Here is a 61034-nt window from a genome sequence, read left to right as displayed (position 1 = left end):
ACCAGTCAACAACGCCTCCAATTGAGGTCAGCAGTGCTCCGCTCCAACTGTACACATTGTTGACGGAGCAATGCTTTCCCCTCCTGAGCCGCCGGATGGTGGACCAGAATCTCCTCGATGCCCACCGGAAGTCGTTCTCCATGGTCTCCCCAAACTCTTCCCATGCCCAAGTTTTTTTGCGACCACTAAAGCCGCATTCCGCCTGGCCTGTCGTTAGCTGTCAGCGACCTCCGGAACACCACAGGGAAGACACGCCTGATAGGACTCCTTCTTCAGCTTGAGGGCATCCCTCACCGCTGGGGTCCACCAGTGGGTTCGAGGGTTTCCTCTCTTTTTTATTATTATTATTGTTATTAGTAGTAGTAGTAGTAGTAGAAGTAGTAGTAGTAGTAGTAGTAGTAGTAGTAGTAGTATGAATTATTCTTGATTTAAGACCACTTAAACGTGGCAGCTTTTCTTCATGATAAGGTAAAACTGTGTGTTGCTCACATGTAATGCTTTTGTTGACAATGACAATGATTTGATTGATGCCTGCTGATGCTTGCTGAAGTAGAGTAAATCAGCTGGTGGCAGAATAATGCTGCATAAATAAACTTGACATCGCTGACAGGGCCTGATCCCTATTGAGCCTCGGCTTCACCCATAACTTAACCGATCAAATGAATCATTTCCAGCCTAAAGTGATGAAAAATGGTGAAAAAAATCACATTACTCCTGCACTGCTTGTATGTGTTTGTAGGTTTTACATTCCTGGAGTCCCTCTTCGCATGCTTGTGCACACACATATGCGCATAGAGCAGGAGTACATACATAAGATTAAACTGTCAGCTGATTATTAAAATTTCTTGTATCCCTGCCTCCTCACCATGCCGACTGTCAACAGAAAATGAAAATCTGCTAAATCCGCTAATATCTGTAACCCATCACAACCACTACTGGCCTGTGGCAGAGAGACAGAAATCCAGGAGAGGGGAGGGATGAGAGAGATTGCGCCCGCTGGGCTCTGCAGGAGGCAAGTCCTGTCAATTATAGCATGAGTGCTGGCTTTATATCATCATTTGGATCAACACAACCAAATCACTGTCGGCGTATTTGTTTATTTCTCCGGTTCCTCCCACAAGGCAGTGGCTGCAAGTGAGCACTTCGGAGCACACCCCCTCCCACCGCTCCAATCTTGAGTCCCAGAGGAGCGGCCTGAGTAGGGGCAGTACCCAGCTGGTGTCTGGACGTCACTGGGTCTTTGGAGATACATTCTTTAACTTGGTGTCTGTCAGTGCTGACAAGTCATGAGCCAAATAGAGCCCTTCGGTGCGACAGCCATCGGATCTCCCATCAAGCAGCCAGTCATTGCTTATGGGTTTTCTGATTTTCTGAGAACTGTCAACATGAAATGTTTTTGAACATTACAATTGATAAATATGGCCATCACGTTATAAGGAAGCCAAACCAATAAATAGTTTGATTATGCTTTATTGACTTATGTTGTGGAACTGTTATCAAAACTTGTCGTTTTTTCCTGAAGTTGTGTTTCTCTTAAGCGGAGATACGACAACCGAACGAGAATGGTTATCGTGGGCCTGGCAATACTCAGTGGGTCATTTACAGCATATATATATATATATATATATGCAGTATATTTCAACTCTCAAAACAACATCATTTTCAATTTGTTGTGTCAATATTTTTTTTTCTGTCAGCAGTGATTTGAGAAGGAACAGTAAAACCATTCACCCCAGGGTTGAACTCAAATATAAATTGAAGATGGATTGCCATTACAACACTAAACTTTATTGAAACAAATGCAAAAAAAAAGGGAAGGGAGACAAGTATTACGAGGACATCCAGCATCCTAAAGCACTTCAGGGTTTTCGTTATGAAGGGGAAGTTGCATGTGGAGGATGGATGGATTAGCCCTGCAGAATGAAAGACCTCCAGCTTCTGCTGACGAAATGGCTGCAGCCAGATGCTGATGCTGGAATAGTTGTTTTATTTGTTTTTAACGACTTTTGACAATGAATCTTAATGTAGTTAGAATAGAAACCTCATTTCTGGTGGGATTCTTCTTCTTCTCCTTTAAGGTTTTCCCTTCAGGGGTTATCACAGTGAATCAACCTTCTCCATCTAACCCTATTCTCTGTATCCTCCTCTCTCACACCAACTACCATCATATGCTCTCTCACTACGTTCATAAATACTCTCTTTGGTCTTCCTCCAGATCGCCAATTCCAGCCTCTGTCTATCAATATACTGTATTCACTATCCCTCCTCTGTACATGACCTAACCATCTCAGTCTGGCTTCTCTGACCTTCTCTCCATAACATTCATGTGCTGTTCCTCTGATAGGCTCACCCCAAATCCTATTCATCCTCGTCAGTCCCAAAGAGAACCTCAGCATCTTCATCTCTGCAATCTCTAGCTGTGCCTCTTGCCTTTTTGTCATTGTAACTGTTTCTAGACTACACAGCATCGCTGGTCTCACCACTGTCTTGTACACTTTTCCCTTCATTCTGGCTGATAGTCTTCTATCACATAGTACCCCCGACACTTTTATCCACCCCTTTTAACCTGCTTGAACATGTCTCTTCACCATCTCTCCACTGCTCTGGACTGTTGATCCCAAGTGCCAGAAGTCCTCTAACTTCCTGATCTCCATTCCCTATAGCCTCACCATTACATCCGGGTTCCTCTCATTCACACACATATACTCTGTCTTGCTGCGACTGACCTTCATTCCTCTCCTTTCCAGAGGATGCCTCCATCTCTCTAGACTACCCTCAACCTGTTCCCTGCTTTCACTACAGAACACATTGTCATCTTCAAACATCATGGTCCATGGAGATTCCTGTCTAACCTCAGCCTGTCCATCACCACTGCAAACAAGAAGGGGCTCAGAGCTGATCCCTGATGATATCCTATCTCCACCATGAACTTCTCAGCACACCTTTCACTTACGAACATTTACAGCACAACTCACCACTGTCTCACCGCTAGCATACCTGTCCTGCTCCAGTCTAACATACTTGTCTGCTACTCAATTCTTCCTCATACAATATCAGAGTTCCTCTGGGCATGCTGTCGTTTGCTTTTTCTCAGTCTACAAAAATGCACTGCAACACCTTCTGGCCTCCTCTGTAATTCTCAATTAGCATTGTCAAAGCAAATACTGAAGCTGTAGTACTCTTTCTAGCCATGAAGCCATACTGCTGCTCACAAATGGAGACTTCTGCTTCCAGTCTAGGTTCCACTACTCTTTCATAACTTAATTGTATGGCTCATCATACAGGCATTTCCATCTTTTTTGCAAAGTCTACCATCATCTGTCCCTCTGCCTTCCTATCCTATATACCAAATCTGCCCATCAGTTCTTCATCCCCTCTATTTTCTCCACTATCGTGCCCATTGCAGTCTGCACCAATTACCACTCTCTCATCGCTGTCCTTTTGGCACCTTCACAGTGAAATTAGTGTTGTTTTGATGGCTTTCTTGTTGTGCAGTCCCCTTATTCCTGACACCTTGAGAGTCCAGAAGAGAGACTTGCCTGCAAAACCCTCGGCATTCAACTTTGATGGGGTTGCATCGAGTCTTCCACTGTGCCTATTTGCCTGCCAGTTTCTCTTGGCTCTCTTCCTCTAAAATGCCATTCGGTCTTCCCAGGGCACAGTCAACTCCTGCAGCACCACCTGGCTTGTTGATTCTGACTCGAGAATCAAATCAGGCCTGAGTGTGGTCACTGCCATTGTATCTGGGAATTTAAGCTGGCTGCCCAGATCCACCTTCAGCTGCCAGTCCCCAGCTGTGGTCAGGAGCCCCCCTGTTTGGCTTGGGCAATATTGTGGCTTCCCTCCAGCTTTAACAAAGGCAATGGAAGGCCAGATCCCAACAGAAGGTTGGATGGGCTCGAAAGGACTTTGTAGGCTGAATGGATTAAACAGAACTTTATCCAGAGTGGCTCTGCCTTCCCAAGCTTGGGCCAAGAGTTCTTCCAGTCCAGTGCCTGCTCCTATCTAGTCCATGTCTCTGTTGTCGCATCCCGACCATCCTGCCTCCTCTACTTTTGCTCAAAATCTCTTCCTGGATAGGCTGACGCTTCGCCTGAGTCTTGATGAACTGAATTCCAAAAGGTTTGCACTTCAATCCTGGCTTAGCAGAGTTTGGTGTCACTGGAGTTTCTATACAATAGCACTTGTAATACACGGGTAACCATGAGCTCCAGAAAGCATAGCTTGGTCTTTTTCCTGAGAGACTTCTCCCTTCGAGAACCCCCCCTCTCCATCTGACCGAGGTCTCAATGTATGCACTCTTCAGGGGGTACTCCCTCATACATCAGGCAACACCGCTGAAGAACACCATGTTCTCCTCACTCAGGGATGAGATGTTTCTAAACTGCTCGATGGTGCATGGGTTCTCCCCCTTTGGAATTCATACCCCCACTGCATTGCTGGGCAACCTTCACCCCCCTCCAGCTGATCTTGAGGCTCCTTCATGGTTGCTGCAAAAACCTGGGGTATCTAGTAGGTTAGGGGTAATGTGCGTTGCACCACTTGCCACCCAATTAAGAATCTACTCTAGGTTTGGTGGATCTTGAAACCTCACTGGTTCTTGCAGATCTTGCCAAATACGCAAACAGTAGTCATCAAGAGACATATAGTCTTTGAAATAACAGAAATTGTCAGAGAAAAAAGAGCATGTCAAAGACGTAGTTTAAAAAATGTCAGTAAAAACACATTTATTTACTATCTATTTTATCTATTTTTTGATTTTTATTTATTTTATTTATTCATTCATTAATATATATGTATATACATATGTGTGTGTGTGTGTGTGTGTGTGTGTGTGTGTGTGTGTGTGTGTGTATATATATATATATGGCCTTGATTATATATATATATATATATATATATCGCCTCGATTAATTTTAACTTGAGATTTTGCTGTTTCCCACCATTCTGCATTTTCGATTTTGTCAGTCATTCAATATGTTTAGGAAAAGTTTAAAGCGTCGAATACAAAGTGACGGGAGCAGACGGACAAATAGCGGAGTGTCAGGCGGGAGGAGGACTGCGTTGACTGATTATGTGCCTCCTTTTAAAGAAATTCATGATTATTCATTTAGTCAATAAGTGGCTGGTGCAGTAACACGACTGTCATAACAAGCTGGTGTTAGCATAATTTGGAGTTCCCAACAGTGATGGATGAGTCAGGGAAAGATGGAGCAAAGCAGAGGACAGGAACGATCAGTCAGGGTGTCATGACGGAAAATATTAATCAATGTGCAGAGGGAGAATCACAGGGCCCAATTAATGATGTAAAGGCAAACATTTTGGAAGAAACCCAAGATAGAAAAAAAAATTAAAAAAATATATATTTATACTGTAAAGAGGTAGCTCGCCAAGCTGTGGAATTTATATTGACATTGGGTGCATATTCACACACATTGTGATTTGAGCACTAAAGTATGGCTCCAGGCAGGAGCAAACCCCTTAAAAAAGCAGAGCCTTAGTTTTGTTTTTTTAAACAACTCCCAAATCTGTCCAGATTTTAATCTTGACATGTCCCAACATGGATGGTCATAGCTTTACTTTCTGTAAATGCCATGAAATGCCAACAGTAAGCTGATAAAGTTTGTTTTGCAGGAAATTAAAAGACAAATGCCCTGGAAAAAAAGGCAAATTCTTAGCTGTCATCACAGCCAGAGATCCTGGAACCACTGGAGATCATTTCCCCCTTTAGCTTTAGGTCCTCTTAATTACTTCACTTTATTTCGCAAGTGAGACAGCCTGCTAAGTGCAAGTCGACTGTGCTATTAACTACCCCTTTGTTATCAACTTAAAAACACAAAGTTTAAAATTTAGGATCTGGTTAAATTCAAAATAGCACTGGTAATATATAATGAAAGAAATCACTCGCCAAATAAAATAAATCAATTGTTTCCAGACGGAGGAGGAACATGCAATTTAAGAGGGGAACTACATTTCAAAATGTCATGTGTAAGTATGTGTTTCAGTTTCAGGTTCAAAAGAACATATTTTAAATATATCCAACGACGAGGAGTGGCTCTTCAACCCAGAACTATCATGAAAATGTCAATAGTTTGCCTCTCTAGTGTACAATATAATAACTGTTGTTATAAATGTTGTTTTGACACTGTACAAAGTACAAGTAAATAGTAAATTTGTGTCATTGAGTCATGTATTGGGGTAGGCACCTATAAGCCTATACTTCTACCTACTCCATTTTGAGCAACTTAAGAGAAAGAAGCATACTGTTACATAATGTGAATGTTGTAAATGATTGAAATAAAAATCGTGACAACTCACAAACAGACCACATTACAGTTTCTTTTATTCTGACAAAATGATATATTTTTTAAAGCTTTGATATGAAATTTATTTGTGTTTTCCTGTGTTGCAACAAGGTGTTTTTTTTTTTTTTTCTGGGTCCACTGGAACCCCCCCACCCATTATTCTAATTGTGTGCACATTCTTGACAACTGGCGGAGGCAATGGCTTGTTTCCATCTACAGAAAATCCATGTTATGCGACTTTCAGTCCCACTGGTCACCAATTCTCCTTCTCCTCTATTGTGGAGCATCCAGCACTGATGAGAGTATGTCACACACACTCACACAAACCCCAAAATACTATACATGTAGGAAACAATATGGGAGGTGTCTTAATTAAACTTTTTCATTTGAGTAACACAGAACGGTAGCCGTTTTAACATAAAGATTTTCCAATCCTTAACACTATGTAAGTTTATGTGTGAATGTGCACGCATCCACAGCTCCAGCATTGTTAGGTCCAATTAAAACCAGTGGATGAAAAGCGAATGGATTCAGATTCCTGATTATGTCTTTATGGATCTCTGCTATTCCACACGGCTTAATTAATCATGGCAAAGAGTGTGTGTGCGTGTGTGTGTGTGTGCGTGCTAGTGTGTGTGTGGGGGGGGGTGCGTGTGCGTGTGCTAGTGTGTGTATGTGTTTGCATGCATGTAAAAATTATTTTTGAAAATTGGTAATTGCTCTCATTTTAACCCTATGTGTGTGTTACAAAGTCAAATATGTATGTGTGAGTGTGATAAATGCTCAGGGAGGCCAAAGGCCATTGATCTAATGGGGGCCCTCCTCTGGTAGCCACCTCCTCTTCACCAGAGCTGCCAAGCAATTTAGTACTTTCCTTTACAGGCGGAGAAACATTATTTGAAAGGAGGAACAAAGGCGATAAGGACAGGAGATGTGTGTCTTCGGGTGGAGGGGGATTGCAAACACAGGGGAGGAGAGAGAGGAAAGTATTAGAAAAGATCCTAATTAAGATTCATGACAAATAGCTGTGGCTTTTAGCCGATGGTGGCAAATCTGTCTGCACTTATCATTAGTTAAATATACTTACTGTTTACCCACCAGTAGTTATTGTGTGTGTGTGTGTGTGTGTGTGTGTGTGTGTGTGTGTGTGTGTGTGTGTGTGTGTGTTTGTGGGAGAGACAGAGAGAGAGACAGACTATGTGGACTAATACTTTTGTATACAAAAGTATTTACATTTACATGCATTACTTTAATTTTCTCATGACAGTTTCTCATGATAGTTTTGTTCTGATGAGTTACCTTATTACTAAATGTAATCCTGTTGTTACTATTATTGTATATAACAATAGGATTATGAGAGTGCTGTGACTTCGATTCAGACGAGCTGTTTTCTTTTGGTCAGTTGTCTGATGTGCGGCGGCACATCAGTCAGCGCTTCTGCTTCATAGCAGGTCCCTAGTTGCATTCTGACAAGGGAACCTCTCTGTGTGACGTTTATATGTTCTCCCTGTGTCTGCTTGGGTTTGCACCAGGTTCTGCAGTTCCTTCCCACAGTCTAAAAGCATGCAGAGGGTCAATTGGAAAAAAAATGGAAAAATTGCTCAGGTGTATGAATGAGAGAAAGGATCATTGTTTGTCTCCATATGTGGCCCTGTGATCATCCGGTGATTCATCTACGGTGAACCCCTCCTCTTGCCCAATGACAGCTGGGATAGGCTTCAGGAATCCCTATGACCCTAAGTGTGGGATAAGCGGTAGATAATGGATGGATGGATGGATGGATGGATGGATGGATGGATGGATGGATGGATGGATGGATGGATGGATGGACGGATGGATGGATGGATGTCTCTATATGTGGCCATGTGATTGGAGGGCAACAGATGCAGGCAAACCCTGCCTCTCACCCAATGACAGCTACTGTATGATCATTTCCAGCAACCCCCATAATCCTGACTGGAGGATAAGCGCAATTGATAATGAATGAATGCTGATGTGTTTCCATGGCATCGTCAGTATTTTTATATTTTAAGCTGCATGACAGCACAGTGGTTAGTGCTTCCACCTTGTAGGAAGCAGGTCTCCAATTCTCCGATTTCCTCCTACAATCCAAAAACATGCAGGAGGTGAATGAATGAATGAATGAATGAATGAATGAATGAATGAATGAATGAATGAATGAATGAATGAATGAATGAATTAACTATTCTATTCCAGCTTTTCAGTCACTCATGTAGACCCGAATGGCAAAAACAATTTTTTTTCATAACGATCGAATGGGTTCCCAATCTTTTTTTTAATAACATGTAGATAAATATGCAATAAAGTCTCACGGTCAGCTGAGACCTTTACATGGTTGAAACTCCTAGGCTTTAGGTCTGACTGAGGATTGTAAGCAAATGGCGCAAACATATAGGAGAAAATTATCGATAAAATGGTATGTTTTACTGGACGGTGGGGATTTGAAACGAAAATAACAAAGCCTTCAAATTACTGAGTAAAGATTAAAGTTGAAGATTCATTTATATTCTATTAAGTTTTTTGCTTCAAGCTATTCTGGACAATCCTTCCCAACCCCCCGCACAACGGGTTTTGGCTGATGGCCGGCTCACTCAGCCAGAGGATCATCCCACCCAGTATAGAACCGAATACTTAAGAAACTCCTTTGTGCCCACGGCTATCAGACTGTACATAAGCAGTTCGGACAGCATACAACTCTGACCGCCCCGGAGTTGCATACTGGCCACCACCTGCAACTTTCACTCACTCACATCAATTTATTCCTGTCCCAGCATAGCAATTTGTTATCTATTTTTATCCTTCCGTTGTTGTTGCTTCTGTCCATTTAGATTTCTCTGTTTATCTTTTTCTCCTATCAGATTTTCCCTTCAGGGTTCACCACAGTGATTCAACCTTCTCCATCTAACCTTATTCTCTGTATCCTCCTCTCACACGCCAACAACCTTCATATAGCCTCTCACTACATCCATAAATCTTCTCTTCAGTTTTCCTCGAGACCTCCTGCCTGGCAGCTCCAATTCCAGCATCCTTCTACCATTATATTCGCTATCCCACCTCTGTACATGACCAAACCATCTCAGTCTGGCTTCTCTAACCTTCTCTGCAAAGCATCGAACATGTGCTGTCCCCCTGATAAACTCAATCCTTATCCTATCCATCCTGGTCACACCCAAAGAGAACCTCAGCATCTTCGTTTCTGCAACCTCTAGCTCTGCCTCCTGTCATTTGGTCATTGCAACTGTTTCTAGCCCATACAGCATTGCTGGTCTCACCACTGTCTCGTACACCTTTCCTTTCATTCTGGCTGATAGTCTTCTATTGTAGAGTATCCCTGACACTGTTCTCCACCCTTTCAAACCTGCTTGAACCCTTGCGGCGATAGTCTTGCTGCGATTGACCTTCAATCCTCTCCTCTTAAGCGCATACCTCCATCTCTCTAGATCAGTGGTTCTTAACCTGGGTTCGATCGAACCCCAGGGGTTCGGTGGGTCAGTCTCAGGGGTTCGGCGGAGGTCAAGACACACATTGGTGATGACATCACTGGCAGCAGGTGATCGCGCTACATAGCTTGGCCTATCCGTGCTGCAGGGATTTTGGCGCGCTCAGTTGTAGTAACTTGTGACTGTCGTGATGGTACGTCATGTGATTTCTTTCTTAATATTTTAATCCCTTCATACTAATTATGTCGGGCAAAAAAAGAAAGCGGTCGGAAGAATACGTATAATACGGATTCACATGTATGACGGAACGTGATTGGAATCGATGTCCTAACTGCATGATTTGGAATGACAAGATGAGCAATTCTTGTCCAGCACCGGCAAAACTAAGGGAAGGCTTCCTTCAGCTGTATGGAGATGGGAACTACAACAACATAGCGCTTGCTGAATTCAAGGTGAAGGGAGCCAGATTCGATGAAAAGGCTACTCTGCCTGTTCTTTGTACCCATCAACGAACCGATCCTCGATCCAATAAAGAAGGGTTCGGTGAATGCGCATGTAAAACAGGTGGGGTTCAGTACCTCCAACAAGGTTAAGAACCACTGCTCTAGATTTTCCTCAACCTGTTCTCTGCACGCATTATGTATCACAATGTCATCTGCAAACATTATCCAAGGAGATTCCTGTCAAACCTCATCTGTCAGCCTGTTCATCACCACTGCACACAAGAAGGGGCTCAGAGCTGATCCCTAACGGAGTCCCACCTCCACCTCGAACTTCTCTGTTACCCCTACAGCACACCACCCCACTGTCTCACAGCGAGCATACATGTCCGGCACCAGTCTAACTCATTTGCACATACAAGTATTTTAGTCTTATGTTAAAAAGCCATGTATCTGGACAGTGGGGGAAGCTCAAATAACCCAGGGAGAACCCACACAGGATAAAGAAGAATATAGAATTCATTCAAGGATAGTTAATTGGGTCATTCCAATCGCTGGGATCTTCAAGATCACAGCAGGTTTACAATACAAAATTTTCTCTTCTTGTTTGAGCTGTCTTACATCCGTGATGTAAACAAACAAGAAGGGGCTCAGAGCTGATCCCTGATGAAATCCCACCTCCACCTTGAACTTCTCTGTTACACTTACAGTACACCTCACCACAGTCTCACAGCTAGCATACATGTCCTGCACCAGTCTAACATACTTCTCTGCCACTCCAGATATCCACATACAATACCAGTGTTCCACTCTTGTCACCCAGTCGCATGCTTTTTCTAGGTCTAGAAAAACACAATGCAGCTCCCTCTGGCCTTCTCTGTACTTCTCTATTAGCATTCTCAAAACTAATACTGCATCTGTGGTACTCTCTCTAGGCATGAAGCCAAACTGATGTTCACAAATACTGAGTTCTGCGCTAAGTCTAGTTTCTACTACTCTGTCCCACAACTTCATTGTATGGCTCATCAACTTTATACGTTTGTAGTTGCTGCAATTCTGCACATCCTTAAAAATGGGCACCATTACACTTTGTCTCTATTTCTTTAGACATCTTCCACTGCCTCACCTAGACACATCTCCACAGGTATATCATCAGGACCAAATGCCTTTACGCTCTTTATCCTCTTCAGAGCCTTCCTTATTTCACTTATACTCATCTCTGCTACTTTGCGGTCTACAATAGTCACCTCCTCTACCCTTGCCTCTCTCATTTTCCACATTCATCAGCTCTTCAAAGTACTTTCCATCACTCTTCCAACATCTGTCAATACATTTCCGTCTCTTTCCTTAATTATCCAGACTTGTTGCGCATCCTTTCCATCCTTATATCTCTGTTTCACCTACCTGTATAGATCATCCTCTAACTCACTTCCTACCTGTGGAGCATAGCCACTAAAACATTGAGCATCACATCTTCAATTTCCACTTTCAGACCCATAAGTCTGACATTCTTTTCAACGCAAGAATAATTCTTAGCAAACTCCCCCTTTAAGATAACACCTACTCCATTTTATTTCCTGTCAGTACCATGATAGTACAACTTAAAGCATGCTCCTAAGCTTCTAGCCTTATTAACTTTCCACCTGGTCTCCTGGACACACAGTGTATCCTCATAACTTTTCTGCATCATGTCAACCAACTCTCCAACTTTTCCTGTCATAGTTCCAATATTCAAAGTCCCTACTCTAAGTCCCAGACTCTTGCCTTTCCTCTTCTCCTTCTGCTTCTGGACACGCTCCCCCCCCTTTACCTTCTTTGACCCAATGTAGCCCAGATTCCATTGGTACTCTATAGGTCATCCTACCAATGGCGGTCGTTGTTAACCTGTGCCTCAACCAATCCGGTATGAACTGGTTATTAGGTTTGATTCTCATGTTTGGTTTTGGCAAAAGTTTTACACTGGGTGCCCTTCCTGACGCAGTCCTCTGCATTTATCCAGGCCTGGAACCAGCTCAGGGAGACACCGGCCCGTGTCCCCCTGAGGCAGCATTTTTAATGTCTCTGTTTTTATGTGTTGTTATTGCTATTGTTATTGTTCAATGTCTTGCGTTACCTATTCATTCCCTTGTGCTGCTGCGACACCCAAATTTAGTCTATGGGGATTAATAAAGTGTTAAAATGTTATCTTATCCTATCTTATCTTGAAATATTTGTATTAACGTATTTATTATTTTATATCCTTGCTACATTATTGCATTATCAATATTATGTCATTATTCTGTCACCACATTGGCATAAGTGTGTGTTTATTTTTAACTTTTTTCTGATTAGCATGTACTTGATTGTATTTCTTTATATTTAAGTTTTTAAGTTGTATGTCTAACTGTTTGAGGGTCAAATTTTTGACAATATTTGATGGATTTTATTGGCTCCTCCAGCACCATTTCTTCAATGTTTTGTTCGATGTGTTTTTTTTATATTACGATTATTTTTTTCACTCGTTTATGTGCAAATAAACAAAACTAAACAACTAAAAACTTGGTACCAATACAGCGGGATTTATCTGTGGATATGAATATGAAAGACGTGACTCTTGCAATTATGGACTTGTAAAAGACAGAATTCAAATAGCAGTTTTGTAAATATTAGTGACCTCACACACAAACACTCACTGTAACCGGCCGTGTTTATGGAAAGAATAACACTGAAGAGAATAAAATTGAGGAGCCATTTTACCACACAAAACACAGATACCACCAACACCACGCCAACTGCTAAATTCCCAACACTACGGCCTCATCCAGCCTGACAGCGATACCAGAGAGGCAGGGTCAGAGGGGACGACTGCTACCAGGAGATGGTAAGGGAAATAAACGTGTCAAACAAAAGCAGAGTGTATTAGAGGGCAGAAAATCAAAGTGGGATGGGTATAATTACTGGAATCACGCCTTAACTGACAGTTTGAGTGTGAAACCTCCATGGCTCCTACATGGCTGGAGTTGGTACTGACATCATGCAAGATGTTGAGACAACAGTGTCAAAAACCTGCCCAGTTTACACACTTGACTGAATATGCTATTAAAGTTATCACTTCAAGGCTTTGAAGGGTCTTGTTTCTGAATGCTGGTGATAAAAAAATACATATTTGATACATTTATGATGTTGTGTGTGTGTGTGTGTGTATACACATACATATATATACATACACCCCCCGGGGTGAATGAATGAGTAAAGTCATATGTTTAATGAATTAATGAATATATTGATACGTGTGTGTTTACATGTGGCAAGTATGGGAGAGGAAAAGAGATTCAGATGACCTGGGCGTGAATTTCAGCAGACCGTTTATCAGGTAATTACCATAATAACATCTGTTCCTGAAACCTTGAACTAAATATCGAGACGCGGTGACAGTGATTTCTTAAGGTGCGTGCTCAACGACAAAAAACAGTGCCCTCTCTCCCCTTGGACTTGCGTACGAGAATCGTCAGCCTCTGCAGCTTCCTAATAATAATAATAAAAATAATAATGATAATAATAATAATAATAATAATAATAATACGGCCAACACTGCTATTGCTATTGCAATTTATACTACTACCACTACTAATAACAATAATGATAATCATCAATAATTTCTAATAATAATAGAAAAAACAATCTAGCAGGCACAAAGATGAATGTTTAATCAATATGTCAGTTCAAAAGGTGTATTGTCTTTCATGAAAAATGACAAAAAAATAATTTCTTAATTGAAGTAAAAATGTGTGACAAAAGAGATAACCCCTCGTAAATACAGTAGGAGGTACAAGGATTGGATGATTTTTTATGAGCTTTGATTCACAATACAAGACAGGATGATTACCTTTTTCAGTAAATGGCACAAATTTTACAACGCTCTTCATTCCTTCCCCAGGTGGTTTCATGGCCGTGGATTATCACTCACTGATCCAACACATTACCCATTAGATAACTGGAAAATGTCTGGATGCAGTGTTCAAGCAGTTCAAAAAAAGGTGCATGTGTGTGGTCAGGCATTGGATCTAACATTTTGAACCAGTTGTTGAGAGAAATTATACCTTGCCATGCAGTTGGAGCACTAACTGAATGGAACAGTAAGGGCTATCACACACCCCACTAATACTACATATACCGAAAGGTTATTACACAATTTGATTTTTCTTAATAAGGGGAAAAAACTCTCTCTGTCAAGAAAAAGCACAGAAATGTCTGTATTTTCGCAGTCCATATGCGGCCTGCGAAATTAGATGGGGGACTGTGGACAGATGTTTACAGCATTGACACAGTTCTGGGGTGAAGGACATTTAGTCAGGTGTGAATGAAGCTGTGAAGATGCAGAATGAAATTGCAACACCTGTCTATATGCTAAAACCATCCCATATTGCTAATTTGGTGTGTGTGTGTGTGTGTGTGTGTGTGTGTGTGTGTGTGTGTGTGTGTGTGTGTGTGTGTGTGCATGTAAGTAAGCTAATCTTTCTTTCTTTCTCACTCAGCCAGTCTGTTCTAGGGGTCAGGTCTTGGGTGTGAAGGCCTCAGAGAGAACAAACTTAAAATAGCCTAATAATTATAATACATGCTGCTTTGGCTCTCTAGTAAATCCAAGTTAACAAATCTGTTGAAAACGACACTGTGAAAAATGAAACATTTTTATATATATCCTTTATGGTTACAAAGAACATAACACGTTCATGTTATATGGCGCAACGTCAAATATCCAGTCATAAAAATTGTAGTCAAAAGTGAATTTCTTTTAACAGTTATATACCAATTATTGCCAGAAATAAAATCAGATTCAGGCTCAGAGCATGGAAATCCTTTGAATCCATTGAAAAGGCCAACCCTACACCAGATTGAGAGGTTTATGGAGGTTTTTGGTCATCTGCGTCATGGTTAATCCTGGTCAAATATCACCTTGGCAACTGGTCTTGATTTCTTGTCATGAATGGGACTGTTGCATTTACACCGGCGTCGTTACCGGGGTGACAAAGGTAGGGATTCCGGATACTCTCCTGAGTTCCAATGTGAATCTGCGATTGCAGCGTTAACGCAAAAACTTACCATTCTACAAAACACCACACCTGTGATCTCAACTTAAACTGGAAGTCCAATCCTGGCAGTTAAAAACCCAAAACTCCCTATGGTACGGTAGAGCTGAAGAAGGCACTCAAAGGAGTTGAGAAACGTAAAGAAATCAGGATCCGGTTTCCAAAACAAAATTTGACGAGGATCAACATGCTCGGACACTTCGAGGAATTGATCAGGCCACTGTCCGGTCCTCATATCAAGCCTGCCTCTTCCAGGATAACTGATAGTGATTGGCAGGGGTGAGGCTGTTGGAAATCAGACTGGATGGAAGGACGGGGCAAATAAAATTGAAACCGTCAGATCTTTCTGGTTGCCGGCCAGAATGCTGATTGGCAATAAGTTATGACATGACATTGCGCAAGATTAAAACACTACAGCATTTACAGATGATGCGCACGCAGAAGTGAAGGCAAGTAGAAATATGCAGGGTTGATATGGACCGGAATCTGGTGCGGCGTCTTTGTCTCAATTACGCACACTTGCACAGCGGAGGGATCAGTTCCAGAGCGAGCCTTGAAGTAGCAATTGGTAGCATTCACATCAAGGATTTACAGCCCTTACTTTTGGGCTGGAACATGGATTTTTTTCAGCAGTCTACTGCTTTGAGGAAAACATAGAATTTAGTACAGTATCACTATCTGTACAGAGTACGGTATCAAGTAAAATGTGGATGTATAGTATTTTTAAAATCATTTCATCTAGTGGATACATAATGGTTATGGCTACTATGGAAGCTTTAACAACGTCTCCACCAAACTTAGGCTTGACAGGTTATTATATTCTGAAGCGTCTTTGTAGAAAAAAAATGGATAAATACCATACAAAGCTGAAAAAATTAGGATTTATTTTTGTGCTGAGGGCGAAGGCTTCTTTCCTGAATTAAAGTAAAACTCTTTGACCCTGTCTTCCAACCAGTTCACATTTCTTTTAATGTTTCATTATTTTTTTATTTGAAAAATTATAGCTGGTCTTGGTCACCCGGCACTAGAGTAGTCCAATTTCATTCAAGGTTAACCCTGATTTGATCTTCATTTGAAATCCCAACCGATGTTTATTGTGCATGGTCAAATCCTAATGATTTACAACACAATGGCTATTCTTTTGCATGGCATACCTGTTGGAATAATCCTCCTTTCATAACACGATTTTACTGGAGTTTGTCACATTGTCAGCATTAATCCAGGTAAAGTAATTAGCATTATCAATTTGACGCAATGACTCAAAGTCCCACCATTACACATGTTGAATGGCAGAACCAAACTCAGCCAAGATGGAAGGCCCTCTCAATGGAAAGTTTGAGTACATAAGGTTATTATGGTTTGGCTGTGTTTTTTTTTCTTAGTTGTTGTTTCCAGTTTGTTGATTTCAAATTTGAATTCCATATCTGTTGCATCAAAATAAAACCTTGAATGGTAAATGTCTATACATATTTACATATATAAATATACATATGTGAGCAAGGTGATTGTTCTAAATCAAGCCAAAGTGGCTATTGGATGGATCTAATTAAAAATTGTATTTGTCCGACATCCCTTATTTTTTACATATTCCATATAGGTCTAGTTTGTAAGCTCATTGAGCTGGAGGGACAAAAAAAAGTTACGCTGCGGCTTGATGCGGCTTCAAGAAATATCTATCAATGCCGGTTTCCATGATGTAATCTATTTACAGAAAATCACATATCATTATATTTTTACATATGCTGTTGGTGCATCTGAATGAACTGATAATTTGGAGTAAGCGGTCACTTCATAAAGTCTAATATATCCCTCCACTGGACTGCGGAGCGAGTATCTCTGCTAGTCTGACCGTGTCTGACGGGCCCGATCAGATCAATAACACCAGTCAAACCTGATTAATCGTACTGCCTCAGAGTGGACAGAATCAATCAACACAGAGTTGTCTAACAAGGGCTTACTTCTGCTTGTCCGGAGAGTCACGAGACACAGCGAGACAGCTTTGTTAACACAAAGTGTTAATAAAAAACGTCAGTCCACATAACATGGAGAGAAAGCGCCAAGTAAAACAGTCTGTGCATGAGAAAGCGGCTTCTTCTACAATTAGGAGGGCAGCGTAACGGTTAAAAAAGTAAGATTGAAAAATTGTCCATTCAAGGATAGCGGTTCTGCTGTATACAGTATAATCAGAATGTATTTATACAGTATATAGACAGGTGTGTGCCTCAATAACTGCGACCATCTGCCTCAGGCAAGCTGGGTCAGGTCGGGAGGGATGGGTGCAAGTGATCTCATACTAATAAAAATAGTACTGCTAACAGTTACAAGACTCCTGGACATGGCACAATAGAGTCAAATAGGAATAAACATTATAAGTAATATGCATATGTATGTTTGTATATAAAATACAGTGGGGCAAAAAAGTATATAGTCAGCCACCAATTGTGTTCTCCCACTTAAAAACATGATAGAGGCCTGTGATTTTCATCATAGGTACACTTCAACTATGAGACAGAGTGTGAAAAAAAATCCAGAAAATCACATTATCTTATTTTTAAAGAATTTATTTGCAAATTATGGTGGAAATAAGTATTTGGTCACCTACAAACAAGCAAGATTTCTGGCTCTCACAGACCTGTAACTTCTTTTGTAAGAGGTGCCTCAGTCCTCCATATGTTACCTGTATTAATGGCAACTGTTTGAACTGGTTATCAGTATAAAAGACACCTGTCCACAACCTCAAACAGTCACACTCCAAACTCCACTATGGCCAAGACCAAGGACCTGTAAAAGGACACCGGAAACAAAGTTGTAGACCTGCACTAGGCTGGGAAGACTGAATCTGCAATGGGTAAGCAAAGTGGTGTGAGGAAATCAACTGTGGGAGCAATTGTTAGAAAATGGAAGACATATAAGGCCAATGATAATCTCCCTCAATCTGGGGTTCCACGTGAGATCTCACTCCGTGGGGGCAAAATGATCACAAGAACGGTGAGCAAAAATCCCAGAACCACACGGGGGGACCTAGTGAATGACCTGCAGAGAGCTGGGACCAAAGTAACAAAGGCTACCATCAGTAACACATTAGGAAGCCAGAAACTCAAAGCCTGCAGTGCCAGACGTGTCCCCCTGCTTAAGCCAGCACATGTCCAGGACTGTCTGAAGTTTGCAAGAGAGCATTTGAATAATCCAGAAGAGGACTGGAAGACTGTCCTAAGGTCAGATGAAACCAAAATAGAACTTTTTGGTAAAAACTCAACTTGTCGCATTTGAAGGGGAAAGAATGCTGAGTTGTTTCCGAACAATACCATACCTACTGTGAAGCATGGCAGTGGAAACATCATGCTTTGGGGCTGTTTTTCTACAAAGGGACCAGGACAAATGGTCCGCGTAAAGGAGAGATTGAACAGGGGCCATCTATTGTGAGATTTTGAGTGAAACATCCTTCCATCAGCAAGGGCATCTTCAATGCCCTTGCTGATGTGGCTGGGTCTTCAGCATGATAATGATCCTAAACACACCACCTGGGCAACGAAGTAGTGACTTGCGTAAGATGCGTAAGAAGCATTTCAAGGTGTCAGAGTGGCCTAGCCAGTCTCCAGACGTCAAACCCTTTGAAAATCTTTGGAGGGAATTGAAAATTCCTGTTGCCCAGCAACAGCCCCAAAACATCACTGCTCTAGAGGAGATCTGCATGGAGGAATGGGCCAAAGTACCAGCAACAGTCTGTGACATCCTTGTGAAGGCTTACAGAATATGTTTGACCTCTGTCATTGCCATCAAAATGGTATATAAGAAGGTATTGAGATGAACTTTTGTTCTTGACCAAATACTTATTTTCGAACATCATTTGCAAATAAATTCTCTAAAAATCAGACAAAAGATTTTCTGGATTTTGCTTTTGCATTCTGTCTCATAGTTGAAGTGTACCTATGATGAAAATTACAAGCCTCTTTCATCTTTTTAAATGGGAGAACTTGCACAATTGGTGGCTGACTAAATACATTTTCCACTGTATATGTATATGTATATGTATATGTATATGTATATGTATATGTATATGTATATGTATATGTATATGTATATGTATGTGTATGTGTATGTGTATGTGTATATGTATATGTGTGTATATATGTATATATATATATATGTATGTATGTGTGTGTATATATGTATATATATACATATATATATGTATATATATATATACACACACATTCATACATACATACATACATAAATACATATATATATATACACACACACACACATATATATACACACACATGTATATAAGCATTATATAAGCATAAGCATATACATAAGCATATATATGAGCATTATTCACTTAACATCCCAAGACTCCACAAATATACATTGACATCACAAGGTTGATTAAATCATTTCATTTTACTCCTTGAACAGTAAAACAAATTTCATTAAAAAGATAATAAAAAGATAAATAAAATGAAAAATTGAAGTCTCCGATATTCGGCGCGGCTACTCCACAGTGGAAAAAATGCAAACGTATTCAGCTCCTTACAGGAAACACCTTTTAGCGTGAACGTGCAGAAAAGTGTGTGACGCTTGTGCCAAATCTCGATTTAGTGTCGTAAATAGTTTGCTAGGGCTTTTTTAAGGCTTTTAATATTTTGCCTCGCAGATCATAACCCTCATCATAAACGAGAGCGGCTCAAATGCATAGAAAGACAGATTTAGCAGGTTATGACAGACTACGGCAGATTTAACACACGTGTTTGCGTTCACTTGTGAATGTAGGAGACAAATCACAAAGATGTCTATTCTGCGTCAATTCCATCACGTGTGTTTGACAAATGAGATTATGGACTTTGGTGCTTTAAATACATAGAGGCCTTTCCCACACTCACAAACGAAAAGCTACACACACATATGCACACACACACACACACACACACACACACACAGCCAACAGATAAACAAACAGATGAAAAGTGAATGTGCAGCCTGAATAAGAGTACGATGCTTACACTCTCGTGCGGTGTTTGTGAATCAATACACACCAATGCTCGCCTGCTAATCCCCCGTCACCGCACGGACGTCTTTCTAAACACACGGGGGTGACTCAAGCCGACGGGTGAAGGAGTGAAAACCGTGAAGGAAAGCCATCGTGGCCCAAACAATCCAGAGGACCTGATTACATCTTTTTGTTATCTGTTTGACAAGAGGTGAGTATCCGTTTTGCATTTTTCAATGGAAAGAGAAAAAAATCACTATCACTTTCAGCTGGAGGAGATTCCACCTCAACATCTGCCCATCAAACTATCTCCGTCCAAGCATTTGTTTGCAAGTTAGAATAAAGTGTCTTCGTGAAGTGGTTCGGAACCGCAACAGCCAGAGGGGTCAATTTGTACATCCCTGCAGACAGAGACAACAGGGATGGAGGAGAAGCCCAGTGACTGGGAACAGGTGGATGACGGTGGAACTGCGGCCTTGGGGCAAGGGGAGGAAAATACAGCAGAAATAGGCAATTTATGTGTCTGCTCAAATATTTCTAATGTTAAAAAAGAATCGGCTTTAGAAAATGAGTTCCTTTCAGTCAAATAATCTGCTTTTTTGGATCATTTTTGAGCTTCCGAGAGGTTCTGCTGATCACTCAGAATGACAACAATCATTCTAGGCCAGGAAAGAGGTTTTTGGAACGACTAATACTAATGCTCGGGGTATCTAAAATATCATATTCAAGAATTCAAGATTCAATGTGTTCATTTTCATATGTGCAGTCTGGAAGAGTGCTTCTCTGTATAATGAAATTCTTATTTTTCAGTCCACAGCGGTGCCAAGTATGTAGACATAGTAGTCATAGTCACATGTTGTTATGTAAACGCCATGAGTAGTATAGCCATCTCAGGGTCATTTCAACTTAAAGTGGCCACTCGGTGGATCCTTGAATCCAACTGAACCCATGCGTCAAATTGTCTGGTACATGAAAACAAGACTCATGGACAGACAGTAATACTAAATACGAGCGTATAAATACAAGCAAAGGAACAGCTTAAAGACACACACTGTTGATGACAATGAGATGTGTGAAGAAGGTGAACACGGAGTTGGTGATAAGACGGGATGTCAATGGACGCAGCAGGGAAATATATACACTGATGTGAAAAGGCATGTCAAGCCATGCCCTCCCTCTCCCTCCACATACCCAAACACACACACACGCACACACACACTCCCTATTAAACCAAGACAACTGATTGATACGACTCCTTGTCTGCATAACACAAAGGCACACTTGGAGTCCCTGTCGGCAGACTCATCATTGATATCACCATGTCATTTTAAATCCCCAAACCTTTTCATCTACATTATAGCAGTGCTAACGCTTTAGTTTCCAGCATCCACCTCTTACAGGCCCAAGAGGTATGTGTATGTGTGTGTGTGTGTGTGTGTGTGTGTGTGTGTGTGTGTGGGAGGGGGGTGTTGTGGGGTGTTTATTGGATTATGAGGCTAATCAATGGAAGAAGAGGGGAATGGAAGCCGAGCGGCGAAAAGAAGAAAAGTACACTTGCCGAGGCCCTGATCTGAATGCCGTGGCGGGGATGAGCAGTGGCGAGGTGAGGGCTCGGCATACTGATACTGTATCAAATGGTCCCGTGCGTGTCCGTGTGAAGACGCACATTAGTTTGAAAGCATTTTAGCAGACGTCTCGACCCGTCCCCTGACTCTACAGGTGTGGGTGAAGGTTGAAATGAACAACACTGCTATCAAAAGTTTGAAAAAACAGCTTTATAAATGCATTGAAAAATGGAAGGGGAACACAATTCTGGTTCACTAAGGTGGACTGATCCAAATCTAAATAAACGATATGGTCCAGTCCAGAATAAGAGCAAATCATTTGTTATCTACGACATGGCAAAAATTGTTAATTACTTTATCATCATACCAATATACGGTATATTGGATATTGTCTGGTTTAAAAAAATGTTGCTCTTTTATAAAGGAAAAGTGTTTTTACATCAGGACGATGTATCAATTCTGTTGTGAGATAATGAATGAAAGTATTGTTGTTTTAAATTACACAACTCTTTCTTATTGGAAGTGTGGACTTTTGGCTACTAATGTCAAAAAATTAAATCATAAAGCTTGTGACCGGAATTCCTGTAATTTCAAGAGAGAAAACTAACCCCATCTGCTTCAGTCCGCTGACCTTAAAAAAAAAAGACAATTAACACATTTTTGTGAAATATGATACTGACAAGCTCATACAAATACAAAGTAACGTACAGCAAAGTAGAGTTGAAAACAAGCTGCTGATTAAAATGAAATGTTCATAGAATAGAAATGTCTTTTATGCCATGGTATTGAAAATGTAATGTCAGATCAGTTTCACGCTATAAATAAATAAACAATTGTATTTAATTCAATTTGATTCAAATATTTACGGAACAGAGGCGGCCGTGCAGTGGACAACACATCAGCCCAGCAAACAGGTAGACGATCTGCGGTGTGTCTCGGAGTCTAAAACAGATTTTTTTCCCCGGAGCTTGTGCTTTTAAAAGGTCCCCGTGGTTTACGGAGGCGGACGGAAATCTATTTTATTTAGCTGGCCTCTCTACAGGCCACTGGCCACAGCTCAATTAAAGGAGCAACACTCCTGTCTAGATGGACAACATATTTATAAGCTCTTCCAGACAATATAACATATTGATTCCCATACAGGTCCACGGTCCGGTGTGTGTTACTGTGTGTTGGGGAGCTCCCAGAGTAGACGGGGGGATATTGGCGGGACAAAACACAGTGCGGACCCATCCATACACAGGGGTGACATTTAGTTTTCGTGCCCTGGGAAATGGTCAACCAAATACACAGAGTGCGATGACCAAGCGGCAGCCGGCAGATCCATTCCTGGGGAACGCTTTCCAATTATTTCAATAACGCTTGACTACTCCATGCATCAGGAACATGAAATCCATACAATAAGACGGGAGACGTCAAACCTTCAATTTCTGGAGCCCAATTCAAGAATCTCAGTGAGCCACTCACTCGAGGTGGTTTTGCTTTTTTACTTCAGAAATAAAGGCAGCTTTGAGAATGTCTGGTTAAATACCAATTGTGATTGCCAACACTTAGAGCTCAGAATGTTTCGAAAAAGGTGAGAATTCCACAGAGTGTCTTCAAATTTAACCTGTGTCGCAGTTTGCAGGTAGTTCTTTATCAACAGATGCGGATGAAACAGATTCAAATAAAAAAAAAAAAAAAAAGGTGAGATTTGACTCGTCTTAATTTTGCTGACAAACGCGTAATAGTCTCAACAATGTCAAGGGATCCATAGACTCTACACTGAGAACGGTTTATGGGTCTGAGCAGCGTTGTTGGAGAAATAATATGAGACGATAGAGAGAAAAAGATAATTTGATTTTCTTTGCCTGACCTGACGGCGTGCTGCTGATTGACGGTAACCCTGACGACCTCGGCGATCATCAGGTACCCCGTCTGAGTCCGATCGGGGCTTTAGAGCAGAGTCAGGAGTAGTTAAGCTATTTCCGTAGGAAGTTCACCTCATTATGGTAGATGAAATTAAATATTTCAAGTCATTTTTTTAGTTAAAAAAATGATGTGTACAGAAAAACACCTTCCCTTATCAATAACCTTTTATGCATGGCTTTGAGATTATTTTTTGCATAATTCATAAATCAACATAATAGGAAAGTTCATAACAAAGAGGTTGGTGATTGTCTTAAAAATTGGCACTTTTACAGAGTTTACTTCAGCTATTTGTTGTCAATATTTTAACTTTCTATATGAAAAGACAAAATGAAAAATATCCAACCAGATGTCAAGGCATCCTCTCAATGTTTTGTCATTGAAAAATCAGTGGCGCCCTCTTCTGGTGGTTATTGCTATACTACAGCTGGCTTTCAGCGAAGTCAATGTGGGTAAAATGAGTTAAATTAATAATATAGAATTTTATGTCAAGTGAGCCCAGTAACATGGTAATAATATCTAATACCATATGGGTACATTTTGGTGAAACAATAGTCGATATCATAGCTTCATGTCAAGTCAAATACTTTTAGTTTACTAACCAATTACTGATATTGTAAGTACTTCATTTCACAGGTACATTTTGTGATGGGAGCCTTCCTAAAAGGTAAACTTGTCATGTACCCTTAATAGATCAAGTTCAGGGGCAAAAAATTAAGATAATGTAATTGTGCTCTTCCTCAGTCTCTCTTAAATAGGAGAGAAGGCGCTAATGAAAATGCAAATGTTCAGAAACAAATTCATTTTGTTAATTGGTAGTTACTACTGTGATTGGTATTTACTGCCTATCTAACATAAATTTCTACCTGACAGTTTTCTTTTTTGTTTTTGTTCAATTCTCACTTGTAATATCAAAAGTGTACCTCCGTGATCAGATGCTTCCACATAGTTTTGGGGCCTCGGAGCCTCTGAGGGGGCATTCATGCAAAGTGTAAATATAATAAAAGTGGTGAGGTTCGAAATAAAGCACATCATCTTCGGGGTCAATTATTGTCTTTTACGCCCACCCCTAAGGAAGAAAACTTTTGCCCCCCCACTCTCTCTGCCTCAACTTGTAACAAAGAATAACTTTATTAACATTGTTTTTCGTCTGTAACAGAAAGGATTTAAAGTGCATCAATATGCCTGAAATGTAAAAAAAAATTAAATCCTTATCAAAACTACAAACATTTTTTGACCGACTGAACCATTTGATACTGAAAAATAAAATCCGTAAATAATAATAATAAATTCATATTGATCAGCAACAATTACTCGGGAGCGCAATATATAAAACACTTGAACCTACACAACAAAAATGAATAAAACAATTTGTGCTGATTTTCTTTTAATCAAAATGATGAAGCCAGGATTAATGGTTCAGGTGAGGTTTGCAGCTCAGCTCACAGCAAACACACCGTTCTGTCTTCATCGTTGTCACAGAGAACTAGTCGTATTTTCTTGTCTTTCCCCTCTTTTCTTATCATCCCTGTTAAATATTTTTCCACGGTGTCTCTTGATGGTCTGTTCACTGCACCTTATTTCTCCGGCTGTGCAGTGTGTGCGTATCCTCGGTGTAAAAAAAAAACTTAGCCCATAGAGCTCATACTCTGCACACACACGCTATGAGAGCGCCACCTACTGTGTATATGCATGTGCACTTTATTCTAGTCAGCAAAAATATGCATGTGCATTTTATATTCCCCAATTTAACATGGTATGTTGTTTTGTAACTGTTACCTCAATACAAACTGCTTTATTTATGTATTTATTTATTTGTTTGTTTTACTGAAATCCTTACTCAGTCATTACTGACACTCCGTGCATTGGACCCTCGATTGTGTTTTTGTGTTAATGTCAAAGTCAAAGTCTGATTTTGCACTTTGTTTTTCAAAAGAGAATATATTTAATCACTTTTGCAGTAACATCTCCAAAATAATAACCAGCATGATTATTTTGGACTGACATGTCTGGGGGAAACTCCAGCAGCGTCAAGATCAGCTGATGCATCGATTATTTAACATCACAGCTCAGTGCAGCTGCGGGCCCCTGATGTCATTTTGTGTTTTGGCATCAACGTTGTTGCATTGCAGCGATTTTTTTTTTTTTTTAAGGACTCCCTTAAAACAAAGAAGAGTTTGGGGGATTGGACTGAGGCTGAAACAGTGGAGTGTATGCGTTCAACAGGCAGGAACCATGCATGTGATTCATAAAAATATGGAGATTACACACAAGATGAATAAAGAAACTTGACTTGAAATACCGGGATGCCAGCAAGGAGGAAATAATCAATCCAAAATGGAGCAGGAAGATGATGGCCGGCCTAGTAGGTGCAGATCCAATCCCTTGACGTGGCACAATTTGAATGAATGATCAATTTACCCTGGCATATTTGTTTCTTATCCAAAGAGGATTCAGGTGGATTATGGATCCAGTGATGAGTCTGGAGGATGAGAGTGAGTGATGAGGTGTTATTCATTCATTTATTTATTTTTCTATGTATGGACAAGTCAAAGGAACTTTGTAAATTCAGGAACGGTCACGTTAAAGGTGAATACGTGGGATTGAACTCATCAAGTTGAAATGTAAAACAGTGGGGAATCAATCATTCTGGGTCTGGAATCAAACCTTCGCCGGCTCAACCCTCCCACCCAGTCTGGTTCATATTGAAGTCTTGTTGGTTTTTTTTTTCTTATTTTCTACAATTTGGAATATGTATTTATTAGACTACAGATGGAAATTAGCTATGAGCTATAATCTGGTACAAACATCTCTGCCTCTGTGCTTAATGTATTTGTACACTGTCCTAATAAACTTCTAAACAGTAATTGTCCTCTTTATACCCGCATATCTGCTCTGAATTATCTTGCATTTTAAGATGTATTTTATTTTATTATATTCTATTATTATTCTATTATATTATATTCTATAACTTAATTCTGGTATTGTGACAGCAGGGCTTGGGTGGGTTGGTCCTTAAACTGACAGATGACATCACACTCCAATGGTCCAATGGAGACGATGTGACTTTATGCTACCATTCTTTTAATCTTGGACTTATTTATTTATTTATCTATGTATTTATTTATTCACCCTACCCCCACGCCCCCCCCATGGAGACTGTGATGGAACTCCATGGCCGACCACCATCCAAGGATCAGCACCCACTCCAAACCTCCGGAGCGACGAATTAAAAAAAAAGAGATAATATTACTAATAATATCAGTAATAATAATAAGAAGAACTCGCCATCGCTTCAGGTCATGAGCAAGGATTGTGTGTGTGTGGCGGTGCGTGTGCGTCCTCTACTACCAAAAGAAGTCCTCCATCACCACGAGGTGTGTCTGCGGGTGGTTCCGGGTACGGCACGGGTGATGGTGGGCTCCGATCGCTCCTTCTCCTTCGACCACGCGTTCGGACCCACGGCCACTCAGCGGGATGTCTACGAGGCCTGCATCAAGCCGCGGGTGGAGTCCCTCGTGGAGGGCTTCAACGCCACGGTCTTCTGCTATGGACAAACCGGTGCCGGGAAGACTTACACGCTCGGAGGGGGAAAGCTGGGTAAGTGTTTGAGGCCGATGGTTATAATTATGTAATAAATTTGTAATCAACACATGCTATATTGTGACCCTAAGAGAGCAAGCCCTGAGAGAAGTCTTGATTTGTATTTTCATTTGCAATTAATTAAAATTGGGCCAGTGGATGAAACCACAGGTTTACCTAAATTTGAATGTTTTACTTACGAAAAAAAAGTCCCTGAATGTCAATCAAAGCATGTTTGTAAAAAATGTTACCACATAATGATTTTATCACAGTTCACCATTCAAAGCGTATATGAAATATTCATGAAGTGGTTAGCACTCCCGCCTCACAGGGGTAATTTCACCCTGGCTTCAATTCTGACAGAGGGGCTTTCTGTGTGGAGTTTTGCATGTTCTCCCCACGTCTGCATGGGTTTCCAAAAACAAGGTTAATTGGAAAAATTGGAAAATGTCCCCAAATGTGTGATTGAGAGGGACAGAAAATGTGGCCCTGGGATCAACTGGCGACCAGCCCAGGTCTCGCCCACTGACAGTCAGGGTAGGCTCCAGCATCCTCCTGACCCCAAATGCAGGATAAGCCAGTAGATCAGTGTTTCCCAACCACTTTGCACATTAGTGTGCCGTGAGAGATCATCAGGTGTGCCGTGGGAAAATGTCCACTTTCACCTGATTGGTCTGAAAATTATGTATCCAACGCAAATAATGTGTCTTCCACCTCTTCCAAACCACCTACAACACCTACAGCTCTTCCCATTAACTATGTTTATGTTCTATGTTTTCTGTCGTCAACTTGTAAAGCGTCTTTGTGTACCTTGAAAAGCGCTATACAAATCGTATGTATTATTATTATTATTATTATTATTATTATTATTCCTATGTCTATGTGAGCAGCGTGCCCATTCGATGGCAACGGGTGGTGAATTAACCTGTGCATCTGTGTATCAGAGCGATTAGTGACGCTTTGGGTGATACATTTTCAAAATAAAAAGTACTTGTATCTGTGTAAACAAACAAGCTGCATTGTTGAAAACTACCAAGACGAGTGAGAAAGCAGTGAAAGCTTGCTGTAAAGTTGCTGAACTCATCTCTAAATCCGAACAGCCACACATTGTAGCAAAAAATTAATACTAACTGCCGGCAAAATCATTGTAGAAGAAATGCTCGGCTCTGGCGTTGATAAAGAAATAGCCAGAGTTCTCTCAAATAATACCATTTCCAAACATATTGATGACATGTCTTTTGACACTGCAAAAAAGTGTTCTGGAAAAGTTGCACATCAGTGGGAAACTTGCATTGCAACTTGATGAATCTACAGATATTAGATATATTAGATTTTACACTAAGTAAATTGAGACTACAGTTTCATTCTAATTCGTTAAAAAAATGTTTTTGACATATTTATTTGGTGGTGTGCCGTATGATTTTTGTAATGTAAAATATGTGCCGTGGCTCAAAAAAGGTTGGGAAACACTGCAGTAGATGATTGAATGAAAGAGTTACATAGTTATTACATATGGTACAGTTTTTACTAACTCTATGTCCCTTCTTCCCCCTGTATTACCACATGAGGAAGGTGGTATCACTGACAGTGTTGCCCAAGATGTGTTTACACTGCTGCAGGGGAAAAGGAAGAGCAATATTGGTTTGGAGGCAACGGTGCGAGTCTCGTATTTGGAGCTGTACATGGAGGAGCTGCGTGACCTGCTGGAGCCGCACACCGTTCAAAAAGCACTTCACATCCGACAGGACAAACGGGGAAACACAGGTGACCAAACAGTTTTCAGAGAAATGAAATAGAGGAGATGGGGAAAGCCAATAGGAAATCAAACTGGTTAAAAAAATAGATTAAAAAATATAGAAATTGCTACAATGCCGAACACAAGTTGCGTTCACCACAGTGAAGACATTTACATAAATCAGACTGAAATATAATATGTGTTTTATTCATTCCCCTTTTTTTTTTTTTTCAAAAAACTCCAAACGCATCATGCAGCTCAAATTGTCCTAATGCTTTCACCCTGTAGGGACACCCTATTAACGTCTGAACCCTTGTTAGCCAGCCAGACTTAATCTGTCAGAGCACAAACAGCTTAAAGATTAATTCTATGGTAAAGTAATGACAATGTATATTTTGGTAACTATACCATGGAATGTAACAATCTTTATTGTCTTTGCATATGCATTGGGAATTTAGATCATTAAATTGTTTCAACTTCAGAAGGCACATGCCTTAGAACAGGCATGGGCTAACCACAGCCTGTGAGCTATGTACTGCCAAACTTGAAATTTTATTATAATTAACCCTAATTCATTTGACTTTTTCCCTGAAATACTCACATTCCCCTGATGGATGACACACTCCTCATACACAGACCTTTGTTGCAGTGTTCCAAAAGTAGACAGTGAGTGTCGACTGTTGAACAAAGTATTTTTCACAGAAGTCCGATCAGCGGCCTTGTGCCTAATATTCCAAGAAACTGTTGTGGTTTTCAAAGAATACAGGAAACGTACAGGTAGATGGAAGTTCCTGCTGGGCATCTCTGCCTGTTGCAGCTCCTCCTGTGCACATTCCATCACTTTGCCACCAAACATGCTAACTATGCTTGTGAGCGGTCCCTGCAAGACCAGGCGGCCATGCCTAAGAGGTAGATGGAAAATTTACAGACTCAGCTACATTTTTTTCACTGATAAACTATGATTCAAGAGTCAATACCGATGTAACTTGTGGGGTATGGACCTAATCGCAACACCATGACTCCATACAAAGAGAGAAAGAGTTCAAAGACTTTGCTGAACTCATGGCAGTAGGTGAACAGGTCCTAATACCAGAACGCAGATGAAGCAGGACAGTAGGATAGGCAAGGTTAGCACCGGGAAAACAGACAAGAGAACGAGGGAGTGCGAAGCTTTGCAAGAGAGCGCAGGGCCGCTAAAGCCCGGCGAGGGACTGCAGAGACAAAGAGGGTCGGTTCACAGGAAGTCTCCCTCGGCGAACAAGCCAGTCTGTTCACTGGAAAGGGAAAGAAGACAACCTGGCATCTAGTAGGACTGGAAGCAGACCTTTTAAACCCACACTGATTACCTACCATGGGTGGTCGGCTACCCTGGGTGACACAGCTGCCACCCATGGTAACTGCATCACAGATCCAAGTTAACTGACCAACAATTTGACCACCAATCTGAGAATTGCCTAAATTAAACCAGCTCCAGACTTTGATGCCCTGATAAAAAAGGGAGATCAACAACACAGTTCACTGTTCCCAACGAAACAGAACATGAGTCACTCTACTGTGTTATGAAATCAATTCATTTGGAAAACAATTTGTACAATGAACCTAGCATATTCAAGGTAAAAGGCCAGACACATCGATCTGTGTCTGGCACAGCCCCTCTGTCAAATTTTAGAACAGGTTGTGGCCCGAGAGTCAAAAGGTTTGCCCACCCCTGCCTTAGAATATGATGTAAACAACAATGAAACACCAGATAACATGCTGCAAACCACAAGCCAACATATATAGACAGAAACAATAGCAGCAGGATTACATAAATGAGATGAGAGAATGAGATGAGATGAGAACAACTTTATTAATCCCGAAGGAAATTGTTGTGCCAGAGTTTCAAGTGAAAAACATAACAGTAATAGATGATAGTAGAAAGGAGGAAGAATAAGAAATATAATGAAATATGAATTGTCTTAACTGTTAGCAGTAACTACAAATTTCTTATTCTCATTCATTTGAATCATTTGGAAAGTGCGGGGTGCAGGTTCCACCAGAGTGTGAGGCATGGTGAGTGTGTGTGTGTGTCTGCCAGACGGTGTGTGTCTCAGGATTTTTAATTTCTATACCTTTCCCTGGAAAGAAGAAGATCAGACATCCCATTGGGTGGGTTCAGCTGTGATTCGCCTGGCTTTCTTCTTGTTACCATACCAGCTTATAATCAATCAATGTATGCTACGTTTATCACCAACTGACTTGTTGACAGTGACCATGTGGTTTTATTTGTGTCCAGTGGTGGTGGGAGCCAAGCAGATGGTTGTCACTTCAGCGGAGGAGCTTCTCAGCGTGGTCGAGATGGGCAACTCCCTGCGACACAACGGCGCCACCCTGATGAACGAGCACTCCAGTCGGTCCCACGCCATCCTGACCCTTCAGCTCACTCAGCATTGCCTGAAATCCTCCCCGAACGGGGAAGCGCATTATTCAAAACTGTGTCTGGTGGATCTGGGGGGCTCAGAGCGTGCTGGCAAAACCGGCAACAGAGGGTCCCAACTGAAGGAATCCGCTCATATCAACACTGGCCTGCTGGCGCTGGGCAATGTCATCAGAGCCCTGTCTAATCCTGATCGAAATCGTCGCAAGGACAACGGCGCGCACATACCATACCGTGGTGCAAAGATCACGCGCCTTCTCCGCGATTCTCTAGGAGGCACCGCCCACACGTTGATGGTTGCATGTGTGAGCCCCTCTCACCACAGCATAGCCGAGTCCCTGAGTGTCTTGCACTTCGCGTCAAAAGCGCGTCACGTTCGCAACCAGCCACAGGCGTGTCAAACCGAGGCTAAATCTTATGCGGCGGCGTGGGACCCGCGTGATGCTCGACTTGGGGAGCTGGAGTATGAAGTTCAAACACTGAGAGAGTTACTGAACGGGAAGGAGAGACGGATGGAGAAGAGAGAGAAGACTCAGGGAAGAGTTGGTGGAGGGGACGGTTTAAATCTGGGTAGTCCAACTCCAGATAAGGAGGAGAACCAAAGGGAATCATCACAATATTGCATGCTGGTCCAGGAGGCTGCAGCTCTGCTTGCAGAGACCAGTGACTCCACCCAAAATCAAGCTTTCAAACAGAGACTGCTAGATTGGCAGGAGAGACTGAGAACTGTCGATCTGTCACATCAGACCAACAATCAGAACTGTTCAGACAAGAAAGATCAAGTCCAACACGAGACCATATTACAACTCAAACAAGAATTGAAGAAATATAAGGTAAGTACGAAGCGGTGTTAAAATTTTTACGAGATCAGTTATAAAATGAAGGGGAATAATGGATGGCTCCTTTTGCAACCATTTTTCAAAGTCAGTGGAGCCTTATTCTAAAACTAGGCACATCACTGTGACCTTAAGATAGGGTTGGCGATATAACAATATTGTGCTACCGATATGATGAAATACTTCATTTGCACCCGCTCTTATCATGCGCACAGGCCGCATTCTATAAGTTATGGAAGTATATTGGTATGCTTTGAATGTGTGCGCCTGTGCCACTCAGCACAAAAGACACCACCAGCTGCTCACACAGACTAGTTTATAGTTGGTATATATGTATACATATAAAACAAATGCACAGATGCAATGTAGTTTGTCTTCAAAAGGCGTCAGGGGTGACAGGTCAAAAAAAATTGACGAATCATGTCCGCTAGTACATCACAGAAGAAAATAAATATTTTGTGACCTGAGATTATTCAACTGCGTGCTTTTGCGCAAATGACAGGAATATCTGCTGACGCAGGGTCACTCTGGTAAACTTACCTATTTAGAACTAACTTTCTTTTAGAACTAATTGCTTAAAAAACATTTGCAAGTCCACAAACCAAATTGGCAGTAATGAATTATTGACATATATTCAGCCAGGGGTAAGTGATTGTAGTCAAGATGTAATTCTGTTACTTAGCTATGTAAGCAATTTGTAGCAAACTAAATACAGTAGTTGCTGCATTGTATTAGGCATTGTAATATCAATGCCTTATTTATAGATGAGTATTATATATATATTAATATAATGTATATATCATATGTATACAGACAGACAGACAGACAGACAGATAGACAGATAGATAGATAGATAGATAGATAGATAGATAGATAGATAGATAGATAGATAGATAGATAGGCAGACACGTATATAGATACATACAAGTTCTACATACATATATATACATGTGTGTACATGTATACTGTATATGTGTGTGTGTATATGCACTGTACATATAGACGCACACACACACACACGCACGCACACACACACACACACACACGCACACACAGTGGCACACATGTATACTGAAAGCGCTCAATATGGGTGAGGAACTATTACTACTACACACACATACATACCCACACATACATACATATACATAGGTATATACTGTATAATTATATATTTGTATAAATTATATATAGAGATATGTATGCACACACATATATATGTATATGTGTGTATGTGTGTTTGTGTGTTTGTTTCTAAGGAAGCTCTCAATAAGGATGAGGAACTATTGGAACACAAAGATGCTAAACTTAAACAGATGGGAGGAGCAGTCAAGAAGCTTCTCCGTGAACGAGAAAAACATCTCCAAGCCTTAGAGGACGAGAAGGAACGCACACGAATGCAGGTGAGAGAAGTCTGATGTGATACCGCGAAGTTATAAAAATATGTAATAAATGATTCCTGATTTTGGTTTGTTTGTTGATGGCAAATGTTCATTCCTTTCTTTGTTGTCTTCAGACCGAACAACTGGTCAACCAGCAGATGCTAATCGACAGTCTTCGGGGTGACCTTCTGACCTTGTTGGGAAAAACTACTGGGGCAAAGACAGAGAAGGGGGCATCGTGGAACTCAGACAAAATGCTTACCAGTGACTCTTCGATCAGATGCAGCTGTGGACAGCTGCTTTCCGGAAGGGTAAATATGAGTGATGCTTGTATCTGGTTGTCTTGAGACCCTGTTGTACCAGCTAATTTCTGACCGACTAATTTCTGGCACAAATTTGACTTGTCATATTTAATGATAAAAGCTTGCCCAGATTCATTGAATAATAGAAAATATTAAATTAAAAATAAGTTCATGTAGGACAAGGTGCAGCAAGATCAAGCTCGGACTTTGAGTAGTTTTGTATTGGTTTCCACATATTCTGGCCTTTTTCATACAACCACTGTGAGATGCAGGCACTGAAAACTGGCCCTTTGGTAAATATGTTTGTCTTTCTATTAAAGTAATAGATTTTTTATGTGTTTTTAATAACAATAAAAATGTATACATTTGTGACCAAATTTGCCTCAATACCCTCTCGTTAGCAACTTACTATGTTTCCATGCCCATATGCATATGTACAGTACATGTACATGTATCTGCTCATTTCAAATCATTTGTGTGTGTGTGTGTGTATGTGTGTGTGTGTGTGTGTGTGTGTGTGTGTGTGTGTGTGTGTGTGTGTGTGTGTGTTTGCATACATCTGCATTTTTTGTCTCCAGCCCCCATCAGGCCTCCAGTCTTATTCGCTGGAGAGGTTGATGGCCTTCTTTAAGGTGCGCGGTCTCCTGCAGCCTGAAAATGTTAACAAGGATGAGGTGTATTGTCCTTTTACAAGGCAGCTGTCGAAGGGCAAGGACCATGGTCGCGAGGACGATCACAGCTTTCTGCGGAAAATGGAATTAAGGTGAGAGCCAATATGCTACCCAGTCACAAGCCACTAATATTAAATGATGAATGCATAAATTGTATTTCAGCTAATGTTATACCTATATCTCTGAGCGGTGTAGGTGGGATCCTCTTACACTGGTTGTGTCTTGATCAAATTAATTGTCATGATTAGGATTCCAATCATCAATGTAGAAGAAGATTAAATGTCTGACATTTGAAATGTAATCCTGACACATGTAGAGAATATCTGGAGTACATGCTTTATAATGATTTAAAGAAACCCAACATTCCCCAATGAGAAAGTGCTTGACTATAATGGCAAGGGAACACTGCTTTTAAGCAGGGAGAAACCTTGGACAGATCCCAGCTCAATGTGGGCGGCCTTCTGCCTCGACCGGTTGTTGTGAATCGAGAGAGCATGACAGGGAGATGCAAAAGCGAGAGTGTGATAGAGACAGAGTGGATATGAGGGTTCTTTTACCAGTAATAACAGGAGTGCTAGCAGTTGCATCATAATAACTGATATGATATAGTAATAGCTTTGATATTCAGAAGAGAAATAGCAATGGTGGGCACCTGGCTGCACTAAATCGAGCCGCACCCCTTGGGACTGCTTAATGAGAGAGTCCAGAACTTGAGGAAAGATACAAGGTTACTATCGTACGTTGATGAGGGGACCTATGTGCAGGCAGGATAGAACAAAATACCACATCAGATAAATAGTCATTCATTCAACAATTCTGGTTTTATTTCACACTGAAGCGAGGTTCGGAAGATTAAGTTAAATATCATGAACTTTGTCAGGTGTTCATCGAGCAACCCATGGACCGTGACTCAGAAGAAATCCATGGCTGAACAAGTTATCATTGATCCAGACCGAGCTTCAGATGGAATGTACCAACCCAATGGTACGAACATCAGTTTTTTTACCTTTTTACTATTTCGTCGTCCGAAATTTTAATGCAATGATTTGCAAATAAACCAATGCTTTTATTCCCATAGTCTGCATCTCTGATGGTATGGGGTATCTAACACATCTAAAAGGCATCATCATCACTCAAAATAGAGGTTTTAGAGGAACATATGCTCTTGTCCACACAACGTCTCTTTCAGGGACGGCCATCGAAACTGGACACTGCGTCCATTACAACAACATTGCTGCGCAGGACAGGAGTCCATGTGCAGGACTGGCCTGTCTGCAGTCCAGAACTTTCACCAATCTTCTTCTTCTTTCGGCTTTTCCCGTCAGGGGTCACCACAGCGAATCAACTTTCTCCATCTAACCCTATTCTCTGTATCCTCCTCTCTCACACCAACTACCTTCATATCTTATAAAACAAAAAATCTCACAGACAGTTGTTTGAAGAAGAGGGGACGCAACACAAGGGTAGAAGTTGCTCGGTTCCAACCTTTTTTGCAATGTCTTGAAGATGAGCTAATATCTTCCATGAAATAGTTAAATGTCTCACTTTCAACATCTGACATGATGCTTATGTTCCTTTAAGAATAAAATATGGGTATATGGGATTTGCAAATCATTGTGTTCTGTTTTTATTCACATTTTAAACAGTGTCCTGTCTTTTTTTGGAATCCTCGGTCATGGATTAACGGGGCCTTGTTTACTCTGCATCAAACCTCTCTATTATGTCAAAAGGGGTTATTTTACAGGCATGAGAGTAACATCTTCTCTGTGGCATTAATTCAAAGCTATATCCCCGGTTGAAGATGTTCTTTTGTTTGTTTCAGTCTGGAGATTTACTCTCCTATTTATTATTTTGCAATGAAAAACAATATCAATCTGTGTGATTTATAAAAAAGTGATAGTGTGGGGATTTTATTGGTGTACTGCAAAAATATTAGACTTAGAGATAGAGCTGTTTTATTGTAGTTCCAACCAGCACACTAACGGTGCGCATATTAAACAAAATTCCGTTACCTGGCTCACAGTGGATTGAACACATAAATACAAAATCAGCATTCAGAATAAACACTGTTGATGATATCCGCTAGCTTTGAACCCAAATGGTTCAACTGAGCATATTCAAAATCATTGTTATTATATGACTCTTATTTATAATATATACATTTAAGTTGAAATTTCAATTTTCTTTTATTTTTCTTTTTTGGCAGGCAAGGAAAGCCTTGCAGAGGGCAGCGATGAGGATGTGCTGGGAAAGCTGTCAGCAGGGAACTGGATGTCCCAAACTGAGCCCTTTGACAGCCTGAAGCTCATAACCCTGCAGAGGATGTCGCTACAAAAAAGCCTCTTGAGTAGCGGAGACACCAGCAGCAACATCAGCGATTTCTTCCACGATAGGGTTAGCTGAATTTTGGTTATCTGCTGTCAGCCGTGCAGTGATAATTCAGATCGTCCAAAACTATGGTCACTTTGTCGTTTCAATTTTTGCCGACATTTTGATGCATCTTTTCCCCGCACCTTCACCGGCAGACAGCGGACAGTTGTTGGCTGGAGGACACGGAGGAGAGGGTGCCGCGGAGAGGGGTGGAACAGAAGGATCTGGCGCAGGAGTTGAGGAGGAGAGAAGACACGCTCCAACAGGAGAAAGACACCGTGGAGCAAAAAAACAAGCTTGAGAACAAGAGGGTCCGTTCTAGTCAGGCTCAGTATAGTGATCACAATGTTGTCAATTTATGTCACACAGTTGCGCATTTTATTGAAAGGAGTATCTGGATTTTTTTTATCAATGGATTTGTAGGCCATGAGTCAGGACCCGCTGCAGTTGTCAGTGAGGTTAGAGGCGGAGCTACAGGATGGTGGCATTGAGGGCAGGCAAGCGGTGCGAGTCACCAGAATGGAGTTGAAAAGGGAGAGGGACGCGCTCAGGAGAAAAAGAGACACCCTGGACGTGCAGGACAACCGAGTGCTCACTGTGGAGGTCAGAGGGAAACGCAAATAAGGCACGTGACGATGTGATGCGGAGGGGGCTCCTCACCACCTCATGGTTCTTTTGCGTAGGAGGAGCATTCCCTGATCCGGCTTGAAGAAGCCATCGAAGTTCTGGATGCGGCACTGGACTTTGAGAACCAGTCGATACAGGGCAAGCTGAAGCCGCTTTCAGGAACAGATTCTGACTCCTGCCGGTCACCGAACCTCTCTGAGACCACTGAGCTGTACAGTGTGATCAGGAAACTGAGGGAGCTCTCTGGACCAGAGGCTTCTGAGCTTCTTGTCAAATACTTCAACAAGGTGAGATCTCTCCTTTCACTGAAATTGGGATGTATCGTTTCAGCTAGTTCCAATGTAACTATTAGCGCTATTGTTATTATAATAAAATATTCATAATTTGAGTCTGTCCCTCCCAACCCGCACAACACCCCGTCTCTATCCCTCTTTCGTTTTACCCCTCTCCTTCTCTCTCTCACACGCATTCTTTCTACCCCAACTAGTCGAGGCTGCCCAAATTTAGCTGGGATCTGTTAAAAGGTTTCTGCCCAATAAAAAGGCCATTTTTTTTCCTTCCAGCTGACACCGAGTGCTTGCTCACGCTTCCTACAATGTTCCTAACATTTTCCTCGGAGTCCTCCCACGGTCCAAACGCATGCAGTTTGTGCATGCGTATTTGCTCAGACGTCTGTAAGTGAGTGTAGCCCTGTTTAGTTTAGTTAGACTTAATTGTACCCATGAGGGGCAATTTGTTTTACAGCCAGCAGGGAAACAAAAAGAAACAAGCAACAACAACAGGGACAGCAGCAAGAACCCAACACAGCAACACACACCACAGACTTTCAGCAGAGGGATGATGTGTATGTTACATGTTACGGGGTGACCATTTGAACCTAATTGCAACAGCCTGTTCTCCAAGGACAGTGGGCTTGGGTCAACCAAGATAGCCTTTGCCCTCCTGTTGGCTCTGACCTTATATACCATAGGGAGCTCCATCAGATTCATTCCCGCAATCCATTCATCCATCAATCCACCTTCTGCCACTTATCCTGGGCTGGGTTGCAAGGGGTCAGCCGAAGCAATGGTCCAGACTTCCCTCTCCCAAGGCATTCCCAAGTCAGCTTAGAGGCAGTCTCTCCTGCGTGTCCTGGGTCGTCCATGGGGCCTCCTCCCAGTTGAACATGCCTGAAACATCTGACCAGATACCGAAGCCACCTCATCTGATTCCTGTCAGTGTAGAGGAGCAGCAACTCTACTTTGACCCCCTCCCAGATGGCCTATCTGGCCTACCCTATCTCCAAGGGTTCTCAATTTGTTCCTTGAACAATGGCTTCATCATGAACCGATGTAGCCAACAGGACCACATCAACTGCGAAAAGCAGAGTCCTGTCCTGTCACCAAATCATATCCCCTCAACACCCAGGCTGCACCTAGAGATTCTGTCCATAAAGGTTATGAACTGAACCGGTGATAAAGGGCAGCCCTGGCGCAGTCCAACTCTTAGCAGAAACAAGTCTGACTTACAACCAACAATGTGGACCAAATTCCAACACCGGTCATACAGGGACAAAGAGCCAGTATTACCGATTTCGGTACCCCATACTGACGGAGTATGGGGACACGGTTGAATGTCACAGGTCCACAAAACACATGTAAACCAATTTGGCAAACTCCCATGCACCCTCAAGGACCCTGCCGGGGGTATATAGCTGGACAACTGTTCCACAACTAGGGGGAGAACAATACTGCTCCTCCTGAATCTGAGATTAAATGAACTGGCAGACTCTCCTCCATCATCAGTGAGTAGATCTTACCAGGGAGGCTGAGAAGTGAGATCCCTCTGTGACTCAATTACTATTTGCTCGTGTCTTGGTTGGGAATGGCCCCAGCACTTTTTGTCAGAGGATCTGCGTTATTTCCCGTTTTTCAATCTCCTTTTGGTTCCCTCAAAACTTGTATTTCTCTTTAAGGTTGTTTGTCTTCGGGAGATGCAGCGTCATTTGCGTCTGCGCTGCGAAGCGCTGGAGCTTCAAGCAAGGGAACAACAGGTGGCGCTGCGGGAGATGGAAGCCGCTGTGCAACGCCTGTCGGACCTCCATCTGGAGGACATTCGACTCATCCAGCTGCAGCAGGATAATCAGAACAACATGCAGCTGCTGCTGCAGAAACTTCAAGGTGCGGTCAATATTGTTATTTCTGAGAACCATTCAAAAATCAAAGACCTTGATACAAAATTCTGTGTGTATGTTTTTATAGAGGGCAACTCAGAGGACAAACAAATGGCTGTTCAGGACAGATTAACTTACTTGGAGAGGGAGCTTGTTTTCTACAAGACCTCCAGTCGGCAGCTCAAAAAGAAACTCAAACAGCTCCTCGGTGACACCGCTGACCGTGCCGACCAGCCCCCGAGGTCCCGGAGCAAGAATGGCAGAGGGGCTGGATACTGTGGGAGAATGGGAGATGACAGCAGTGTGTCTCTGCCGCAGAGCTGCGAGACAGACCTCTCCTCCAGCTCTGCTAGTATGTGGCTCTGCCACCAGTAAGCACAGCTGAAACCACGACACTAACATCTGATGTCCCATGAGAAAAAAAAAATATATATATATATATATATATATATATATAGAAAGAGAGAGAGAGAGAGATGTATATTAAGAGAGAGAGAGAAAAGTTCTAAATTAAAAAAAAAAAAAAATTGTTTGACAATTTTGTTTCTTGGCAGAGAGAATAGGTGGACACTTCTCGTCAACTTGACACCTGGTGACAAATGATGCCATTCACCGTTTTAGAACACCCACATGACACCCGTGTGACCTCCCCCATAAGACACCTATGTGACCCCTTCTAAATTTCCGGCCCTCATCTTGCAGGCAATAACACTTTTGACCTATGGACCCCCAATTTCATGCCCTCGTTTTGGTTTGGAGCTACAGTACCATCACACACTCCTGTGCCCCCCCCCCCAAATTTCCCACTTGCACACACACAGCATTAAAGACAAAGAGGATCGATAAACATAAAAAGTCAGTTGAAAACTTAAAACTCTGAAGAAAATGATCCCGCTCAATAAGATAAAATACAAAAAAGCTGGATGAGGGCCAAAAGACAGAGGGTGGCCGCCCAGGTCAGGAGCCAGAAACACGCAGAACTGAAGTTACTCCAAGAGATAAATAAAATAAAATGTAAAAAAGTTGGACACTTACAACTCCGAGGACAATGTTGCTGTCCAATAAGATAGAATATTATTTTACAGACAAACAGGACTGAGGGTTTCTGTCTGGTGCCACAATGAAAGAAATGCGGGGCTGAGACCCCTGCCACCAATAACCTTCCCGGCAGTGACATCAGAACAGCACTCTGGATTGTAGATTGGACTGGATGAACCCTTACTGTAACAAAAATTCAACTAGTACAGAACTAAGGTGAGACATCAGTCGTTGACTCCTGCTATGAAATACTATATAACACGGCAAAAGAACCAGGAACAGCGCGAGACATATTATTTGCAAGGCGGTGAAACAATACCCCAAATGCCAGAAGGTCTACGAGACAGGTCAGAGCCATAAATATGTCAACAAACCTGTCAAATCTGCAGAGAGAATTACCTTTTCAATCTGATTTGAACAATCATGATGACTACATTCAGCCTTTGCAACCCGCCAAGGAGCATAGAGACAACATCATTTATTTTCGCTTTTCAAATTATGCTGGATGAGCAAGGTAAGCACCACACCTAACGGGTGTAAACAAAAAAATTCAGGCAATAACCTGGTGGAGAAAATTGCATCGAGCTATTTGTTTGCCACATCAGGACACACGCCTTTTGAGACAGTACATTCATTGGCCATAATTCAAAGGTTTTTGACAGTTACCTGATTATCTTACCTGATTCTCAATACCATGTTGGGTGTAGCAGTGTCACCAATCACGCAGTGTAGCTAAGTCATCGTTTCAATTTGCTGTCTTTTCTCCCAATGCAACTCAGCTCTTCCCGGACCAGAGCAAGGGGCATTTCTCTCGCGCTCTTGGTTGGTGGGACCGTTTGAATAACGTAGAACCCTACTCCCTGCCAGGAAAAACGACGGTGTGGTGAACATGAGCGTGTCCAACACACACACCAGGGTGTCTTTGATTTTAAGTGAGAAGCTTTAAAGTGCTGTCGTCAGGACATAAACATTCGCGTCGAGGGCTACGCCAGATTAAGAGATCGGTTTGTCAAGGACATGAGGGTGGATCATTTCAGCTGCATCACCAGAGTCTCGGCCAGTATCATGTTTTGCATCAATTTTCTTCCTCCTCAGACTCTGGCCATACTCTAAACGGGGGACTGACAGGTGCCAATTCAAAAGCTTTTCCCACCCGTGCATCCAATGGCTGGAATGGTCTGAATTATCAAGAGTGGATGAATTTTTATTCACCATGCCAAAAACCATGGTGGAAAAAAAAAAAAATCTGCCCTTACTTTATGGATGGGAATGACAAAATCGGCTCACAGGAGTATGCTTGAGATATTCAAGGATGTGTTTTCCACAGCGATCCCTCTAGTTAGGACCCTCACGCCGTCACTCCTCTCCTAGGAGTTTGTCAAAAGGAACTGCATTAGGCCTCATAGGAAATAATCTTAGACTTTAACGTCAGAGTTCAAACTTAACACATCCTATGGGAACACGATTGACAGCCATGAAAAAACACAAGAGGGTGATGCACCTCCTCGCATTTCCCAGAACCCCTCTCCCTGCATGACGCTCTCTTCGGCAGTAGAATGAGCGCCATTAGGCTGCGGTACACAGTGGGTCTGAATGAAACTGCGCGCTGCGTAGATGTCAACAGTTTTTACCAATAGACTAAGTGCAGCTTTCCTTACCCCTTAGGTCGGGGGTGTCAAACTCAACTATACAGTGTGCCAAAATTTAAAAATTGGTACAAGTCGAGGGCTCAAGTGGATCAATGCTTTTAGGAAAATACATCGATCAACGTTTAACCCATCATTATGATCCGCTAAGGCTTGGATATTGCATAGGTCGGCTTGGAATTGGTTTAATAGTTGAGGGGCAAAAATATTTTCTGGTTAAAATGCATTCTGGACAGTATATGTAAAGTGTATATGTCTTGCTCAGACAAAAAATCCTTTACTTTGTCAAGCTCAACATTTTTCCCCATTTCACCTTGCACAGCCCGACAGAGTTGTTGGACTCCTCCGAAACTCTCCGTTTGGGCAACATTTTAATTGTCTTTTCATCACCCCGTTCTCCGTCATTCTATTTGTCTGTTCTGCTAAGTGGCAAGACTTGTCTTTTTTTTTTTTGTAAATCAATGCATTTTTTTGATTTGTGTGTTCAAAAAGCATACAGGATGAAATAGGTGAGTTTCTTCTTTAAAGTAAAAGAATATATGAAAAACAGAAGATATGACCAAATATGGGAGGAAGAGTATGTATGTGATTCTATGAGGAAGAGAATATATGTTCTTGTGTACGTTTGTACATTTGAACATATATTCTGGTTTGTGGATGAAATCATCCTGAACAGCCCTCTGATACCGATATCAGGTCATTTAGTCGACCTAGGCGCCCCCACATATCCTGGACACATCGGTGACGTTCTTGGTCCATCTGAGTTCCCGCAAAATGAGTTGCGCCACATATTCGACGGGCCTATCCCAGGCCTCAATGTTGCGTTGACGAAGCAGGCATTTAATGGCAGGGATGAAGCAGGAGCCACAGAGAACCTTCATCACCTGATGATAATGGTACGTGTTAGACCAGTGCTCAGGCAACTCCAAACACGGCATATTATTGGGATGATTCGTCTGACAGCAGAAGATAGCAGTTTGCAGCCCAGTACTTGTGGATGGTTTGGCTACACCAAACACATCGATGCTATCCTGCTCCCGATTGTTCTTGTCAGCGGAGGAGGTGTCAAGACGGTGGATGGGTCCTCAACTCAGGTCTCATCCATCTTTGAATCCATCTCCAAGAATTCTCCTCCTTCAAGCAAGTTGAGGGTTTTCCTGGGGAATGAGTGACCTTTGTCTTCAAGAGGTGTTTTATAATCCACAGTGACATATGCGTTAACCCCTGGGCAAATTCCAAACATGACAAAAAGCATGTATAGTGCTGACAGAAATCTTGAATTTTGTTTTTAATGTTTATTTTTTTTGTAAAGTGTTTTTAATTGTATTGTGGAAGTGTACACAAAACACTTCCACGAATAAAAATGCAAACATAAACATTTGCCTGTAACAGCCTGAGTCACCCAGTCACAGTTACTACTTTAATAATCTCATATTCACAATTTATGTTGTAAATTGTTATGCCGTTCAAGTTTTTTAAACATCATTATTCTGGTGGAGAGTTCCTGTTCTGAGTATTATTCTGCTATTGTTTATTAGGGCTGAGTGTACCCATGGCAAACCAATAGCAATAATCCAAATATATTCGAGTATTTTATTTGTGAATCAGCCCATTTGTAGGTCATTGTATACTGATCAAATGATCACGAACAAGAACAGTATGTATTGAAAAAAAATCAGATATGCTATTAGTTTAAGAGAAGCCAGTTATATCATAGCATGCTAGGACCATCTACAGGAGATACGGGAACCTGCAAGCAATTAACAGCACTGAGAAAAATCTGATACGAATTGGCTTTTATAAATGTTGCAGTGCTTTAGACTTTTAGTCAGTAAGTTGTGTGCGTTTGCTGTTGTATTTGATGGCCAGTAAATACTGTATCTCCTGGAATACATTAATTGAAATACTTTTTGTCATGATATTGAAAATATTTCATTTATTGAAGATTTTGTGGAGAACTTACAGAATGTGAGTCTTTTTTTTCTAGGGAATAAAACACACTAAAAACAAGTTGTATTTGAATAGGGTTGCTTTGCTTTACTGTGCATTTTATTTGCTACAATGTGTGCAATAATGACTATTTCCAGGAATGGCGTATTCCCTTCTGGTTTGACTGTCATTCTGTCTTCGCGTCAGCTGTTTCACATATTTGGGGCTTGTTCCCGTTGTTTTTGATCAACCAATCAGCAAGCCAGATCTGAAATCACAGACACAAGACCTCAAAACAGGTACAAAAGACAATATCTTGAAAACAGATACATATTCCAATAATAATCTTGTATTTTAAATTATCAGGTCATCAGAAACTTACACAGGGATTGAGCGGCTTGTGCTTGCAGAGCTCTGTGAGTCCTTGGAGCAAAGTTGGATTTATATATCTGCACAGGTACTCTTCAGTGTTTTCACATTTAGGAAAGGCTTCAATTATAGCTGCAGGAGGAAAACATTTGGACAGTCATGTGTGTACATGAAGTATTTCATTCTTCGTCCAACAATTTTAGATTATGTTTTTCTTACTGTTAGGGAATATGAATTTGATCTCTCTCTCAGCAGCATGAAAGGACTCGCTGCCATGGAGCGCGTTCTTCACCTCAGAAGTGCCGTATTTTACTCTCAGGCTGGGGAGGCAAATAATGAAGATCATCCAAAATAAAAGGAATTATAATCATAAGTGATACGTCATGCATGCAACAGTCCTTACTTATGAATCAGTTACACAAATTATGTTGTTCCTTTACCATGTGTTACTAAAAATTATTCTAATAAGGAATTCTGCCTGTTTCGAAACCTTCCTATAATATGATTACAAGACAGTAGCTTACATGGCGCATCAATAGACCTTTAATAGGTTAGACCTTATATGTTTTGGTCTTGCTAACCACTCAACAATTGTAAAGTAAATGATCACAATTGATCCCATCATCATCTCTGGATGCTTGCTTGGGAAGCTATATATATAGATATAGATATATATCTATATCTATATATAGATAGATAGATAGATAGATAGATAGATATAAACACAGTATATAAGAGTATTGTATAAGTATTTGAAAGTCTTAGATGAGATGAGAACAACTTTATTTATCCCGAAGGAAATTGTTGTGCCAGAGTTTCAAGTAAAAACAGCAATAGATAATAGTAGAAAGGAGGAAGAATAAGAAATACAATGAAATATAAATTGTCTTAACTAAATACAATGAAATATAAATGGTCTTAACCACTTAAGTGGACTTTTCACAAAGCCAAACTGACCAATGTGGATGTCTTTCTGCGGCTTTGGTAAAGTTGGCAGGTCCGATGATGGACTTCCAGTGAGCAACTGCCTTTTCCCGTGCCAGGGTCAGAGCAATGACAGGTCCAGAGCTCATGAAGGCTGTAAGACTGGAGAAGTAACGCTTTCCATACTTGTCGGCATAGAAGTCGCAGCACTGCTCCGGGCTCAGCTGCAGTTTCCGTTTCTGTCGACAGGGATGAAAGACCAGACTCTTCAGTGAACTCGATCAATAAAGCTACGAAACATACCATTGTTAATGACATTTGTGACAAAAAACATGGGCCCTGTTTCAGTTGCTTGATTTAGTACTTGTTTCAGAAATGCAGGTACATGAAATTAATAATATACAATTTTATACATATCATTACCAACCTGTAGAATGGTGAAGCCAGAATTAAGGATGACGTCTTCAATCTCATCACTTTTATGTATGGCGTCCGGTTTAATGATGGCCAGCGTTCTCTCAACATAGATTCGACGGTAAGAACTACTACCCATTTTCCTGCTCTCTTTAACTTTCTGCTAATTTCTAACGTTTGTTTGCTCCATCGCTGGAACAGTTTAGAATGGAGAGAACAACTGTGCTGGTAGTTTTTGCAAGTAATCTTCTTTTTGTTTAGTGCGTAGGACTGAATAAGTATTATTGACGTGACTTTTGGAAATATGGCTGAGGCCCATCCCACCTCACGCTTCTTCCCCCTTTGTGACATCACTGCTGTCACTGACACCCCATGTGCTGTGTAACATCACAGCTTTGCAGGGAACAGAGTGGAAATTATTTTTACACCTGTTGGTCCTCTTACAAAATGCATTTAGTAGAACTGGAGTGAGTTAGATCATTGTTGCCATAGAATAATATCGTTCTGACAATGCTACAGAAACTGTCATTAGTAATAACAACACCACGCCAAAGTATGACGCTTTGCTTTACAGTAAGAGGCAACGTCTAATGCTATGCAAGATTTTGGACAGAAAGTACAAGTATGCTATCACAGCAGGATCAGGAATCCACATAGTTATCGAAGACAAACCTAATATGGACTGGCCAAAATATGAAATTAAAACATTTGTAAATTTTCCTAAATGGACAAAGGAGAAATCCAAAATTAACATTTAGTTATTGTTATTTCCAAGGCAAATGTGGTGACACAAAGATAATGCATTACAGTGCCTTTACACTTTACAGCATTTAACTGCTGATTGACATTTTTTTTTCTGTTACTTTTTAGTAACATTTTTATGTATGTTGACACAGGTACTATTTGTGTTTTCACATTTTGGAGAGGCTTCAATTATAGCTGAAGGAGGAACATTTGGACAGTCATGTGTGAACATGAAGTAGTTCATTCTTCGTCCAACAATTTAGATTATGTCTTTCTTACTGTTAGGTAATATGAATGTAATCTCCCTCTCAGCAGCAAATAATGAAGCTCACCCAAAATAAAAGGAATAATGATCACAAGTTATACGCCATGCATGCAATAGACCGGATTTATGAAACAGTTACCCGATTTATATTCAGTTTAAAAACCGTCCCCCCGTTTCATGGTTGGGTTAAATTTCCGGTCTGTTGATATTCCCTTTTGGAACACGGAAAAATAGATTAGCAATAAAATATTAAATCCACCCTGAAGGGAGTTCGCGTGTTTATTTGACGAACCTGGGTGCATCACCTAAATGTGCTCGCCATGAAATAAGCTCTGCAGAAACAAAGTTCCACAAAGCAGACAAAGATTTTCTGTCTTCAAGATTCAGTGTTTTATATCATGTGAACAATCTGGAAAAATGTTCCTTGTACAATGAAAATCTTTCTTTGCTGTCCACAGTTACCAAATCATTTGGTAAACGAACAATAAAAAAATAAGTAAAGAGCATATTACAGCACAGCATGATTGAATTCCATGATATTTGCTACAGATGCATGTGTGGTTGCTACTGATTCTGTCTCTATGCTCTATCAAACTGCTATATTTCACCATATTTAATGTTGTGGGATAAATGTAAATTTCAAATGATATATTGATTGTTTCCTCCTTATTTATATGCTTTGCTTCACAATTTTATTCAAAGAAAAAAACTTTTATCTGAATTTATTTGAACAATTAATTTTTTAATCAGCCTATTCATCTGAATTTTTTGTTATTATTATATATACAATATGTACAATATGTAGATTATATAAACTATATATACTATATATATGTAATTTGTTGAAAATAATGAGTGTGTCTGATGCAGCTTTGCAAATGAATATAGCTGCCAAATTCAGTTTTAACATTTATTAAGACCCAAATTGATGGGACAAACTATGAAACATAAACCCGATGTATAAATGAAAGGAAGACTTATATTCGCGTAGCGATTTATTTTAGGGGACACCATGATATTTTCTTTTACGCTTGATTTTGTATCTCTTTGGCAAAAGGTTCAAATGCTTATTTCAATTCTCCACATCAGGTGGCACAATAACTCATTCCAGATAATCATTCATGATAATTTAGGAAAGCAACCGCATAACAAATGTAAATAAAGTGTATGGCCACTGATTTCACATTATTCAAGTATCTTTTGTAAAAGATCAGTGATTTTGATTTGATTCCACATGTGATTTATCCAAAGACAAAAAAGAAAATGCCAATTATCCAACGACAAAATGTACATATGCCTTGTATTCTTGTTGTCTCCTTCACTTGAAAATATCTAAGCACTCATCAAAAACCATCTGTCGATGTTAATGACCTGGAAATTTTGTATCTTGGTAATTGGGGTTTGTAATGATAATCTACTTAAATCGACCAGATCTTCGTTAGATTGATCAAAACAGAAATGGAGATGCCGGGGATTGAACCCGGGGCCTCATACATGCAAAGCATGCGCTCTACCACTGAGCTACATCCCCGTTCATACACAATTTCGGCTGTGCTGAAAAATATAAAAGTAATCATGTGGGCTTCTTCCTGATGGTTGTGTTCTGTGAAAGATTTCGTTAAAGTTACATATATTCTCATAAGGGTAGCAATCAAGGGTCATTGCAATTGGTCGTGTTAAACGCCAGGCTTCGACCGCTATTACATTTACACAATATTACAGGGAATGAGCAATTGCGTAAAGTGAAACACAAATCCAGTCAATGTTACACAAAAATATGGATCGCAACGAAAAAATACATGCGTGGAGATGCCGGGGATTGAACCCGGGGCCTCATACATGCAAAGCATGCGCTCTACCACTGAGCTACATCCCCGTTGATACCCCACATTGGGTATTCTTATTGGATTCATGTAAGTGATCCGTTTATCTGTCGTCTACATTCACTGACAAAGAAGTCGTGATGACAAATATCGCATGCAGCTTTTCATAGAAACGGCTGTAACCGTTTTTATGCTTTCCGCCACAAGATGGTATTGTTTTGCAGTACTTGATGGGAAAGAGCAAGTGAAGTGACGTGTGTCCTCTGACTCTGCACAAGTGCCTAATCATCAGTGGTTTAGCCAGTGTTGTGTGAGGAAAAAAGCAAAGAGGTCAGTAGTCCAACCATTTGTTTGCATTTGCTCTTTATGTCCTTTTTCTTCACTGCCACAGCAAATCAACCACCTCCATCTACCATTATTCTCTGTATCCTCATCCCTCACACCAACTAAATTCATATCCTCTCTCACGATGTACATAAATCTTCTCCTCCATCTTCCTCTATACCTCCTGCTTGATAGCTCCTTTTCCAGCATCCATCTACCTATATAAATGCAGAGGGTTGCGTCAGGAAGGGCATCTGGCATAAAACTTTTGCCAAAACTAAACATGCAAATCAATCATAATAACCAGATCATACCGCTGGTACCGATGACCTACAGGGAATCAATTGGAAACTGGGCTACTGTGGGTCAAAGAAGGAGAGGAGGAATGCGTGTTCGGAAACAGAGAGAGAAGAGGAAAGGCAAGAGCCTGGGACTGAGAGTAAGGACTTTGAATATTGGGACTATGACAGGAAAAGGTAAAGATTTGGTTGGCATGATGCAGAGAAGGAAAGTGGATATAGACCAGGTGGAAAGATGGAAAGGTAGTAAGGCTAGAAGCAGACTTTAACTTGTACTATCATGGTACTGACAAGAAGAGAAATGGAGTAGGGGTTTGAAGGAGGAGTTTGTTAGAAACGTTCTGGAGGTGAAAAGAATGTCAGATAGACTTATGAGTCTGAAACTGGAAATTGAAGGAGTGATGCTCAATTTTATTAGTGGCTTTACCCCGCAGGTGGGATGTGAGTTTAAAGAGAAGGAGAAGTTCTGGATTGAGCTAGATGAAGTGATGCAGAATATACCCAGAGATAAGAGAGTGGAAAATGGTGCAGACTTCAATGGACATGTTGGTGAAGGCAATAGAGGGGATGAAGAAGTGATAGGCAGATTTAGTATCCAGGATAGGAATGCAGGACAGATGGTGGTAGGTTTTGTAAAAACGATGGAAATGACACCTTTTTCCAGAAAAAACAGGAACATAGGGTAACTTACTGTATAAGGGCAGAGGAAGAAGCACACAGGTAGACTACATCTTGTATAGACAAGGTAACCTGAAAGAGATCAGTGACTGCAAAGTAGTTGTAGCTGAGAGTGTAGCCGGACAGCATAGGAGGACAAAGGCAAAGCAGAGGACAAAGTGGTGGGAGCAGAAAAGGGAGGAAGGCTGTAGGGTTTTCAGGGAGGGGTCGAGAAAGGCTCTGGGTGGTCAGGGAGAGCTTAGATGATTGGACAACAACAGCTGATATTATCAGGGAGACAGGTAGGAGAGTACTTGGTGTGTCATCTGGAAGGAAAGTAGATGAGGAGACTTGGTGGTGGAATGAGGGACTGCAGGAGTATATACAGAGAAAGCGGTTAGCAAAGAAGAGGTGGGATACTCTGAGGACTGAAGAGAACAGACAGGAGTACGGAAAGATACAACGTAAGGTACAGATGGAAGTAGCAAGGGCAAAACAAAGGGTGTACGATGGCCCGTATGCTCGGTTGGACACGAAGGAGGGAGAGAATGATATATACAGGTTGGCAAAACAGAAAGATAAGATGGAAAGGATGTATAACAGGTCCAGGTGATTAAGGATAGAGAGGAAAATGTATTGACAGATGTTAGAAGAGGAATGGGACAATGGAAAGAGTACTTTGAAGAGTTGATGAATGTGGAAAATTAAAGAGAGGCAAGGGTAGAAGAGGTGACTATTGTATACCACAAAGTAGCAGATTAGTAAAAGTGAAGTGAGGAAGGCATTGAAGAGGATGAAGAGTGTAAAGGCAGTTAGTCCTGATGATATACCTGTGGAGTTGTGGAAGTATCTAGGAGAGGCAGCCGTAGAGTTTCTGACTCGATTATCCAACAGGATCTTAGAGAGTGAGAAAGTACCTGAAGAATGGAGACAAATTGTGATGTGCTCATTTTTAAGAATAAGGGGGATGTGCAGAATTGCGGCAACTATACTTGGATAAAGTTGATGAGCCATACAATAAAGTTATGTAAAAGAGTAGTGGAAACAAGACTGAGAGCAGAAGTCAGCATTTGTGAACATAATTATGGCTTCATGCCTAGAAAGAGTACTACAGATGCAGAATTTGCTGCATTGTGTTTTTGTAGATCTAGAAAAAGCATATGGCAGGGTGCTCTGGTATTGTATGAGGAAGTCTGGAGTGGAAGAGAAGTATGCTAGACTGGTGCAGGACATGTATGCTAGCTCCGAGATAGTAGTGCGGTGTGCTGTAGGGGTAACAGAGAAGTTCAAGATGGAGGTGGGACTCCATCAGGGATCAGCTCTGAGCCCCTTCTCGTTTACAATAGTGATGGACAGGCTGACAGATGAGGTTAGATAGGAATCTCCATGGACCATGGTGTTGGATCTAGTCAGAAACTCTACCGCTGCCTCTCCGAGACACTTCCACACCTCCACAGGTATATCATAGGGACCAACTGCCTTTCCACTCTTCATCCTCTTCACTGCCTTCCTCACTTCACTTTTACTAACCTCTGTGACTTGGTGCTCTACAATAGTCACCTCTTCTACTCTTCCCTCGCTTTAATTTTCCTCCATTTCCTACCTGTCTCCCTGATCACATTAGCTGAAGTTGTCATATGGAAGCTCCCCCTGACTACCCAGAGCATTTCTCAACTCCTCTCTGAAAACTATACAACCCTCCTCCCATTCCAGCTTCCACCACCTTGTCCTCTGTTCTTTCTATGTCCTTTTGATCTTCCTTGTCACCAGAGTCATCCTACAAACCACCATCCTATTATTGGCATATTTGGTTTTGGCAAAAGTTTTAAGCTGGACGTCCTTCCTGACGCAACCCTCTGCATTTATCTAGGTTTGGGACTGTCTCAGGGAGATACTGGGTTGTGCCCCTCTGAGACAGCAGGATTTGCTCTTTGTGCCCATATATGGTCATTACTTTGCAATAAGCAATTTTAGCCTTGATAAACCTGTCATTTGTTTTGCATATTTATTGAATTTTCAAAATTGTTTTTGAAGGAGAGTGCATACCAATCACATTGGGGCTATAAAAGAACAACAGTTAGCATAGCTTGTTTTCATCAGATCATGAAATGTAACATAGAAAGAGATAAATTCAAATAAAAATGTTTATCAGGTTAACATTTGCATAGGTAAAGTGAGATATAGAATAATATATACTAAATAAGTAAGTCAGCTAACCTGGTAAAAGACCATCACACCCATTATACTCTGAACAGGTTTAAAAACACAGAAGTTAAGTAAATCGGCCAAATCCTTAGATTTTACAGTGCAGTCTGTCTTTATCTGACCCGTGTTTGTGTTCCTAAACAGCAATGCCCTCCTGAGAGGCTTTCCCATGGGCATGAAGGGGTGGGCTCCTTCCATTGATTCCAGATGTTAAAGTGCATGGCTGTTATTCGCCAAGCCTGTGGTTAGTCTGTTTTCAAAACACGGATTACAGCATGCAGCTGTTTTCATTGAAGGTGTGAGGATACTTCGAAATTCTATTATTGAGAAATTCTAAAATGAGAACCGTCACGTATTAAAAGTGTTTCTTTGTATTTTCAGAGTTTTCATCGCAGAAATCCAAGCAATCCACCCAACCAAATTCAGCTGTTTTCGGAGGTCAGCATCCTGGCAACTGTATGCTCCCCATGCACTATGATATTTTAATCTTCTTCTCTGCCCATCACATGTGAATGTCAAGAAACAGAAAAATAATTTGACACACTTAAAAGGCACTCAGAGACTTGCATTTTTCATTATCTGGACAGGCTCAGCAGAGGAGAAAAGCCATCTGGCACAGATCAAATGAAGAAAACAGAGGACATAGTTTTCCTGTTTTCTGGAATGAACATTTGCTAAACCACCTCAATTAAAATGACATTCCAGCATTTTTCTTTTTTTTTTTGGAGGAGGGTGGATTGAAAAACATGACCTCACTTATAGAAAGTACACCCAGATGAGCAACATGAGGCACGAACACTCGCCGGCATTATGTAATACCATGTACCAACAGCAGCTGCCACATTGTGAAGAATTCAACGTCCACCAAGGGCCAACCAAAAAGTTTTCCCAGACTGAAGTATCTCATGGAAAAAGCTAAATTAACATATGAATGAAAAAAAACAATTACATGGGATTGTTTCATTCTTATTCAGAGGGGTGGAATTTTTCAGCCAAGACAAGACCCCTTGGTTTGTACACAACAGAATATCTTTGAATGGAAAAAAACGTTTCTTTCAAAAGCACCTGCTCTTGCCCTGAATCTCGATGACATTAAATCAGAACAACAACAATAGAGTTGTTCTGTGTACTCAGTTACTTCAAGACCTCTTCAATGTTGTAATTGTACAAATACGCACATGATGTGCCTTCTTTTGTCTGACTTTACAGCTGGATAAAATATTATTCAGTTTTTTACATAAAACATTTTTCTACTGTCCACGCACCCCTGTAATGTAGCATGAACATGGCTCCAGTTTCATTCTTCATATTCCACAGTAGTCTAAGGTAATAAGTCACAATAAGTCTAAGGTAAAGCAAATGAAAGAGACAGTCTCATCACAGATGTTGTGTGCTTGTAATCAAAATAGTGAGTGATAAATGAATCATTAGGTCGTTCAATACCCCATTGCCAAAAACAAAAATCGCTTAGATGGAGGCGAGAAACTCAATCCCACTGGAGAAGAGCCACATTCATCACTCTAAGAAAAGTGCTATAATTGGGAAATATTTTATTTAACCATCAGATATGGTGGCAGAATGCCTTACATCAAGCTCCATGTGGGACTTCTGGCAGACATTTGCAACATTATGGACACAACAATTTTGATTTGGATGTCAATCAGATGAATATGCAGCTTGGGACATCCAGTTTATTTTTTTGTTTACTTTAAAACGTGTCTGTTGCAGCCACACATAGGGGCACTTTAGGTTACGAGTCCTGTGAAACTATTTTGGCGGTTGGCCTCCTCTAGTAAACAAGCAGAAGTGGAAAGTTGCAACTCACCCAAGCTCTGCAGACTCACTGAATCGTCTTGTAACTTGCTATTCACATAAAGTAAGCCAAAAAGAAAAAGAAGTTAAAACAGTCCATAGGGAAGAGCGCAGTAAAATAAGAAATAGAAAAAAAACCTAAATAGAAACAGACATGCAGCAGTGAGTGCAGGATCATTTCAGATTATGGGAATTGGCCTGGAACTAACTACAGTATATATATGGCAAGGCTTGGATTATTCAACAAATGGCGCAAGATTAATCAGGAATAGTGCACATCCATATATATATGTACACACACACACACACACACACACACACACACACACACACACACACACACATATACTGTATATATATATGTGTGAGTGTATACTGTATATATATGTATATAATCATAATATCATACATCATCATAATCATACATATAGTTATAGATACATACAATTTTTGTGTTGATATTTACTTTATGATTTATTGTTTATTATATATGTAATATTTATTATTGATAGCTTATTGTTTATTGTTTATTGTTTAATGTTTATTATTTATTTATTTTCAGACTTGACATGTCTAAATGTACAGTATATTTGAATGGGCAAAATCCAAACATATAACAATAAACTATTCACCAAAATTTAACTGGATGTCAAGAACTTTTGTGGTAAATTGGGCAAAAAAAGCCAGCATTTCAAGTACGAAAGTAGGGATTTCAAGGTTTGAGTTAAAAATATTCATTCAATTATCAATCATTTTAAAATATTCAAACTTGGTTTTTAAACCCATAGAAGGGTTATAGCTGGCAGGCTTTAGTTCCTAACATAAGTCTGATCAAATTCATTCGAGAAGTGCGTTCTATTCATTTGTATATGGAGAAGTCTCATGCCATATTTTTCTTTCTTTAGAAGAACGAAAAACTAGCTGCCCCCTCACTGTCCTGTTTTGCAATTTGAAGAATCCCTTGAAACTAAATGGCCATATCAGAATATAGACTCTTTGTTCATATGCGCTCTACTCTTCATAGAGTCCTTTTCATGTCAGTTATACCCACACAAATTCTCTCATGATAAATCGTATTTAAACTGACTGCCGCCTCATCGGACACCACTGTTCTGTGCCTACTTACAACAACCGCACTCATTAAAAATCAGTTCCCACCACTATGTTAATATATACGGGCCCTCAGTTTACTCAACTGTTTCTTTCTTTTCCTTGTGCATATTTAGTACTACGCACCACTGGAGGCATGTATGGTGTGCCCATACATGCCAGCGGCACTGGGCAGCACTGAACGTGTTTAACCACGAGCGAATTCCTGGGAGGCTGTGTGGTCAAGTGGTGAGACTTGACTGCTTTCCACATAACTGGTCAATAACATGGGATGACAGTCTGAGCCTTCCTCAGGTCGATCATATGACCGGTTCCTGTCTGCTGCACGCCAGAGATGACTCAGAGTGGCACCGAAGCTTTGAAAACCCGTGGCTGCATGTGTGTGATGCAATCTGACTGACTTCCACTTTAAAAAAGAGATGATGTGTCAAGAAAGGGAGATTTATTGTCCTGGTGGAGAACAGCTTTTCAGTGAAATTCAGTTATCATGTAACACTACTTCTAAAAAAACGGCAAAAGAATATATCACAGCAGTAAATTATATTTCAGTGACATCTAAGTTTCAGTGACATCTGAGTTTACATCAAATCAAGTCATGATTTTTTTATATAGCAACAAATCACAGCAGAGTTGTATCATGACGCTTTACCATGTCAAACAGGTCTGGACCATAAATGATTTAAAGAAACTCAACCTTTCCCCATGAGCAAGAACTTGGCAACAGTGTTGCCACGGGTTTTCAAAGATTGCCCTTTACCAGGTAGGAACGATGGGCAAATCTCGATGCGAAGCATGTGATAGGCAGAAGATAGGCCACAAATGATGTCATAGTAATATCTACAGTAGCGCTGATTGTTACATAGTTCTAGCTGATATGATACAATAACAGCTTCATTAAGGATTAGGAAAATAACTATTGTGGGGGCCTGGCAGGTCCGCTGCAGTAGATCATGGCATGGCCCCTGGGAACCTGCGAAATGACAAAGCCCAGGGACTCAGGAGACTAGTCGATGATGTCATCTCCAACAAGGCCAGAATGTGACGCTGTCCAAGAGACTCTTTTCCCATGTTGAACCTCTACCAAGCAGAACTGATAAATACATTTTCAGTCGAAATTCATACACTGAGTCCGATTTTCTTTTGCTGTCAAGTTCTCGGCACCTACATTGTTTATCCTTTTTTTCAAATTAAGCAGTTAATAGAAATAATATCAACTTCCCAAATCATTCCTTATATCTCATTACCCAAATCACTTTTTAATGTGTGTCAACCGCCATATAATTACACTTCCTCTGTGTTAATCTTGTGTCGAACCATACTCCAGGAATTCAGACACAGTTGACGTATCTTGATTGCTTCCATACACTTCCAGATCACCTTCCCTCACTTTCCTCACAGATAGAATCCAAGCTTTTGCTTTTTCTTAACTCAGACTTTAGTTTTTATTTCTTTTTCCACTCTTCCCCAAGATTAATTCCATCCTGTCTTTTTTTAAGTATATATTCAAGCTTACACAAACTTTTCAAAAAAGCCTTATTGTTTACAGTCACCCTCCCATACCTGATTGTCAATTTAACAAATGCATAATTTGCCATAATTAAGAATAAAATTAGATGTAATATGCTGTTTGAAAAAGTTCAGTCCTTTAGCAGGTGTTGTTTTGATAATTCCAGGCCCAACTTAACCTTGTGTTCCTCCATCCCCGAAATTCATGCTTAAACAGAACATTTTTCCTACCATTTATCATTGAACGCAACATTACAAGAGGCCTCTCTTTTCGTGGCATCAATTACCCTCTCCACGTAAAAAAAAGTGTAACCGCTGGCCATTACTTTACGGTAAATTCATATGCGGCGTTGGCATCTTGTCTCAGTGTGGTTCTGTGTTCCACTAACGTTGTTGTTTTGCTGCTGTTGCAGCAGATACATGCAGACGGGTGTGTCTTCAGACTCCCTTAATGTGAAAGGCAATGAAAAAAAACATTCGAAGTCCAACAGTTTAAAACATATTTGAATAGTCATTTTGTGTTTTTTTGCTTTAAAAAGATGTTTTATGATGTTGAGTTTTACTTTAAAGTCCCCCCCCAACCTCTTTGAGACAGCAGAGATGGGAGAAAATGACAATGCAGACAAAAGACAAGCAGACTTGAGATACAATTTTGTAAACAGAGCTTGAGGTTGTAGAGGTGCAACTCTACAGATCTGCCAGAAAGTCACCAAGCATCCTGCGCATACTTGCAGATACTATGAAGTTCTGTCATGAACCGGCTGTGAAATGCGGAGCTGTGAATTCACAGGACGCCGTGGTAGTTACATCACACAGGTGAAGACGAAGTGACATCAGCTAAATAATCACAACTCCTGTTAAGCATCACAGCAAAGCCGTTGGGTCCCAGCTTCACATGGCTGTGCTGGGGTACTGTCTATTGCAGAAATACTGTGTGACCTCGTGCCAAAAATGTTATATTACCCACAATCATAACTATACCCAAACTAAACGCTTATAGTAGACTGATACTAATAAACAGCTGTGTAAACCAGACGACCCCACACCATCAAAACTAATGTGGGCATGATGTCACAGATTCAGCGCAGACTGTTGCGAGGAAACAGCCACACCAGGAACGGGAGATCTCCCTGGCCTCATCAGGACTCCATGCATCACCTGATGGCAGAAAATCACGGTCTCAAAAAGCACCTGAGAGGGCTTGAGCAGTACCACGAATCGACCATGAAAAATCTGATGGCGGAAATGGAAGGTCTCAAGGCCAGCCTGGCAGACTGCAAGCAGCACCATGGATCTGCAGCCATGCAAACGGTGCTAGAGGAAAATTCAAGCCTCAAAGCCCACCTAGGAGCCCTGGAGCAGCACCATTACACCGCCATGCAAAATCTGAGGGCAGAAAACGATGCCCTTAAGGACCAACTCCGGAATTTAATGCCACATCATCCTCCTTCTTTGGAGAACAACAACACAGTGAAATCCCAACAGGAAGACCCTCAACACTTGCAGCCTGCTGATGCTGGAATGGTTGTTGCACAGGATGAAGCGTCGGAGTTGAACAAGGCTGCTGTGGCCTCAGAGATAAAAACTCAAGACCTTCAGAATCAACTGAAAAAAACTTGTGAGACCAGTCCCGTCGAGGAGACCGTCCATGAGCTGAGGGTCGAGCTGAGCGAGGCGGTCCACATTGACTGGACAAACTCGGCCGACCTGACGAATCTTGCGGCCAATTCGAGTATCAACTTGAACATGTGGGAGACCACAAAGAAACCGCAGCAGCACCTGGAGACCCAAAGAGACCTGGGGGAGCAGGATGCCCAGTCCAGGGAGGACAACAAGGCTCTGTGTGACCAAATTGAGACACTTCGAACCCTTAATGTGCTCCATGAACAGACCGCTCAAGATCTGGGGAGGGAGCTGCAAAACACAAAAGCCTCCTACATGAGGGTCAGGGATGCTATGAAGAAGGCAGAGGAAGAGAGCACCATGCTGAGAGAAACCCTGCAGAGAAAGAACGAGGAAGGGGCCCAGAGGGAAGCCCGTCTGGAGGCGCTGGAGTCCAGGATCCATCAAGTGTTGGACAAAAAGTCACGAAAGAAGAGAAGCTGGCTGGTGGATCTTCTCAACCAGATTAGTCACTCGTGATGGCAGGGAAACCCTGACCTTTGAGTTGTGACTTTGAGTGGTAGTGTGGTAGAAATACTTTATAATTTTGCGATAAACTGAAAAATCTTGCATGTGTCTGCATGTTGCCTGGAGAGAAGGGGTGGGATGCGGTTTTATGCCCTTTCAAATTGGAATTATATGATAATGATAATGGGCATTATTATTATCATTATTATTATTCTGTATTGGGTACACGTCACTCTCTTTTTCTGTCACACTGCCATTTTCAAAAAAAAATTAACAGATAAGGTGTTGAAATTAATTGACTAGAGAAGTGCCAGTTGTATGTTAAAATGTGCTTGGTGCTACAGAGTTGTAATTGTAGTGTAATTGTAGTTGTAGTTTCATCAGCTGTGGTGTTCAGAGGACGATCTTGGAAGGAATACACTCGAGTGAATTTCTGGTGTCGATACCCTCACGTGGACTCTTTATTCTTCTTGAGTTTCTCTGCAACCACAATCGAAGTAATGCACTGTTGAAGTCAGTTATTCTTATATTTGAATTCTAACCATTATATGTGGTTGACAAAACTTGTGAGAAATTTTTACTTTCTGATGCACAAGTCCGAAAGAACCCCAGTTGACTGATTTAATTGTCATTGTGTGTATTGACACATCATATAAGACTCAATAAGTTTTCTAGATGGCTTTTGCAGGTACCATTATTTCATTATTACCTTACAGCAAATCAGGATGGAGCACTCTTCCTGACCGTGGTATTAGTATGCATGACAATGCAATGACTGAGGACGTTCAACTGCAGTACACGTCATGGAAAAAAAAAAGGGAAAATGACACATTCAAAAAAGGTGGTGGTTACAGGGAACAAGAAAGGTTGCCGTAGGTTAAATTTGCTCTGTGCATAAAAAGATCTGCTGTTGGGATAACCTTTTTTTTTCTTGTCAATCAATACTTCCAGGTCGCAAATAAAATATACAGCTGTGCAGTCTTCATGTGTTCCCTTTTTTATTTTATTTTCTGTGTTCACTTAGTGTACACTTAGTGACGATGACAGTGAAGAGGCCATAGTTTCCAGTCCAGACTTCAAAAACAGGCAGATCTCTCATGTTGACAGAGCAGCTGTGAAGCCGAAGCAAGGGGGAAACTGTGATGCAAGCGGGCCGTGATGTGCCGTCCATGCCAGAATATTAAGATTTCCTCTTCCTTTTTTAAAAATTGTCCTTGATCCCAGGTCTGAATTCCTCTTATTTTTTACACCTTTTGCAGCTTGAGGGAATGTTTAAGTTGGGGTGAGTGACTGGAATGAACACTTTTAGTTACTTTGCATGCAGATAAACAGCTGAATGAAGAAGTCGGTCACAACATCAGAAGCAAAATACTACAGGTGTACAAGACGACTACTACAAGCGGTTATCATAGAATGGTAATGGTAAATGGTTTCAACTTATGCAGCACTTTCACACCTCTAAGTGCTTTACAATATATAGCATCCATCCATTCACACACGGTGGTGGTGGCTGAGCTGCCATGCAAAATGCCATCCTGCCATCGGGAGCAACTGGGGGTTAATGTCTTGCCCAAAGGCACTTCGGCATGCAGACAGGAGTCTGGAATCGAACCGCCAGCTCTACCAACTGAACCAGAGCCATTGACAGAAAAAGTTTCTTACAAGTGAAATAGACTAATATTCTTTTTTACAATTTTTTTTTACTGTTGAGAAAACATTAACTATTAGCACCTGGAAGCAAATCAAAGAGCACCATGAAAAACGACACCCAAAAATCCCTTATTGTATTTGCAACTGATTGTGAAAACAGTTTTCGGTTTATTCATTCATAGGATCCACGATACAAATCAGCCAGATTTCAGGGAGTAGGGACTGGCAGAAGGGAATCAGGAACTGGAAGAACAGTATTGATGTTGCATGTGTGTGTCTATGTGTGTGTGTGTGTGTGTGGGGGGGGGGGGGTTAGGCAAGGCATGGACAGAGGCACTAAGGATCTTCCAGAATCCTCCAGGATTTTCCAGTATAAGGAGT

General features: G+C 41.1%; 2 protein-coding genes and 2 non-coding genes across 4 annotated transcripts; 1 reads left to right on the top strand and 3 right to left on the bottom strand.

Annotated features, from left to right (window-relative positions):
• The first annotated feature begins 27040 nt into the window (after positions 1-27040).
• Positions 27041-40183, top strand: LOC147226233 (kinesin-like protein KIF27). Its single transcript, XM_086161092.1, has 13 exons — positions 27041-27338; positions 28893-29084; positions 31331-32304; positions 33564-33707; positions 33821-33997; positions 34567-34751; positions 35540-35643; positions 36866-37053; positions 37185-37355; positions 37453-37632; positions 37713-37943; positions 39611-39815; positions 39897-40183. Exons 1-13 carry the CDS (start codon positions 27041-27043, stop codon positions 40181-40183), a joined length of 3336 nt encoding a protein of 1111 aa, XP_086017218.1.
• Positions 40184-44088: 3905 nt separating this feature from the next.
• LOC147226232 (nucleoside diphosphate kinase 5-like) lies at positions 44089-46291 on the bottom strand. Its single transcript, XM_086160567.1, has 5 exons — positions 46142-46291; positions 45748-45953; positions 45010-45110; positions 44804-44922; positions 44089-44689 (listed from the first exon to the last, which is right to left on the bottom strand). The coding sequence occupies exons 1-5, from the start codon at positions 46265-46267 to the stop codon at positions 44609-44611; spliced, it is 633 nt and encodes a 210-aa protein (XP_086016693.1). The 5' UTR covers positions 46268-46291; the 3' UTR covers positions 44089-44608.
• Positions 46292-48596: 2305 nt separating this feature from the next.
• On the bottom strand, positions 48597-48668 carry trnaa-ugc (transfer RNA alanine (anticodon UGC)). The gene has a single exon. It is a non-coding gene; the product is annotated as a tRNA-Ala (tRNA).
• A 273-nt stretch (positions 48669-48941) lies between these two features.
• trnaa-ugc (transfer RNA alanine (anticodon UGC)) lies at positions 48942-49013 on the bottom strand. Its single transcript has one exon. It is a non-coding gene; the product is annotated as a tRNA-Ala (tRNA).
• Positions 49014-61034: the final 12021 nt, after the last annotated feature.

Source organism: Fistularia commersonii, chromosome 15, assembly GCF_037954325.1.
Source record: "Fistularia commersonii isolate RoL2024-O1a breed Wild chromosome 15, RoL_Fcom_v1.0, whole genome shotgun sequence".
In the NCBI taxonomy this organism is placed as follows: Eukaryota; Metazoa; Chordata; class Actinopteri; order Syngnathiformes; family Fistulariidae; genus Fistularia; species Fistularia commersonii.
The sequence above is the reverse complement of the archived record's forward strand: the minus strand, read 5'-3'. Positions and strand labels throughout refer to the sequence as shown.

What these genes read in the sequence shown, in the direction of transcription:
- LOC147226233 (XM_086161092.1), top strand. Translation starts at nt 27,041, where the DNA reads ATGAGCAAGGATTGTGTGTGTGTGGCGGTGCGTGTGCGTCCTCTACTA. An exon ending in TGGAATGTACCAACCCAATG is followed by an intron (nt 35,644 to 36,865) that starts GTACGAACATCA and finishes CTTTTTTGGCAG; the next exon opens with GCAAGGAAAGCCTTGCAGAG. An exon ending in AGAGGGTCCGTTCTAGTCAG is followed by an intron (nt 37,356 to 37,452) that starts GCTCAGTATAGT and finishes ATGGATTTGTAG; the next exon opens with GCCATGAGTCAGGACCCGCT.
- LOC147226232 (XM_086160567.1), bottom strand. Translation starts at nt 46,267, where the DNA reads ATGGGTAGTAGTTCTTACCGTCGAATCTATGTTGAGAGAACGCTGGCC. An exon ending in CTGGCTTCACCATTCTACAG is followed by an intron (nt 45,954 to 46,141) that starts GTTGGTAATGAT and finishes CCCTGTCGACAG; the next exon opens with AAACGGAAACTGCAGCTGAG. An exon ending in CAAATTCATATTCCCTAACA is followed by an intron (nt 44,923 to 45,009) that starts GTAAGAAAAACA and finishes TTCCTCCTGCAG; the next exon opens with CTATAATTGAAGCCTTTCCT.